At 43.5% G+C, this 72,089-nt stretch overlaps 2 protein-coding genes across 2 annotated transcripts in view; both read right to left on the reverse strand.

The window, feature by feature from the left end:
* Positions 1–34,200: 34,200 nt before the first annotated feature.
* LOC133561389 (free fatty acid receptor 2) lies at positions 34,201–36,544 on the reverse strand. Its single transcript, XM_061914697.1, has one exon. The coding sequence runs from the start codon at positions 36,263–36,265 to the stop codon at positions 35,222–35,224; it is 1,044 nt and encodes a 347-aa protein (XP_061770681.1). The 5' UTR covers positions 36,266–36,544; the 3' UTR covers positions 34,201–35,221.
* Positions 36,545–62,291: 25,747 nt separating this feature from the next.
* The window catches only part of si:dkeyp-97a10.3 (uncharacterized), a 34,347-nt gene continuing 24,549 nt past the window's right edge, over positions 62,292–72,089 (reverse strand). Inside the window, exons 7-9 of the mRNA XM_061915154.1 lie at positions 71,228–71,292; positions 69,747–71,111; positions 62,292–69,676 (exon numbers count right to left, since the gene is read on the reverse strand). Coding sequence (XP_061771138.1) covers positions 69,650–69,676; positions 69,747–71,111; positions 71,228–71,292 — 1,457 coding nt within the window. The 3' untranslated portion in view covers positions 62,292–69,649. The remainder of the gene's footprint in view (positions 69,677–69,746; positions 71,112–71,227; positions 71,293–72,089) is intronic.

The raw sequence follows: 72,089 nt of genomic DNA on the forward strand, positions 1-72,089 counted from the left end.
CTAGCTAGCACTAGCATAGCATGTCACACAACAATACGTGTGTTTCCCGTCTATAAATAAGCAGCGACCTGAGTGGCTGGCAAACACGACCGCGCCTCGCAATTAGACGTCTGCTGACGAGGAAGTGTTGATTAGCTGGAGCGGCTGAAGGTTACCACGCTCTGTTTGCGCGGCGCTCGTTAATAAGGTGTCGCCGCAGGTCAGCCTAGTTTGGAAAGGATTGTATTTTCTTCTTTATCAGCTTCTTTTTTTGCCTGTGTGTGTGAAATGGATTCTCGGAATAGGCTTTCAAGAAAACCGTTTTTGCCCAAAAGTACCTTTCTGAATGGTTTCCGTGGAGTCGTCAAATAAATACAGCGCCGCAGAGCGTGGTCTTGAATGTGTTTCTCCTCGTGAACGCTCAGCACGCCGCCTGATCAATACCTCTGACTGAATGGCTTTTGGGATAAAGCCGATCCCCCCCCCCCTCAGACCCTCGATCTCGAAGTAGTCGCTGGCCAGGTCACACAAGCCAAACTGATCACGTTCCCATCGCGCCGTGGTAGAACAGAGAGCATACCGTATTTCCTTGAATTGCCGCCGGGCATATAGTATGCGCCGGCCTTCGCAAAATAATTAGCGCATGCTTAGTAGTACCGCCGGGTCGAACTCGTGACGTCACGAGTGACACTTCCCCTGTCATCATTCCTAGAGCCCAAAAAAAGTCTGCGGGCTATAGAGCGTTTTCCGTTCGGGCTCCAGTACTCTGGAATGCCCTCCCGGTAACAGTTCGAGATGCTACCTCAGTAGAAGCATCTAAGTCTCACCTTAAAACTCATCTGTATACTCTAGCCTTTAAATAGACCTCCTTTTTAGACCAGTTGATCTGCCGCTTCTTTTCTTTCTCCTATGTCCCCCCCTCCCTTGTGGAGGGGGTCCGGTCCGATGACCATGGATGAAGTACCGGCTGTCCAGAGTCGAGACCCAGGATGGACCGCTCGTCGGGACCCAGGATGGACCGCTCGCCTGTATCGGTTGGGGACATCTCTACGCTGCTGATCCGCCTCCGCTTGAGATGGTTTCCTGTGGACGGGACTCTCGCTGCTGTCTTGGATCCGCTTGAACTGAACTCTCGCGTCTGTGTTGGAGCCACTATGGATTGAACTTTCACAGTATCATGTTAGACCCGCTCGACATTCATTGCTTTCGGTCCCCTAGAGGGGGGGGTTGCCCACATCTGAGGTCCTCTCCAAGGTTTCTCATAGTCAGCACTGTCACTGGCGTCCCACTGGATGTGAATTCTCCCTGCCCACTGGGTGTGAGTTTTCCTTGCCCTTTTGTGGGTTCTTCCGAGGATGTTGTAGTCGTAATGATTTGTACAGTCCTTTGAGACATTTGTGATTTGGGGCTATATAAATAAACATTGATTGATTGATTGATCATTTTCAAAATGGAGGAGGCTGATTTCAATACCGGTAATTTCAAATCGCATAACGGGGAGAAGATTAAGAGCTATTCAGTAGGATTTAAGGTCCAAGCTATTAAAAAGAACAGTAAGCAGCTATGTTTTATTAATATACTTGTACCTGTGGAGAGGTGGAGCCGACGGTCCGACAGATGGTGGCGAGGGAGCGGAGAGGAGGAGCGGAAGAGGTTTTATTGAAAAATAAACAATGTCAAACTGCTCAAGCTATGTCCTTCCTTGTGGTCCTGGGAACCTGCAAGACGACGGCTTGAGACCGTCACAATGCGCACGTGAGCTGTATGCTTGGTATTTTTATGAATTTTAGGTATTTTTATCTATCTATCCATGTTGTATGTATGCTTGGTATTTTTATGAATTTTAGGTATTTTTATCTATCTATCTATGTTCTTCTATGTCCCACTCTCCCATGTGGAGGGGGTCCGGTCCGATCCGGTGGCCATGTACTGCTTGCCTGTGTATCGGCTGGGGACATCTCTGCGCTGCTGATCCGCCTCCGCTTGGGATGGTTTCCTGCTGGCTCCGCTATGAACGGGACTCTCGCTGCTGTGTTGGATCCGCTTTGGACTGGACTCTCGCGACTGTGTTGGATCCATTATGGATTGAACTTTCACAGTATCATGTTAGACCCGCTCGACATCCATTGCTTTCCTCCTCTCCAAGGTTCTCATAGTCATCATTGTCACCGACGTCCCACTGGGTCATTATTGTCACCGATGTTCCACTGGGTGTGAGTTTTCCTTGCCCTTATGTGGGCCTACCGAGGATGTGGTAGTGGTTTGTGCAGCCCTTTGAGACACTAGTGATTTAGAGCTATATAAGTAAACATTGATTGATTCTTATGGTTTTAAGTATGATTTTGCACTGAATTAGTTTGCATACAATTTCATCGTACAAATGTACGATGACAATAAAGATATATTCTATTCTACTCTATACCGTAGCTGCGTGTGTCAAATATGAGTCATTAAATGACTCCCGCCTCCTGGTGGTAGAGGGCGCTAGTGATCCTTCTTGCGACTACTCGGCTGCAGAATTAGTGAAATGAGTGACGTGATATGTGCTGGAGGAGGTAATAAAGGAAGATCTCCATCGAGACAGAGAGACTTTTAAAACTGAAGAAAGATAAGGAAGACTCAATGAACAAGTTATCTATGCTTTTGATCAGAAGGAGCTGGCATAGACTATATTCATAAGTAAAGGTAAGAGAATAATAACCATTTTTTTTACTTAAATGTGCCTTTCGTGATGGTATCCTTACATCACGCTCAAATTTTTACTGCATGCCTTTGGTAAGTGCTGGAGTGAGAAGAGGTTTTGAAATAATTAGCGCGTGCTTACTTTTACCGCATGCCTTTGGTAAGCGCAGGAGTGAGAAGAGGTTTTAAATTAATTAGCGCCCCGGTGGCAATTGAAGGAAATACGGTAATTCATCACTGCCCTAATTGCACATCGATTCCTTTCGGCTTTCAACTATCAGGCGGCGCCGGAACGTACAGTTTGTGCAACTCAAGATGCAGAAAACGTTTCCTTCATTCATTTTTGTTCCTTTCGCTCAAACCTTCCAAGTACGTGTCGCTCCATTTTCTTCCCCGCTGATGGATTGTTGATATATTTCCCATCCTGGAAGTTGTGCATTAGCGTTAGCCAGAGTGCCATTGTTTATTTATGAGCGGTCCTTGTGGCTCTAAATCCAAATGCTCTCATACTTTAGTGCGGCATACGTCTCATACATTAGCCTAATTGTCCAATGTTTACCAAATAACTTCAGGCCCGCTCGGTCCTCACGGGCGTAGTCGATGTTACGAGTCTATTAAGGCACTTCCATTACCACCGCTAACGAGTGCATTAGACCACAGTGAGCTACATGCTAGATAGATTGCTATTAGCAACTGTTACTTATTTGACTTCTACTTAGGGGTGAATTCCTGATCGGATTATTTGGTCCAGTACAGACGCGTATCGTTACAAATACCATATTTCCTTGAATTGTAGTATGCGCCTGCCTAGAATTTCCACCGGGTCAAACTCGTCACGTCACGAGGGACACTTCACCTGTCATCATTCTCAAAATGGATGAGGCATCCATCCATCCATCCATCCATCATCTTCCGCTTATCCGAGGTCGGGTCGCGGGGGCAGCAGCCTAAGCAGGGAAGCCCAGACTTCCCTATCTCCAGCCACTTCGTCTAGCTCTTCCCGGGGGATCCCGAGGCGTTCCCAGGCCAGCCGGGAGACATAGTCTTCCCAACGTGTCCTGGGTCTTCCCCGTGGCCTCCTACCGGTTGGACGTGCCCTAAACACCTCCCTAGGGAGGCGTTCGGGTGGCATCCTGACCAGATGCCCGAACCACCTCATCTGGCTCCTCTCGATGTGGAGGAGCAGCGGCTTTACGTTGAGCTCCTCCCGGATGGCAGAGCTTCTCACCCTATCTCTAAGGGAGAGCCCCGCCACCCGGCGGAGGAAACTCATTTCGGCCGCTTGTACCCGTGATCTTATCCTTTCGGTCATGACCCAAAGCTCATGACCATAGGTGAGGATGGGAACGTAGATCGACCGGTAAATTGAGAGCTTTGCCTTCCGGCTCAGCTCCTTCTTCACCACAACGGATCGATTCAACGTCCGTATTACTGAAGACGCCGCACCGATCCGCCTGTCGATCTCACGATCCACTCTTCCCCCACTCGTGAACAAGACTCCTAGGTACTTGAACTCCTCCACTTGGGGCAGGGTCTCCTCCCCAACCCGGAGATGGCACTCCACCCTTTTCCGGGCGAGAACCATGGACTCCGACTTGGAGGTGCTGATTCTCATTCCGGTCGCTTCACACTCGGCTGCGAACCGATCCAGTGAGAGCTGAAGATCCCGGCCAGATGAAGCCATCAGGACTACATCATCTGCAAAAAGCAGAGACCTAATCCCGTGGCCACCAAACCGGAACCCCTCAACGCCTTGGCTGTGCCTAGAAATTCTGTCCATAAAAGTTATGAACAGAATGGGTGACAAAGGACAGCCTTGGCGGAGTCCAACCCTCACTGGAAACGTGTCCGACTTACTGCCAGCAATGCGGACCAAGTTCTGACACTGATCATACAGGGAGCGGACTGCCACAATAAGACATTCCGATACCCCATACTCTCTGAGCACTCCCCACAGGACTTCCCGAGGGACACGGTCGAATGCCTTCTCCAAGTCTACAAAGCACATGTAGACTGGTTGGGCAAACTCCCATGCACCCTCAAGAACCCTGCCGAGAGTATAGAGCTGGTCCACAGTTCCACGACCAGGACGAAAACCACACTGTTCCTCCTGAATCCGAGGTTCGACTATCCGGCGAAGCCTCCTCTCCAGTACACCTGAATAAACCTTACCGGGAAGGCTGAGGAGTGTGATCCCACGATAGTTGGAACACACCCTCCGGTCCCCCTTCTTAAAGAGAGGGACCACCACCCCGGTCTGCCAATCCAGAGGTACCGCCCCCGATGTCCACGCGATGCTGCAGAGTCTTGTCAACCAAGACAGCCCCACAGCATCCAGAGCCTTAAGGAACTCCGGGCGGATCTCATCCACCCCCGGGGCCTTGCCACCGAGGAGCTTTTTAACTACCTCAGCGACCTCAGCCCCAGAAATAGGAGAGTCCACTACAGATTCCCCAGGCACCGCTTCCTCAAAGAAAGACGTGTTGGTGGGATTGAGGAGGTCTTCGAAGTATTCCCTCCACCGATCTACAACATCCTCAGTCGAAGTCAGCAGAACACCATCCGCACCATACACGGTGTTGATAGTGCACTGCTTCCCCTTCCTGAGGCGCCGTATGGTGGTCCAGAATCGCTTCGAAGCCGTCCGGAAGTCGTTTTCCATGGCTTCCCCGAACTCTTCCCATGTCCGAGTTTTTGCCTCCGCGACCGCTAAAGCTGCACACCGCTTGGCCCGTCGGTACCCGTCCACTGCCTCCTGAGTCCTATGAGCCAAAAGAACCCGATAGGACTCCTTCTTCAGCTTGACGGCATCCCTCACTGCTGGTGTCCACCAACGGGTTCTGGGATTACCGCCAAGACAGGCACCAACAACCTTGCGGCCACAGCTCCAATCAGCCGCCTCGACAATAGAGGTTCGAAACATGGTCCACTCGGACTCAATGAGGATGAGGCAGATTTCAACAATTTGAAATCGCATAAAGGGAAGAAGATTAAGAGCTATTCAGTAGGATTTAAGGTCCAAGCTATTGAATATGCTAAAAAGAACAGTAAGCAGCTAGGTTTTATTAACATACCGTAGCTGCGTGTGTCAAATATGAGTCATTAAATGACTCCCGCCTCCTGGTGGTTGAGGGCGCTAGTGATCCTTCTTACGAGTACTCGGCTGCAGAAGAAGTGACAACAAGCAGTAAGAGTGAGCAGCGTGTGTTTATTTTTTGCCCTCGTTTGCATTTTTAACATGGAGGATTACATATCTAAAATAAAACAGTTTTCGGAATACAATGATTTGCAAATAATTTTCAACCCATATTCAGTTGAATATGCTACAAACAGAAGTGGGTAGTAACGCGCTACATTTACTCCGTTACATCTACTTGAGTAACTTTTGGGATAAATTGTACTTCTAAGAGTAGTTTTTATGCAACATACTTTTACTTTTACTTGAGTATATTTATAGAGAAGAAACGCTACTTTTACTCCGCTCCATTTATCTACATTCAGCTCGCTACTTTTTTTTATCGATCTATTAATGTTTGTTTTGGTTTTTCAACGTAGGATCTACGCATGCCTGAGTTTCACCAATCACATGCAGTCACTGATGACGTTGGACCAATCAAACAGAGCCAGGCGGTCACATGACCGTCACACGTAGACCCGACTTAAACAAGTTGAAAAACTTATTGGGGTGTTACCATTTAGTGGTCAATTGTACGGAATATGTACTGTATTGTGCAATCTACTAATACAAGTTTCAATCAATCAATCAATCAAAAGTGTAAAGGAAAAAAGACACTTTTTATTTCAACCGTACTTCCCGTCAAAAGCCTAAAGGCTGATCGCACAGTTCCTGTCTTCACAATAAAAGTGCCGCTCCCTCGCGCCTACGCTAACAAAATAAGAGTCTCCGAAAGCCAGCGCAAACAAGTGAGCAACCTACGGAGTTTGCCGCTAATGTATTTCTTGTAAAGTGTATAAAAACGAATATGGAAGCTGGACAGATAAGATGCCAAAAACCAACGACTTTCATGTGGTATTAGAAGGAAAGGAGGAACTTTTTTTTCTCCTCCATTTGAAAACGTGGATGTAATCAGCACTATACTGTCTAATCAATCAATGCAAGTCATCAGAATCAGGTAATACACCAACTTATATTCTTGTCTTCATGAAAGATAGGAATCTATGTGTTAAACATGCTTGTATATTTTATTAAAACACCTTTAACGTGAACAAAAACGGCAAAATAAATAAATATAAGTTATATACTGTACATATATATATATATATATATATATATATATGATATGTGTGTGTATGTGTATGTATACTGTATATGAGGTAGATCACCTCGACTTGGTCATTTATTAAGTAATTGATTAACGTTGAAAAACTTATTGGGGTGTTACCATTTAGTGGTCAACTGTACGGAATATGTACTGTACTGTGCAATCTACTAATAAAAGTTTCAATCAATCAATCAATGCCTACTGAGCCTATGGTGCTGTTAAGTTATTGTGGCTCAATGTGCCTTCATTTTTTATTTATTTTAATGTATTATTATTTAATATATATTATTGTTTTAGTTGCTTAAGAGATATTCCTGGCTCTGAATTTTCTCATTGCTATTTTTATGTTTTTGTGGATTGCTTGTTGCCGTCATCATCAAACAAACAGCTTACTCATCAGTTACTCAGTACTTGAGTAGTTTTTTCACAACATACTTTTTACTTTTACTCAAGTAAATATTTGGGTGACTACTCCTTACTTTTACTTGAGTAATAAATCTCTAAAGTAACAGTACTCTTACTTGAGTATAATTTCTGGCTACTCTACCTACCTCTGGCTACAAAGACAACATCTTTAATGTTCAAACTTATAAACCCTTTTTTTTTATTGCATATAATCATTAACTTTAGAATTTGATGCCAGCAACACATGACAAAGAAGTTGTGAAACGTGGCAATAAATACTGATAAAGTTGAGGAATTCTCATCAAACACTTATTTGAAACATCCCACAGGTGTGCAGGCTAATTGGGAACAGGTGGGTGCCATGATTGGCTATAAAAGCAGCTTCCGTGAAATGCTCAGTCATTCACAAACAAGGATTGGGAAACGGTCGCCACTTTGTGAACAAATGCGTGAGCAAATCGTCAAACAGTTTAAGAACAACATTTCTCAAGAAATTTAGGAATTTCACCATCTATGGTCCGTAATACTATCAAAAGGTTCAGAGAATCTGGAGAAATCACTGCATGTAAGCGATGATTTAACGGACCTTCGTTCTCTCAGGCGGTACTGCATGAAAAAGCGACATCCGTGTGTAAAGGATATCACCACATGGGCTCAGGAACACTTCAGAAATCCACTGTCAGTAGCTATAGTCTGTCGCTACATCTGTAAGTGCAAGTTAAAACTCTACTATGCAAAGCCAAAGCCATTTATCAACAACACCCAGAAACGTCGCCGACTTCTCTGGGCCCGAGCTCATTTTAGATGGACTGATGCAAAGTGGAAAAGTGTTCTGTGGTCTGACGAGTCCACATTTCAAATTGTTTTTTGGAAACGGTGAACGTTGTGTCCTCCGGACCAAAGAGGAAAAGAACCATCAGGACTGTTCTAGGTGCAAAGTTCAAAAGCCAGCATCTGTGATGCTATGGGGGTGTATTAGTGCCCAAAGCATGGGTAACTTACACATCTGTGAAGGCACCATTAATGCTGAAAGGTACATAAAGGTTTTGGAGCAACAAATGTTGCCATCCAAGCAACGTTATCATGGACGCCCCTGTTTATTTCAGAGAGACAATGCCAAGTCACTTGTTACAACAGCGTGGCTTCATAGTAAAAGAGTGGCTTGCCTGTAGTCCAGACCTGTCTCCCATTGAAAATGTGTGTCGCATTATGAAGCTTAAACTACCACAACGGAGACCCCGGACTGTTGAACAACTTAAGCTCTACATAAAACAAGAACGGGAAAGAATTCCACCCAAAAAGCTTCAAAAGTGTGTCTCCTTAGTTCCCAAACGTTTATTGAGTGTTGTTAAAAGAAAAGGTGATTAAACACAGTGGTGAACATGCCCTTTCCCAACTACTTTGGCACGTGTTGCAGCAATGAAATTCTAAGTCAGTGGTTCTTAACCTTGTTGGAGGTTCCGAACCCTACCAGTTTCATACGCGCATTCACCCAACCCTTCTTTTGTGAAAAATAAATTTAGTTTTTTTCAAATTCAAAGACAAAGTTATATGTCTTTTTTCCTGGTGTACAAAACCAGCAGTGCATGAACTCACAACAAGTTACACACCTGCAAATCAGTGTGACTTCTGCTGTTGCCGTACCCACGATACGCCGATATGGAGAATTGTTTATTTTACACGATGAGTCCAAACTTGCCAACCATCACGATTTTTTCGGGAGAATCCCGAATTTCGGTGCTCCTCCCGAAAATCTCCCGGGGCAACCATTCCCTTGAATTTCTCCCGATTTCCACCCGGACAACGATATTGGCTAAAGGCACTGCCTTTAGCGTCTTCTCCAACCTGTCGTCACGTCCGCTTTTCCTCCATACAAACGTTGTGCCGGCACATTCACATCATTTATGTGGCTTTTACACACACATAAGTGAATGCAAAGCATACTTGGTCAACAGCCATACAGGTCACATTGAGGGTGGCCGTATAAACAACTTTAACACTTACAAATATGCGCCACACTGTGAACCCACACCAAAGAAGAATGACAAACACATTTGGGGAGAACATCCGCACTGTAACAAATACCCAGAATCCGTTGCAGCACTAACTCTTCCGGTATCTACAAAATTCTCCAACCTGTCGTCACGTCCGCTTTTCCTCCATACAAACGTTGTGCCGGCGCATTCACATCATTTATGTGGCTTTTACACACACATAAGTGAATGCAAAGCATACTTGGTCAACAGCCATACAGGTCACATTGAGGGTGGCCGTATAAACAACTTTAACACTTACAAATATGCGCCACACTGTGAACCCACACCAAAGAAGAATGACAAACACATTTGGGGAGAACATCCGCACTGTACCAAATACCCAGAATCCGTTGCAGCACTAACTCTTCCGGTATCTACAAAATTCTCCAACCTGTCGTCACGTCCGCTTTTCCTCCATACAAACGTTGTGCCGGCGCATTCACATCATTTATGTGGCTTTTACACACACATAAGTGAATGCAAAGCATACTTGGTCAACAGCCATACAGGTCACATTGAGGGTGGCCGTATAAACAACTTTAACACTTACAAATATGCGCCACACTGTGAACCCACACCAAAGAAGAATGACAAACACATTTGGGGAGAACATCCGCACTGTAACAAATACCCAGAATCCGTTGCAGCATTAACTCTTCCGGTATCTACAAAATTCTCCAACCTGTCGTCACGTCCGCTTTTCCTCCATACAAACGTTGTGCCGGCGCATTCACATCATTTATGTGGCTTTTACACACACATAAGTGAATGCAAAGCATACTTGGTCAACAGCCATACAGGTCACATTGAGGGTGGCCATATAAACAACTTTAACACTTACAAATACGCGCCAGACTGTGAAACCACACCAAAGAAGAGTGACAAACACATTTGGGGAGAACATCCGCACCGTATTAAACGTAACAAATACCCGGAATCCGTTGCAGCACTAACTCTTCCGGCATCTACAATATACACCCCCGCTACCACCAAACCCCGCCTACCTCGACCACACACTTCCTCCATCTCCCGAATTCGGAGGTCTCTAGGTTGCCAAGTATGGCTGAGTCGGGTGTGTCTTGACTGGCTCCGCAGAACCCCTGAGGTCGACTCACCGAACCCCTCGGGTTCGAATGAACCCAGGTTAAGAACCACTGTTCTAAGTTATTTTATTTGCAAAAAGAAATAAAGTTTATGAGTTTGAACATCAAATATAATGTCTTTGTAGTGCATTTAATTGAATATGGGTTGAAAAGGATTTGCAAATCATTGTATTCCGTTTATATTTACATCCAACACAATTTCCCAACTCATATGGAAACGGGGTTTGTATTTCAAACATGACCTGGACAATAATAATAATGAAAGGTCAGTCCATTGTTGTAAATCTGCGAATGTTTGACGAGCCAGCGGGAAGAAAGTCAGTGGGATTTGTTACTTCTTCTAGTTTGGAGAAAAGTCTGTGTTGAGAAGTTCTTCTCAGCTGCATAAGTACCATGTCATCAGATAAACTACAATTAGGAGACAATGTTTAATGAGCGCTGACTTGACAACCGCAGATGGCGCCTTGTCCCCTTTCTCGTCTCCCCTAAGAGCTCCGACACAAAGGAGTCCCGCACCCCCCCCAACACCCAACCACCCACCCCAACCCGCATTAAATCGCCCACCTCTCATCTCCCGAGTCCCATTACTCGCCTGGCATTTTCCACGTCAATCAACCTCAGCTTCAACGTTGCTTGTTGACGCCGACGCCGATGCTTGGTCACGTGTCCCAGACAACAGTCTGATTGTGGTTTTGCGCTAAAGGGGCCGAGCTATTTGACAAACGGTATAAATTAGCGAATTTGTGCAAGCGATGGACGGCCTGCCAATTGCCCATCCCAGTCCAGTTACGGGTCGATCAGGATCCTTTAATGCAGGGGTCTCAAACTCAAATACAGAGTGGGCCAAAATTTAAAACTGAACAAAGCCGCGGGCCAAGGTTGAACAAATTAACCCTTTAATAGAGACCCAAACAAGTTTTGCATTGAACATTGAACAAGCAAGGCTTATATAACTGTATAGTCGCATGCAAAATTGAGTTTCAAATAATAATAATAATTAAAGCTGCAAGCAGCGTTGGTCGGGTCCGCCTTTGGCCGCTGCCGCCATGTCCCGAGTCCCGATCTTAGTCAGACCTACATAGAAGTTTTTGTTTCATCACTCTTCGACATTCCTAACAGAATTTACAAGCAGTTTTGTCAGTTTTTTTTCTTAGGGGGCGCTAAAACCCAATTTTAATTGTTGGGGTTTGTTTTTTTATTGGATGGCAATTTTCACCAGTCCTGATGTGTGTGTAAAATTTGGTGAGTTTTGAAGCATGTTAAGGGGGTCAAATTACAGATTGGCGTTTCTGGATGTTGTTGATAAATGGCTTTCGCTTGGCATAGTATAGCTTTAACTTGCACTTTGAAGCATTTTAAGGGGGTCAAATATCAGTTCAAAGAGGCAAAAAAGGCATTTTTTGCAAAAATTTTGTTTTGAAGGGGTTTTTGCCAACTTCTTGTTGATTTTAGGGATAGAAGTGTTTATTGGAAATGTAGGTCTAAGTCAGACCTACTTAGAGGTTTTTGTTTCATGTCTCTACGACATTCCTAACGGAAGTTACAAGCAGTCTGTTTTTTGTCTCTTCCTAGGGGGCGCTAGCACGCAATTTTCATTTTTGGGGTTTGGTTGCTTAATATGTTGGTCTGCCGCTCCATACCGATGTGTGTGTCAAATTTGGTGAGTTTTGAAGCATGTTAAGGGGGTCAAATTAGGGTGCGAAGGTGCGAGCGCGCCTTGGGCTGCTGCCCCCAAGCCCCACGGTCGAAGATGCCTTGGTGACACTATTTAATGCATTGTGAAAGTAATGCAGTTGTTGTATTGAAGTGAAAATACCAAGTTTCCTGTTGATTTTTGCCAAAGTATGTTAATTATTCAAATGTAGGTCTAAGTCAGACCTACATAGTGGTTTTTGTTTCATGTCTCTCTGACATTCCTACCGGAAGTTACAAGCAGTTTTGTCTGTGTTTTCTTCCTAGGATTAGTTTGTCTGTGTTGTATTCCTAGGGGGCGCTAGAGCACAATATTGAGTTTTGGGGTTTGTTTTTTTTATTAGCTCGCAATTGTTGCCAGTCCTGATGTGTGTGCCAAGTTTGGTGAGTTTTGAAGCATTTTAAAAGGGGTCAAATTACAGCTGAAAGAGGCAAAAATGACATTTTTTAGGAAACTTTGCGCAGGGGTTCTTTGAAGGCGCGTAAAATCCAAACCGGAGCAGAAATCAAAACTTTGTTGGACAGTTTTAATCAAAAGGGTTCAATCTCTCTCCTGTGCGAGTTTGAAGCCGAAATGACAAACGCATTGGGAGGAGTTTACGTTTGAAAAAGATGACGGGTTTTTACAAAACTTTTATTTTGAAGGGGCAATTTTTAACTTCCTGTTGATTTTTGCCGAAGGATTATCTAAATGTAGGTCTAAGTGAGACCTACATAGAAGTTTTTGTTTCATGTCTTTCCGGCATTCCTACCGGAAGTTACAAGCAATTTTGTTTGTGTTTTCTTCCTAGGATCAGTTTTTGCTGTGTTTTATTCAAAAATTGCGCTAGAGCGAAATTTTGAGTATTGGGATTTGTTTTTTCATTAGATCGCAATTTCCGCCAGTCCTGATGTGCGTGCCAAGTTTGGTGAGTTTTGAAGCATTTTAAGGGGGTCAAATTACAGCTCAAAGAGGCAAAAATAGCATTTTTTGCCAAAATTTTGCTTTGAATGGGTTTTTGCAAAATTTTGGTTGATTTTTGACCTAGAATGTAAAATTATGAAATCTAGGTCTAACTCAGTCCTACATAGAGGATTTTGTTTCATGTCTCTACGACTTTCCTAACGGAAGTTACAAGCAGTCTGGTTTTTTTTTTCTTCCTAGGGGGCGCTAGCGGGCAATTTTCAATTTTGGGGTTTGGTTGCTTAATAAGTTGGGAAGGTTTGCCATACCGATGTGTGTGTCAAATTCGGTGAGTTTTGAAACATGTTAAGGGGGTCAAATTACAGCGCATAGGTGAGGAATAATAATAAAACGCACCAGTTTCAATAGGGTCCTTGGCCCATTGCCAAGGACTCCTGGGGGTTCCTTGGCAATGGGCCTAGGGGACCCTAATAATAATAATAATAATAAAACGCACCAGATTCAATAGGGTCCCTGCCTGTGGAGTCCTTTACCATGGGCAGGGCGGAGCCTAATAACTCAAAAATATCAATGGCATATCAAATAAAATTGAAATACAAATTTAAAGCCTCTTTTCTATTTGCAGCCTTCTGAGGTAAATATCAAAATATATTGTAGCGTCCCGAAAGAGTTGGTGCTGCAAGGGGTTCTGGGTATTTGTTATGTTATGTTACAGTGCAGATGTTCTCCCGAAATGTGTTTGTCATTCTTGTTTGGTGTGAGTTCACAGTGTGGCGCATATTTGTACGGCGGGCCAGAGTTTGACACCCCTGCTCTCTCTCTTCCCCTCCATCTTTCGGTATTCCTTTTTATTAATCTATTTTTTTTTTTTTTTTTACCTTTCTAGTTATTATGTATACGTATTGTTGCATTTGAACAACTGTATTGTTGATAATAGAAGTAAACTATTGGTTTTGTTCATAATCAATAGCGCTTTTTCTATTGGTATTTGTATTGTTCCAGTTTTAGTGTAAAAATGCTCAATGTCATTTCTATATTATTATTTATTTCACTAACTGCTTATTTGCTATCACTTTTACGATCATATTTGTTCATATCGTATGTGCTGGTGTTGTTCTATTGTTGTTGTTGTTGTGTTTGCTGTTGTTGTTTTTGTCTCTCTGTCTAATCCCCCTCTAATCCCCACAATTTCCCCCTCTGTCTTCATTTTTTTTTCTCTTTCTATCCCCTCCTGCTCCGGCCCGGCTGCACCAAATGATAATATAAATACATTTGATAAAGTCAAATTCAAATAAGGCAACAAGAGAAGTGTCCGACATTTCTCTTTTGTATAGTAAATCTGAACAGCTGATATGGGCATCTACCCTCTACATCAAAAATATGATTGGCCTGAGAAGCTAGACAGGACAAAAATAAATAAATTAGATAATGGGACAGCCTTGGTCCAGTCCTTGGGGCCACATGGGGTCACCAACACCAGGTCGCCCATAAGGACCAAATGAGTCGCCCGCTGACCTGTTCTAAAAAATTGCTCAAATAGCAGCACTTACCAGTGAGCTGCCTCTATTTTTTAAATTTTATTTATTTACTAGCAAGCTGGTCTCGCTTTGCTCGAAATTTTTTAATTCTAAGAGAGACAAAACTCAAATAGAATTTGAAAATCCAAGAAAATATTTTAAAAACTTGGTCTTTACTTGTTTAAATAAATTCATTTATTTTTTTACTTTGCTTCTTATAACTTTCAGAAAGACAATTTTAGAGAAAAAATACAACCTTAAAAATTATTTTAGGATTTTTAAACACATATACCTTTTTACCTTTTAAATTCCTTCCTTTTCTTTCCAGACAATTTAAATCAATGTTCAAGTATATATATAAATATTTTTTATTGTAAAGAATAATAAAAACATTTAGTTTTTTAAACATAAGATCATTGTCTCCTAAAACGTTGTTAGTTAATGATATTATCGGAGACAACAATCTTAACGTCATCGGTCTCAGCGAAACCTGGCTTAAACCAAACGACTTTTTTGCGCTAAATGAGGCATGTCCTCCTAACTTTACACATGCGCATATTGCCCGTCCGCTCAAAAGGGGTGGGGGGGTCGCACTAATATACAACGAAAACTTTAACCTTAGTCCTAACATAAATAATAAATATAAATCGTTTGAGGTGCTTACTATGAGGTCTGTCACACCGCTGCCTCTACACCTGGCTGTTATCTACCGCCCCCCAGGGCCCTATTCGGACTTTATTAATGAATTCTCAGAGTTCGTTGCTGATCTAGTGACACACGCCGATAATATAATCATAATGGGGGACTTTAATATCCATATGAATACCCCATCGGACCCACCGTGCGTAGCGCTCCAGACTGTAATTGATAGCTGTGGTCTCACACAAATAATAAATGAACCCACGCATCGCAACGGTAATACGATAGACCTAGTGCTTGTCAGGGGCATCAACGTTTCCAAAGTTACGATACTCCCGTATACTAAAGTATTGTCTGATCATTACCTTATAAAATTCGAGGTTCAGACGCATGTTCGTCAAACTAATAATAATAATAACTGCTATAGCAGCCGCAACATTAATACGGCCACAACGACAACTCTTGCTGACCTACTGCCCTCGGTAATGGCACCATTCCCAAAGTATGTGGGCTCTATTGATAACCTCACTAACAACTTTAACGACGCCCTGCGCGAAACCATTGATAACATAGCACCGCTAAAGTTAAAAAAGGCTCCAAAAAAGCGCACCCCGTGGTTTACAGAAGACACTAGAGCTCAGAAATTATTATGTAGAAAGCTGGAACGCAAATGGCGCACGACTAAACTTGAGGTGCACCATCAAGCATGGAGTGATGGTTTAATAACTTATAAACGCATGCTTACCTTAGCTAAAGCTAAATATTACTCAAATCTCATCCACCGTAATAAAAACGATCCTAAATTTTTGTTTAGTACGGTAGCATCGCTAACCCAACAAGGGACTCCTTCCAGTAGCTCAACCCACTCAGCTGATGACTTTATGCAATTCTTTAGTAAGAAAATTGAAGTCATTAGAAAGGAGATTAAAGACAATGCGTCCCAGCTACAACGGGGTTCTATTAACACTGACACGATTGTATATACGGCGGATACTGCCCTCCAAAATACTTTCTCTCGTTTTGAGGAAATAACATTAGAGGAATTGTTACAACGTGTAAATGGAATAAAACAGACAACATGTTTACTTGACCCTCTTCCTGGGAAACTGATCAAGGAGCTCTTTGTATTATTAGGTCCATCAGTGCTAAATATTATAAACTTATCACTCTCCTCGGGCACTGTTCCCCTAGCATTCAAAAAAGCGGTTATTCATCCTCTTCTTAAAAGACCTAACCTCGATCCTGACCTCATGGTAAACTACCGACCGGTGTCTCACCTTCCCTTTATTTCAAAAATCCTTGAAAAAATTGTTGCGGAGCAGTTAAATGAACACTTAGCGTCTAACAATCTATGTGAAACCTTTCAATCCGGTTTCAGGGCAAATCACTCCACGGAGACAGCCCTCGCAAAAATGACTAATGATCTATTGCTAACGATGGATTCTGATGCGTCATCTATGTTGCTGCTCCTCGATCTTAGCGCTGCTTTCGATACCGTCGATCATAATATTTTATTAGAACGTATCAAAACACGAATTGGTATGTCAGACTTAGCCCTGTCTTGGTTTAACTCTTATCTTACTGATAGGATGCAGTGTGTCTCCCATAACAATGTGACCTCGGACTACGTTAAGGTAACGTGTGGAGTTCCCCAGGGTTCGGTCCTTGGCCCTGCACTCTTCAGCATCTACATGCTGCCGCTAGGTGACATCATACGCAAATACGGTATTAGCTTTCACTGTTATGCTGATGACACCCAACTCTACATGCCCCTAAAGCTGACCAACACGCCGGATTGTAGTCAGCTGGAGGCGTGTCTTAATGAAATTAAACAATGGATGTCCGCTAACTTTTTGCAACTCAACGCCAAAAAAACGGAAATGCTGATTATCGGTCCTGCTAGACACCAAACTCTATTTAATAATACAACTCTAACATTTGACAACCAAACAATTAAACAAGGCGACACGGTAAAGAATCTGGGTGTTATCTTCGACCCAACTCTCTCCTTTGAGGCACACATTAAAAGCGTTACTAAAACGGCCTTCTTTCATCTCCGTAATATCGCTAAAATTCGCTCCATTCTGTCCACTAAAGACGCTGAGATCATTATCCATGCGTTTGTTACGTCTCGCCTCGACTACTGTAACGTATTATTTTCGGGTCTCCCCATGTCTAGCATTAAAAGATTACAGTTGGTACAAAATGCGGCTGCTAGACTTTTGACAAGAACAAGAAAGTTTGATCACATTACGCCTGTACTGGCTCACCTGCACTGGCTTCCTGTGCACTTAAGATGTGACTTTAAGGTTTTACTACTTACGTATAAAATACTACACGGTCTAGCTCCATCTTATCTTGCCGATTGTATTGTACCATATGTCCCGGCAAGAAATCTGCGTTCAAAGGACTCCGGCTTATTAGTGATTCCCAAAGCCCAAAAAAAGTCTGCGGGCTATAGAGCATTTTCCGTTCGGGCTCCAGTACTCTGGAATGCCCTCCCGGTAACAGTTCGAGATGCCACCTCAGTAGAAGCATTTAAGTCTCACCTTAAAACTCATTTGTATACTCTAGCCTTTAAATAGACTCCCTTTTTAGACCAGTTGATCTGCCGTTTCTTTTCTTTTTCTTCTATGTCCCATTCTCCCGTGTGGAGGGGGTCCGGTCCGATCCGGTGGCCATGTACTGCTCGCCTGTGTATCGGCTGGGGACATCTCTGCGCTGCTGGTCCGCCTACGCTTGGGATGGTTTCCTGCTGGCTCCGCTGTGAACGGGACTCTCGCTGCTGTGTCTTGGATCCTCTTTGGACTGGACTCTCGCGACTGTGTTGTATCCATTGTGGATTGAACTTTCACAGTATCATGTTAGACCCGCTCGACATCCATTGCTTTCCTCCTCTCTAAGGTTCTCATAGTCATCATTGTCACCGACGTCCCACTGGGTCATTATTGTCACCAATGTCCCACTGGGTGTGAGTTTTCCTACCGAGGATGTCGTGGTGGTTTGTGCAGCCCTTTGAGACACTAGTGATTTAGGGCTATATAAGTAAACATTGATTGATTGATTGATTGATTTATTTTAGCTTGTGTTTTTTCAACGAAAAATATTTGTAAAATATTTCTTCAAACTTATAATGATTAAAATTATTTAAAAAAATATTCTGGCAAATCCAGAAAATCTGTAGCATCAAATTTTAATCTTATTTCAAAATTTATTTTTAAAATTTTTGTTCTGGAAAATCTAGAAGAAATAATGATTTGTCTTTGTTAGAAAATGTATTTAAATCAACTTTATTTATAAAGCACTTTTAAAATTTACCACAGGGGTAGCCAAAGTGCTGTACAATGGACAGGTTAAAAGATAATACGAGAACCGAGCAAACAATACAACACAAACAGAACATGATGAAAAATAAAACATAAAGACAGGTTCACAGCAGGTAAATAATTGGGGCGCCATTGCAGGATGGATATCACTCAGTGTTAAAAGCCAAGGAATAAAAGTAAGTCTTTAAGAGAGATTTAAAAACAGGAAGACAGTAGGCTTGTCTAACACTCAGAGGTAGGTCATTCCAGAGCGTGGGAGCAGCAGTGGCGAAAGCTCTGTCACCTCTAAGCTTCAGCCTTGTGTCAGGGACCGTCAGTAGCAGCTGATCGGCTGATCTTAGGGATGGAGTCGGGCAGTAAGGCTGAAGGAGGTCGGATAGATATGTTGGCGCCAGGTTGTTTAGACATTTAAAAACAAATAGGAGTTTAAAATTGATTCGATAACGCACAGTTAGCTGAAAGCCAGGCTTTGATGTCGTGCAGGCAGTCAATGAGACGTTGAACCGTGTTATTTTGTGCCTTGGGAAAATACATCTGGCAATCATCGGCATAAAAATGAAATGCAATACCATACTTCCTAAAAATAGAACCAAGGGGGAGAAGGTAAAGAAGGAGTTTAAAATTGATTCTATAACGCACAGGGAGCCAGTGAAGGGACGCTAACATAGGGGTGATGGGCTCAGGTCTGCGGGTCTGTGTTAGGCGGGCGAGGGAGGCCTGGCTAATGCCTACATACAGGGCATTACAGTAGTCTAAACCATTCCAGATAAAGACGTGGATTAATTCCTCGAGATCGCTATTTGGCGTAATTGATAAAAGCCTTTTTGAACGACGCTGCTGATTTGTTTTTCGGATTTAAAATCTGAGTCGAACTTTACCCCCCAGGTTTGTGACACAGTCGCTGAGATACGGGGTCAGAGTGCCGAGGTCAACGTTGGGGGAGGGAGAGCGACTTGGACCGAACAACGTAACTTCTGTTTTGTCTTCATTTAGACTCAGGAAGTTAGCTGAAAGCCAGGCTTTGATGTTGTGCAGGCAGTCAATGAGACGTTGAACCGTGTTATTTTGTGCCATGGGAAAAATAGATCTGGCAATCATCGGCATAAAAAATTAAACGCAATACCATACTTCCTAAAAATAGAAGCAAGGGGGAGAAGGTAAAGCGCAAATAAGATTGGGGCAAGGATTGAGCCCTGGGGGACCCCGTGTGGTAAAGGAGCTGTGGAAGACATAAAACTGTCTATTTTTACACAAAAACTCCTGTCGGCTAGGTACGACCGGAACCAGTTGAGGGCGGCGCCCTTGATACCCACACAGTTCTCAAGACGAGTGATTAAGGTGTCGAACACAGCAGACAGATCAGGATATCGTAGGATATCGTTGAAAACCTTTAGAAGCGCTGACTCTGTGCTGTGCAGGGCTTTAAAACCAGACTGGAACATCTCAGTGATACCATTCTCCTCTAAGAAGGGCAACAACTGACTGTGAACAACTTTCTCTAATATTTTGGAAATGTATGGAAGATTAGAGATAGGTCTAAGGTTGGAGGGGAGAGAGGAGTCGAGGCTTGGTTTTTTGAAGTAGAGGTCGTACCACTGCATGTTTAAACTCTACTGGAACTATTCCAGAAGAGAGGCTACTATTGATAATGTTAAGGACACTTGATCCATCCATCCATCCATCCATCCATCCATCCATCATCTTCCGCTTATCCGAGGTCGGGTCGCGGGGGCAACAGCCTAAGCAGGGAAACCCAGACTTCCCTCTCCCCAGCCACTTCGTCTAGCTCTTCCCGGGGGATCCCGAGGCGTTCCCAGGCCAGCCGGGAGACATAGTCTTCCCAACGTGTCCTGGGTCTTCCCCGTGGCCTCCTACCGGTAGGACGTGCCCTAAACACCGGGTGGCATCCTGACCAGATGCCCGAACCACCTCATCTGGCTCCTCTCGATGTGAAGGAGCAGCGGCTTTACTTTGAGTCCCTCCCGGATGGCAGAGCTTCTCACCCTATCTCTAAGGGAGAGACCCGCCACACGGCGGAGGAAACTCATTTCGGCCGCTTGTACCCGTGATCTTATCCTTTCGGTCATGACCCAAAGCTCATGACCATAGGTGAGGATGGGAACGTAGATCGACCGGTAAATTGAGAGATTTGCCTTCCGGCTCAGCTCCTTCTTCACCACAATGGATCGGTACAACGTCCACATTACTGAAGACGCCGCACCGATCCGCCTGTCGATCTCACGATCCACTCTTCCCCCACTCGTGAACAAGACTCCTAGGTACTTGAACTCCTCCACTTAGGGCAGGGTCTCCTCCCCAACCCGGAGATGGCATTCCACCCTTTTCCGGGCGAGAACCATGGACTCGGACTTGGAGGTGCTGATTCTCATTCCGGTCGCTTCACACTCGGCTGCGAACCGATCCAGCGAGAGCTGAAGATCCCGGTCAGATGAAGCCATCAGGACCACATCATTTGCAAAAAGCAGAGACCTAATCCTGCGGCTACCAAACCGGAACCCCTCAACGCCTTGACTGCGCCTAGAAATTCTGTCCATAAAAGTTATGAACAGAATCGGTGACAAAGGACAGCCTTGGCGGAGTCCAACCCTCACTTGTTCCATCTTGTACTTTTTTTTTATCTTTTCTTTATCTCATGACCGATGGTACACTGTGGACTACCTTGAGCTTGGAATGCAGGAGTAGCAATACTCCTTGTTCCTATGTCTTCCTGTCTCCAGCTGAGGAAAACAATAGATGTGTGTATTCGCTCTGAAGGTTGGGGGCTATTGGCATATTGAAAAAGACAAGACTTCCGTAGTGATTTCAGATCAACACATTCAACGCGAATTGAATGTGTTGTTTTTTTTTAGGTTGGTGAAGTGAAGTGAATTATATTTATATAGCGCTTTTTCTCTAGTGACTCAAAGCACTTTACATAGTGAAACCCAATATCTAAGTTACAATCAAACCAGTGTGGGTGGCACTGGAAGCAGGTGGGTAAAGTGTCTTGCCCAAGGACACAACGGCAGTGACTAGGTTGGCAGAAGCGGGAATTGAACCTGCAACCCTCAAGTTGCTGGTACGGCCACTCTACCAACTGAGCTAAACCGCCCCACTGGCCAGGTTGGTCTCTCCAAAGCTTTGGAATAAATTGCAAAATACCTATTCTGTTCTGGGTGATCATTTAAAATCAGCTTATGTGTCATCAAAAGAACTTGGGATTGAACAGCAACTTAAATTCCCTCGGAGGAACATCTGGTCCAAACGCAACAATTTCCATGTCTGTCGGACTAAAAATCCACCTGATACTGATACCACCCTGTGTGAGGATTATATCATTGTTTGAAAGGACCTGTGTCCGTGATCAATAAGAGATGGCGACCCGCCGGGAAGGAACAAAAAAAAAAAACATGCAATGAAGTCACCCAGCTTCCCTCTGCAGCAGCAATGCATTATGGGAAAGAAGGTAAACAAAGGTAAGGCGATGCTATCTTTGTGGCGGGACTTTATAGTCTTGTTGAAGTCTTATCTGTGGCGCTCCATCACGCTGGCGCCGTGCCGCAACACCCAAGAAAAGAAACAAGATTACAAAGTGAAAGTGAAAGTAAAACGCCATTCCACCTGACAAACTGCGCCCACATTGGCTTTGACAAACAAAACGACTTTGTCACTAAAAAGCGCTTTTTAATTCAAACGTGAAACCAAAACGCTGAGTCGGCACTCAAACACAAAACAGCACCCGCCGTCCTCGCCACGGAGCGAGGAATAGTCGCCTCCTGCGATGCGTGTCCTATTGATCTTTGTTTGATTCCTCCGCCGAATTGCATCGTCCCTCAAAACCAATAGGATTCTCGTTTCCGACCGAAGGAAACACGCAGGAATGTAGTTCGAGAGTACTTAGTTAGGTCAGCCATGTTGGCTCCAGTCCTCCACAGCATCACGTTTACCTGCCCGTGCCAAAGATGTTCAAAATCAATAGGATTCTTGGTCTGACAAGGAAAGACATTAACTTGCAACCAAACCAATACTGGTCCTCTCCTCACCTCACCTCGTTTTTTTTAGACAAGTGAGGCAGAATTTCCAAAATGCTAAATCACAAGGTTTCTTCTATGTTGGATCCAAAATCAATAGGGTTCTTGGCCTGGCTAAGAGAGACCTGAAATGGAGACCGGTTGAGAACAAACCAATATTAGCATTCACCTCATCTTGTTTATGACGTCCTAATATAAATCATGGGGTTTGGGTTTCCAAAATCACTAGGTTTCTTGTATTTTAGATGCAAAATCAATAGGATTCTTGGTCTGGCGAATAAAGACATTCATTTGGGACAAGATGAGAACAAACCAATACTAGTATTCACCTCATTTTGTTTCGGATATCCTAAAATAAATCATGGGATTTAAGTTTCCAAAATGCAAAATTACTAGGTTTCTTGTATGTTGGATGCAAAATCAATAGGATTCTTTGTCCAACAAATAAAGACATTCATTTGGGACAAGATGAAAACAAACCAATACTGGTACTCACCTCACCTCGTTTCTGGATCAGTGAGGCAGAATTTCCAAAATGCAAAATCACTAGGTTTCTTGTATTTTAGATGCAAAATCAATAGGGTTCTTGGTCCGGCAAAGAGAGACATGAGTTGGGAACGCGATGAGAACCAACCACTTTATCCTGTCTCTGAGAGTAAATCACTAGGGTTCTTGTCAAATACTGGATTCAAAAACTACTGCTCTAGTTTCAAATCCACATTAGCTTGAATTTCTAAAACTCCAAAATCAATAGGGCTCTTGATCTCTGCTTTCTCCTGCCATCCGTTACAACTCGCATTAGCCTAAATTTCCATTTTTTTCACAGAAATCAAATTTTAAAAATCAATAGGGTTCCTCAAGTCTTACAAAGAGACTCGTTATCTAAAGATCAGATGAGATCAAACCAATTAAAGTCATCACCTCATCTTGTTTCTGACATCCTAAAAAAAAAAAAAACAGGATTTCATATCCAAATTGCAAAATCAATATGATTCTTGTCATATTTTAGAGTCAAAATCAACAGAATTCTCTTGTCGTCTGGTTTCCTGCATCTTTTAAAACTCACTTTACTTGCCAAAATGCAAAATCATTAGGTTTCTTGTGACGAAAACTGAGCAGACACTAACATTATATAGTAGATGTTGCTCAAAACCAATAGAGCTCTTCGCCTGTCAGCCAACTGTGACTTCTTAGAATACTATTGTTGTTGTTTTTTTAGTCAATTGAGGTGAATTTTCAGAATTAAAAATCATTAGATTTCTTGTTAAAAAGGGCTTTAAACTACTGACAGGCAACTAGTCGCTACTGACCTTTGACATATGATGGGAAAAAATCAATAAGGTTCTTGATCCGACCCTGGAAAATATAAGTTGATTTACAAACAAACCAAGAAGAACACTGACTTGGTGATCTATTCGTCTTGGCATTTGACATCCTTTTTTTTAAAAAATCAATTGTGTAAAAATGTACAAAATCAAAGTTGGCTTGTTTTTTTCTGAACCATCATGTTTGTTGCATGTTAGTAAAAATAAATAGGGTTCTTGATCTTATAGCGTGAGACAAAACTTGGATTGCTTGATTCATACTAATCTTTGATCTCATCTGTGACATCATTAAAAATCAATAGGTTAGGAGTTCTTAAAAAATACAACTAATAATAAAATCAATAGGTGTCTTTTTTGGCGTACAAATGGGCTAAAAATGGTTGCTTAGAACTTGGACCACATAGACTTCAGTCGCCTGCATATAAAACCAATAGGATTGTTGTCCGGGACATGGGTTTTTTTCAGACTCTTTGATCTTTTAATTTGGAACCCATGTGTCCCAAAAATAAATAAGGTTCTTGATTTGACGGTGTAAAAATATATTTTGACAAGACGAACACTAACTTTGTGATCTATTCATCTTGGCGTCTGAGGTCCTTTTTAAAAATCAATAGTGTAAAAAAAAAATTCTAAACAATCACGCTTATTGGATATTAGTAAAAATGAATAGGGTTCTTGATCTTATAGTGTGAGACCAAACTTGGATTGCTTGATTCATATTAATCTTTGATCTCATCTGTGACATCATTAAAAATCAATAGGTTAAGATTTCTTGAAAATAAAGCTAATAATAAAATCAATAGGTGTCTTTTTTGGCGTACAAATGGGCTAAAAATGGTTGCTTAGAACTTGGACCACATAGACTTCAGTCGCCTGCATATAAAACCAATAGGATTGTTGTCCGGGACATGGGTTTTTTTCAGACTCTTTGATCTTTTAATTTGGAACCCATGTGTCCCAAAAATCAATAAGGTTCTTGATTTGACGGTGTAAAAATATATTTTGACAAGACGAACACTAACTTTGTGATCTATTTATCTTGGCGTCTGACGTCCTTTTTAAAAATCAATAGTGTAAAAAAAAAATTCTAAACAATCACGCTTATTGGATATTAGTAAAAATGAATAGGGTTCTTGATTTTATAGTGTGAGACCAAACTTGGATTGCTTGATTCATTGTAATCTTTGGCCTCAGCTGTGAAATAATTAAAAATCAATAGTTTAGAATTATTATTATTTAGATTTTTTTAATCAATATGTGTCTTTTTTGACCACATAGACTTCAGTCGCCTGCATATAAAACCAATAGGATTGTTGTCCGGTACATGGACTAAGAAGGTTTGTTTTTGTTTTTTTTCAGAGACTTTGATCTTTTAATTTGGAATCCATGTTTCCCCAAAAATCATTAAGTTTCTTGCACTGGCGGACAGACTGCTTCACGCTCCAATGTGGCTTAACATGCAGTGTCACCACAGTCCACCAGGGGGAGCCCTAGTACGTAATTTAACATGCAGTGTCACCACAGTCCACCAGATGGAGCCCTCATTGACGCTACTATGTAACTCAGGGGTCGCCAACGAGGTGCCCGCGGGCACCAGGTCGCCCGTAAGGACCAGATGAGTCGCCCGCTGGCCTGTTCTAAAAATAGCTCAAATAGCAGCACTTACCAGTGAGCTGCCTCTATTTTTTAAATTGTATTTATTTACTAGCAAGCTGGTCTCGCTTTGCTCGACATTTTTAATTCTAAGGGAGACAAAACTCAAATAGAATTTGAAAATCCAAGAAAATATTTGAAAGACTTGGTCTTCACTTTTTTAAATAAATGCATTTATTTTTTTTACTTTGCTTCTTATAACTTTCAGAAAGACAATTTTAGAGAAAAAATACAACCTTTAGGATTTTTAAACACATATACCTTTTTACCTTTTAAATTCCTTCCTCTTCTTTCCTGACAATTTAAATCAATGTTCAAGTAATTTTTCTTTTATTATTGTAAAGAATGATAATTACATTTTAATTCAATTCTTCATTTTAACTTCTGTTTTTTCGATGAATAATTTTTTTGGAAATATGTCTTTAAACTTATCATGATTAAAATTCAAAAAAATTCTTCTGGAAAATCTAGAAAATCTATAGAGTCAAATTTAAATCTTTTTTCAAAGTTTTTTGAATTTCTTTTAAATTTTTTGTTCTGGAAAATCTAAAAGAAATAATAATTTGTCTTTGTTAGAAATATAGCTTGGTCCAATTTGTTATATATTCTAACAAAGTGCAGATTGGATTTTAACCTATTTAAAACATGTCATTAAAAATATATATTTATTGTGAGAAATCATAAAAATGATCAGTGTTTTCACAAAGATAAATATCATTAAATATTAACAATAACAAAGTTAAAGGTAAATTGAGCAAATTGGCTATTTCTGGCAATTTATTTAGGTGTGTATCAAACTGGTAGCCCTTTGCATGAATCAGTACCCAAGAAGTAGCTCTTGCTTTCAAAAAGGTTGCTGACCCCTGATGTAACTTAACATGCAGTATCACCACAGTCCACCAGAGGGCGCCTTCATTGATGCTACCATGTCATTTTAAATGCAGTGTCACCACAGTCCACCAGAGGGCGCCCTCATTGATGCTACTATGTGATTTAAAATGCAGTGTCACCACAGCCCACCAGGGGGAGCCCTCATTGAAAGTGACTCAGTACAAAAGAAAAGTGCCTTGAAGAAAACATAATTCTTGCGTTCAATCGCCTTCGTTTCGTGTTGTTTGTGGTTTTTGTGGGATGCGGCGAGGACGACTAAACGCCCGGCAACTTTTCTCTCCGAATATTTTATTCGTGACACGCCATTAGGCGCACAATAACGCCGACTGTCAGGGGCGTCAATCACACTTTTCCACCCGGCGCTCTACAAAAATAAGCTCTTCAGACATTTTCACGGAGAAAAAAGATTTATCATTTTTGCTTTTCTATTTCTCCCCTCTGCGCGGTGATCAATTCCACAGATAAAGAGGAATGTTTTAAATTTCTATTTCTGCTGGTAGTGATGGATATCGCCATATTGTGGTGACGGCTGTCAGGCCAGAGGAGGAAGCAGGAGTTCTGCCTTTTGGAACAAGATGGATGTCGCTATTTGTTTTTAGCACAAAGACAATTCCTACAATAAAAAGTAACATAAGATAAGAGTTGTCCCAATAATATTATATTTTTGTACCAATATCAAAATGTATTTCAATACTTCTCTAAATAAAGAGGCACAATTTTTTTATTTATTATTGTCTTTATTTGAACAAAAAATGTTAGTGTACATGAAACATGTTTATTATTGTCATTTAGTCCTTCAATAAATGTCATAGTCTGTTGTTGACGAACCCCAAGATGCAGAGAGGAGGGCAGGCATGGAGTGAGAAAACATGATTTAATTTAAAACACTAAGACAAAACAACCAAAGGGTTCAAACAAAAAGCGCGCACGTGGGCGGATAACAAACAAAAAGGCCTAGCGAGGAAGCCAGCGGGTATCTAGTAGGGAAACAGAAGTCGTACTTCTAATAAGAAAACAAACTGGAAGCAGGGAAAAAAAGACAGTAAGCTAAAAACCGCTATCAAACATAGCTTACCGCAACGCTGCATTGACACGACAAGATACGACAGGTAGCAATGATAAGTAGCAACGACAAGAGCGACTTGCAATACAGGACAATAATCCAGCAACTGACTGGAGGACACAAACAGACTCAAATAGAAACAGGCTGATTGACACCAGGTGTGGCCAGGTGCCAATCAGCCGCAGCTGAGGGCAAAACAGCCCACAGGAAATGGACGAAATATGAACGCTGACAGGAACTAAAAACAGGCAATACTAAACACACAGAGGAAACCAAGACAAATGCACAGGAAAAAAAACTAAAACACAAACAAACTGTCAGGAGACAGCCTGACAATAAAATGTTGAACATACTAGACAACTTGTCTTTTAGTAGTAAGTAAACAAACAAAGACTCCTAATTAGTCTGCAGTGACATATTGTGTCATTTATACACCTATTATTTTCTACACTTTATGAGGGACAAGCTGTAAAAAATGATTATTAATGTGCTTGTACTGTTAATATCTGCTTATATTCTGTTTTAACATCTTCTATCTACACTTCTGTGCAAATGTAATAATCACTTATTCTTCTCTTCTTTGATACTTGACATAAGTTTTGGACGATACGACACATTTAGGTATCGATGCGATACCAAGTAGTTACAGGATCATACATTGGTCATATTTAATTCATTCATTCAACATGTTGCTGTAAAATTCATGCGAGGTAACATTTGAAGTATTGTTCTTTACCAGCAACTCATCACCAGCACTATTGACTCCAATACAACATACTTAGCTTTGTTTTATTTGACACTTTCTCATGCACTCCAAATCATTACTGAAGATAAAAATAAGTCACATAAAATTAGTGTTCTCTCCAATCATCGCCTGCTTCAAATTAAATCCTCGCCCTCAGGTAAACAAATGCTATTTTTACTGTGTGTCTTGTATAATATTTCTGTGAGGATCCAAAAGAGCCCACTCATAAAAGTATATATATATATATATATATATATATATATATATATTAGGGGTGGGCAAATTAATGCGTTAATTATGAGTTAATTCATCAATCTATTAACGCCGACAATTATTTTATCGCACATTTGCGTATGTTGTTTACATGCTTTTATTTTGTTAACGCCTTTTCTTAACAAGATGGCGTCGCCCGGACGGGCCTCGGAGTCGAGGAGCTCTTGGTAAAGATGGAACATTTGGCAAAAATACCGGTAATCATGTTGTGTGAGGTCCTCCAGGAGACGTTGTGTGTCATCAACCTCCTCACACACCACACGAGTCCTCCAGCAAAGTGTTTGAGCTCAGACATCCATCATTCCAAGATAACCAATCGCTCGCAAACTCCAGCGAATTAATGATTTTTTTTCCCTGAATCGATGCTCCTCCCCAGGAGGAGGGCCGGCGTCCATCACGGCGGGCGAGTTCAACCTCGCCGATTTCAATCCGTCACGTCCAATAAGAGCAGAAGTCGCTACTAATCGCTGCTGGATTTCTTTTTTTTCACATCCTGATGACTCCTTTGATTGGAATTGACTTTTTTTTAATGATATAAATGTGGCCTCCTGCCAGGAAATGTGCAGTTACATTTAGCATTTGGAGGGAAAATAACCTCATCATAGCTGTTGTATTATAATGCAGGAGTCTATCACACACATTAACTGTTAAACCAGAGATGTTGTATTATAATGCAAATAATAACAATAACAATAACAATAACTGTTAAACCAGCCAACCATCCAACTTTGATGTTTTTAAGATACTGTATTTCCTTGAATATATATTCCTAAATTATTCCTAAATAATTCATTTAAAACCTCTTCTCACTCCGGCACTTACCAAAGGCATGCTGTAAAAATTTAAGTTTGATGTAAGGATAACATCTTGAAAAGCCCATTTAATAAAGAAAAACGTTATTATGGTCTTACCTTTACTTATAAATATAGTCCATGCCAGCTCCTTCTGATCAAAAGCATCGATAACTTGTTTATAGAAGTCTTCCTTATCTTTCTTCAGTTTTAAAAGTCTCTCTGTCTCCTTTGTAACCTCCTACAGCACATATCACCTCACTCATTTCACTTCTTCCGCAGCCGAGTAGTCGCAAGAAGGACCACTAGCGCCCTCTACCACCAGGAAGCGGGAGTCATTTAATGACTCATATTTGTCTTGCGGGTTCCCAGGACCACCAAGGAAGGACATGGCTTGAGCAGTTTGACTTTGTGTTTTTTTTTTCAATAAAACCTCATTCCAGGTCAATTTTCCGCTCCTCCTCTCCACTCGCTCGCGTGCCCTTCCTGTCTGTTGGACTGTCGGCGCCACCTCTCCACAGGTACCGGTATATTAATAAAACATAGCTACTTACTGTTCTTTTTAGCATACCGGTATTCAATACGGTAAAAGGAGTCGGAATAGGTACTGAAATCCGACTCAGCTGGACTATTTTGCATGGCAATAAAACAAAAATAATTAGATAGATAGTACTTTATTGATTCCTTCAGGAGAGTTCCTTCAGGAAAATTAAAATTCCAGCAGCAGTGTACAGAGTTGAGATCAATTTAAAAAAAAAAGTAAAAATTAAATAATGGGGGTTTAAATGGAAACAAAATAGAGAAATATTACCCCTGTCATCCGAGTACCCCCCACCCCCTGCCCCAGAGAGGAGTTGTACAGTCTCTAGGCGTGTGGGACAAACAAGTTTTTGAGTCTATTAGTCCTGCACTTGGGATGAAGCAGTCTAGAACTGAACAGGCTCCTCTGGCTACTGATAACGCTATGCAGAGGGTGACTGGCATCATCCAGGATGCTCACCAGTGAGTCCAGTTTCATTCCGATTGTAGAACCGGCCCGCCTGATCAGTTTCTCAAGTCTGGAGCTGTCCTTCTTAGATGTACAGGCGTAATGTGATCAAACTTTCTTGTTCGTGTCAAAAGTCTAGCAGCCGCATTTTGTACCAACTGTAATCTTTTAATGCTAGACATGGGGAGAACCGAAAATAATACGTTACAGTAGTCGAGACGAGGCGTAACAAACGCATGGATAATGATCTCAGTGTCTTTAGTGGACAAAATGGAGCGAATTTTAGCGATATTGCGGAGATGAAAGAAGGCCGTTTTAGTAACGCTTTTAATGTGTGACTCAAAGGAGAGAGTTGGGTCGAAGATAATACCCAGATTTTTTACAGAGTCACCTTGTTTTATTATTTGGTTGTCAAATGTTAAAGTTGTACTATTAAATAGAGGTCGGTGTCTAGCAGGACCGATAATCAGCATTTCCGTTTTTTGGGCATTAAGTTGCAAAAAGTTAGCGGACATCCATTGTTTCATTTCATTAAGACACGCTTCCAACTGACTACAGTCCGGCGTGTTGGACAGCTTTAGGGGCATGTAGAGTTGGGTGTCATCAGCATAACAGTGAAAGCTAATACAGTATTTGCGTATGAGTCCACGGTCTGTACCTCGACTCCCTCGGTCACAACCGGACTCGACCTCCCAAAGTCAATGACCAGCTCCTTGGTCTTTGATGGATTGAGCTGCAAGAGGTTCGTGTGGCACCAGACAACATTGGCACCTTTTTTGAAAAATGCGTTAGCTCGATGCTAATTTACATTGGATTGGCCATATGCATGCTACTACTTAGCATTAGAGTTTTCAAATGTGGTAATCATTGATTGATTGATGGATTGAAGAAGAAGCCCAGGCCAAAGATGAAGAACTTGTTGATCAGAATGGGACAAGGACTATCTCTCTGTTGGGGGGGGGACAGACCTTCTTGAGGACACAAGGTCGCTCCATCAAACACTCGGGTGGAATAAATCCAAGACCGAAACAGCAGCTGTACTCTGTATTCATTATAAACTACTCAGACATGCCTGTCCTTGATGTGCGGACCAATCAGAAGGCCAGGCGTCCTTTGGCAAACACTTCCTGTCAGCTCCTATTGTTGCCTCATGAAAGTCAACAATGACGCAATAAAAGCTAGCGTTTGTCTTCCAAGAAGGAAGGAGGGCTGGAAAAAAAACATTTCAATGAGGGTGACAAATACATCCAAACAATACTTAACTATGAAAAATGACTTTGAACCTCCGGTGGACTTTTTAACCACACCTTAACTGAAGAATGTGTCAGCGGGAGCTAAAAGCGGAACTGAGCTCTGCAGCCAAATCTGACACAATTTGCAGTCATGATATAATATGCTGTATTTCCTTGAATTGCCACCGGGGCGCTAATTCAATTAAAACCTCTTCCTCACTCCGGCATATGGTAAAAATTTGAGTGTGATGTAAGCATACCATCAAGAAAGGCACATCTAATAAGAAAAAAAATGTTATTATGGTTATTATTTTCAGCACCAAATGCTTGGAATAACCTACAATCCGGGGGGGGGGGCGGTTGGTAGAGTGGCCGTGCCAGCAACTTGAGGGTTGCAGGTTCGATTCCCGCTTCCGCCATCCTAGTCACTGCCGTTGTGTCCTCGGGCAAGACACTTTACCCACCTGCTCCCAGTGCCACCCACACTGCTTTAAATGTAACTTAGATATAAGGGTTTCACTATGTAAAGCGCTTTGAGTCACTAGAGAAAAGCGCTATATAAATAAAATTCTCTTCGCTTCAATCCAATATTCAACTTAAAACCCTTGTTACATGAAATGAGCTTAAAGCTTCTGTGAAAAGATTGCAGTCTGTATGCACGTGTGTCATATGAGCAAGTTTTAATGTTGTAAATGTGATGTTTTATGTGTTGTTTACTGTTTTTAATGTAACCTTGCTGCTCGTTAAAGGCTAAATAAAAAAATGAATGAAAAAGGGTCTTACATTTACTTATAAATTAAATCCATGCCAGCTCCTTCTGATCAAAAGCATCGATAACTTTAATAGAAGTCTTCCTTATCTTTCTTCAGTTTTAAAAGTCTCTCTGTCTCGATGGAGATCTTCCTTTATTACCTCCTGCTTCCATTGAAAGTCCAGTTTAGAAAACTGCTATCAGACCGCTGCTATCAGTTAGCTCGGGTGCGGGCGACGACAGAATTATCCTCGGACAACTCCCCCTCCCGTTCTGTCACTCGTAAGCATGCGCTAATTATTTGGCGATGCGAGTTTGACCCGGCAGTAATTCTAGAAAGGTGCATACTATATACCCGGCAGTAATTCTAGAAAAGGTGCATACTATATACCTGGCAGTAATTCTAGAAAAGGTGCATACTATATACCCGGCAGTAATTCTAGAAAAGGTGCATACTATATACCCGGCAGTAATTCTAGAAAAGGTGCATACTATATACCTGGCAGTAATTCAAGGAAAAACGGTACATTCACTATTGTTAGCGAACAACACCCGAAGCTAATGCATGTGCTAATGTTATGTACAGTGGTGGTCCAAAGTCTACGTAGTCTTGTAAAGGACATCATGTCATGGCTGTCTGGAGTTTCCAATCATTTCTACAACTCGTATTTTTTTGTGATGTAGTGGTTGGAGCACATACTTGTTGCTCACAAAAAAACATTTATGAAGTTTGCTTCTTTTATGAATTTAAACAGGCCCAGAGCATAATACTACCACCACCATGCTTGACAGTAGGAATGCTGTTCCTGGGATTAAAGACTTAACCATTTCTCTTCCAAACATATTGCTGGGTATTGTCGCCAAACAGCTCCATTTTTGTTTCATCTGACCTCAGAACTTTACTTCAAGTCTATGTTAATTAGTATTTGCTAAAAAAAAAAAAGTTTATGAGTTTGAACATCAAATATCTTGTCCATGGACTAAATTGCAATAAAAAAAACATATATTTCATGTACCTTAAGATTTTTTGTTCAAACAAAGATAATAATATTTTTTTTTTTGGTCCCCTTTATGTAGAAAAGAATCAGAAAAGTATGGAAACACATTTTGGTACTGGTACCAAAACATTGGTATGGGGACATCCCGGCTATGCATCCAATAACAACAATAAACCACTTTTTAGACCAGTTGATCTGCCGTTTCTTTTCTTTTCTTTTTCTCCTCTGCCCCCCTTTCCCTAGTGGAGGGGTTGGGCGGGGGGGAGGGGGGAGGGCCATGGACTAAATTGCAATAATAAACATATATTTCATGTACCTTAAGATTTTTTGTTCAAACAAAGATAATAATGCTTTATTTTTTTTTGGTCCCCTTTATGTAGAAAAGAATCGGAAAAGTATCAGAACACATTTTGGTACCGGTACCAAAACATTGGTATGGGGACATCCCGGCTATGCATCCAATAACAACAATAAACCACTTTTTGGACCAGTTGATCTGCCGTTTCTTTTCTTTTCTTTTTCTCCTCTGCCCCCCTCTCCCTTGTGGAGGGGTGTTGGGGGGGGGGGGGGGGGGGGGCGGTGGCCATGGACTAAATTGCAATAATAAACATATATTTCATGTACCTTAAGATTTTTTGTTCAAACAAAGATAGTAATGATTTTTTTTTTTTTTGGTCCCCTTTATTTAGAAAAGAATCGGAAAAGTATGGAAACACATTTTGGTACCGGTACCAAAACATTGGTATGGGGACATCCCGGCTATGCATCCAATAACAACAATAAACCACTTTTTAGACCAGTTGATCTGCCGTTTCTTTTCTTTTCTTTTTCTCCTCTGCCCCACTCTCCCTTGTGGAGGGGTGGGGGGGGGGGGGGGGGGGGTCCGGTGGCCATGGACTAAATTGCAATAATAAACATTTATTTCATGTACCTTAAGATTTTTTGTTCAAACAAAGATAATAATAAAAAAAAAAATTTGGTCCCCTTTATTTAGAAAAGAATCGGAAAAGTATCGAAACACATTTTGGTACCGGTACCAAAACATTGGTATGGGAACATCCCGACTATGCATCCAATAACAACAATAAACCACTTTTTAGACCAGTTGATCTGCCGTTTCTTTTCTTTTCTTTTTCTCCTCTGCCCCCCTTTCTCTTGTGGAGGGATTGGGCGGGGGGGGTCCCGACAGATGGACCGCTCGCCTGTCAACTGGTTGGGGACATCTCTTGGGATGGTTTCCTGCTGGGTCCACTTTGGACTGGACTCTCACCATTATGTTAGATCCACTATGGATTGGACTTTCACAATATCATGTTAGACCCGGGCCCTGCGATGAGGTGGCGACTTGTCCAGGGTGTACCCTGCCTTCCGCCCGATTGTAGCTGAGATAGGTGCCAGCGCCCCCCGCGACCCCGAAAGGGAATAAGCGGTAGAAAATGGATGGATGTTAGACCCGCTCGACATCCATTGTTTTCGGTTCCCTAGGCAGGGGGGGAGTTGCCCACATAAGCGGTCCTCTCCAAGGTTTCTCATAGTCATCATTGTCACTGTCACCGACGTCCCATCGGGTGTGAGTTTTTCCTTGCCCTTGGATGTCGTTATGGTTTGTGCAGCCCTTTGAGACACTTGTGATTGAGGGCTATATAAATAAACATTGATTGATTGAATATTAAGGCAGCATGATTCTTAAAGTGTTCAAATAAGGTCGCACGCAACATAACATCCTCTTATTTACAGACTGAATGACGTCTAATGTCCTCTGATACTGGTTTTATTGTTTGCGTCCATCAGAGTATTAATTACAAGCGGGTTGTTTATGGTCCCGACAGGAAGTGACACGCCAGGTGAGCCGTCCGCACGTGTGAAAACATCAACAGGACCTTCATTTCCTGCCGGCGGCGGTAAAGAAATAAATCAGACGGCGTTGATCTGCTCTTGTTTGCGCTCCTTATCTGGCCGGGCCCGCCCCCCGCGGGTCAGGCACCCACTCAGGCGACCTTTCACCCCCCGCATGACGCCGCCCACGGTGCGTCGCACGGCCGAGGAGGAGAAGTAGAAGATGAGGGGGTCCAGGCAGGCGTTGAAGGTGCTGCACAGCAGGGCCTTGTCCCGCCACTCGGGGTTCTGCCAGGTGAGGAAGCCCACCAGGTGGGACACGTTGTAGGGGCCGAAGCACACGGCGAACACCAGCAGCGTCCCCAGCGCCATGCCGATGGCCCGCAGGCGGCGGCGCCGGTCGATGTGCTGCAGCCTGGACAAGATGCGGATGAAGTTGATGTAGCAGAAGCTGCAGATGAGGAAGGGGATGCAGAAGAGCACCAGGCAGAGCTCCAGGCGCACGGGCAGCAGCACCCGCAGCTGGGCCGCGCTGAAGTTGTCGTAGCACACCTGCACCATCCTCGGCGCCGACGTCGAGGCGTTGAGTCCGGCGGTGGCGTTCCGATGCTCCTCGTTGGCGCTCAGAGGGTCCTCCAGGAGGTCATCCTTGGCGCCGATGATGGGCATGATGAAGACGATGCTGAGGTGGGTGAAGGAGAAGATCCAGAAGAAGACGCTGGCGGCGACGGCGTAGAGCGGCCGGCGCTTCAGGCTGTGCTGGATGGGGAAGGCCACGCCCAGGTAGCGCTCCACGCTGACGGCGGTGAGGAAGAAGGTGCTGTTGTAGATGGTCATGTAGAAGATGAAGCCCGACAGCGGGCACAGCGGGTAGGGCATCTCCCACAGCATGTTGTTCATCACCTCCCGCATCTTGAAGGGCAGGAAGAGCAGGAAGAGGAGGTCCGAGATGGTCAGGTTGAGGAGCAGGATGTCGATGGGCGTGGCCTTCTGCCTCACCTTGGTGCTGAAGGTGTAGAAGGCCAGCACGTTGGCCGGGAAGCCCAGCACGAAGGTGATGATGTACACCGACAGGCAGAGCTGGGTGCTGCACTCCTGCAGGACTATCTCCTCCACAGACATGGGGGAACAGTTAAAGGCGGGAAGACGTGGCGGTTTCCCCGTCGCTGACGGTTAGCTCATCTTTTCCTGCGGGAGATTTGAAAAGAGAACACCATTAAAGGGGAACATTATCACGATTTCAAAAGGGTTAAAAACGCTACATTTTTTGTTTCATCTGACCACAGAACTTTCCCCTAGACCAGGGGTCGGGAACCTTTTTGGCTGGGAGAGCCAAGAAGCCAAATATTTTAAAATGTATTTACGTAAGAGCCATATAATATTTTTTTAACACTGAACACAACTAAAAGTGTGGATTTTTAAGTAAGACCAACATTTGTTTGATTGATTGATTGATTATTATTTGTAATAATGTTGTTTTTCTGAAGCTAACTTAGGAGGAGGTGTGGCCTGCGGGCCTGCAACGAAGCGGGGTGTTGCCAGGACCGGCCTCGAAATCAGCGACAGGTGTGTAAATGGCCCACCTGGGCCTTGTTGAAGAATGTGAATTGTGAATTATATTTATATAGCGCTTTTCTCTATTAATCAATCAATCAATGTTTATTTATATAGCCCCAAATCACAAATGTCTCAAAGGACTGCACAAATCATTACGACTACAACATCCTCGGAAGAACCCACAAAAGGGCAAGGAAAACTCACACCCAGTGGGCAGAGAGAATTCACATCCAGTGGGACGCCAGTGACAATGCTGACTATGAGAAACCTTGGAGAGGACCTCAGATGTGGGCAACCCCCCCCCCCCCCCCCCCCCCTAGGGGACCGAAAGCAATGGATGTCGAGCGGGTCTAACATGATACTGTGAAAGTTCAATCCATAGTGGCTCCAACACAGCCGCGAGAGTTCAGTTCAAGCGGATCCAAGACAGCAGCGAGAGTCCCGTCCACAGGAAACCATCTCAAGTGGAGGCGGACAGCAGCGTAGAGATGTCCCCAACCGATACAGGCGAGCGGTCCATCCTGGGTCCCGACGAGCAGTGACTCAAAGTGCTTTACATGGTGAAACCCAATATTTAAGTTACATTTAAACCAGTGTGGGTGGCACTGGGAGCAGGTGGGTAAAGTGCCTTGCCCAAGGACACAACGGCAGTGACTAGAATGGCGGACGCGGGAATCGAACCTGCAACCCTCAAGTTGCTGGCACGGCCACTCTACCAACCGAGCTATGCCGCCCCAAGAACTCCCAAGAGGGCTAGCCCTACACTAAACAATAATAAATAAATTATTTCTTACCCTTAAGGCAACTTCTTGAACAGGTGCGGTAGAAAAAAGGATGGATGGATTCAAATGCATGAGCATGTTTTATATTTTGATTTTTTTTTTTAACACTGTGATTACAAGTGGAATTATTCATTATTTATCGTGTTAAGCAACGTCAGCTCAGATTTATCCGAGAGCCAGATGCAGTCATCAAAAGAGCCACATCTGGCTCTAGAGCCATAGGTTCCCTACCCCTGCCCTAGAAGGTCTTATCTTTGTCCATTTGATGTCAGATGAAACAAAAACTGAGCTGTTTGGCCACAATACCCAGAAATATGTTCGGCCTTTAATTCCAGGAGCACCATAACTACTGTCAAGCATGGTGGTGGTAGTGTTATGCTCTGGGCCTATTTTGCTGCCAATGGAACTATTGTTGTCGCATAGCAGGGATGTCCCCATACACCAATGTTTTGGTACCGGTACCAAAATGTATTTCGATACTTTTCCGATTCTTTTCTAAATAAATGGGACCAAAAAAAAAAATTCATTTTTGTCTTTGAACAAAAAAAATCTTCTTTTAAATGAAACATGTTTATTATAGCAATTTAGTCCTTAAAGGGGAACATTATCACAATTTCAAAAGGGTTAAAAACAATAAAAATCAGTCCCCAGTGGCTTGTTGTATTTTTTGAAGTTTTTTTCTAAAATTTACCGGTCCCGGAATATCCCTACAAAAAGTTCTTGATTTTCGCTATTTGCGATGCGACTGTCCATTTCCCTGTGACGTCATACAGTGCTGCCAATACAAACAACATGGCGGTTACTACAGCAAGATGTAGCGACATTAGCTCGGATTCAGACTCCGATTTCAGCGGCTTAAGCGATTCAACAGCATGTATTGAAACAGATGGTCGGAGTAAGGAGGCAGATAGCGAAAACGAAATTGAAGAAGACATTGAAGCTATTGAGCGAATAGCTATTGACGCTATTCGGCCATAGCGTGGGTGTACCTAATGAAGTGGCCCATAGCATGGCCGCCTTGTTAGCATCGCCGGTAAAATGTGCGGACCAAACGATCAGGACTTTCGCATCTTGTGACGCTGGAGCAACTTAAATCCGTCGATTGGTAAGTGTTTGTTTCGCATTAAATGTGGGTATCTAGTTTCAAATGTACATACAGCTGGCGTAAATAGCATCGATTAGCGTAGCATGTTAGCATTGATTGGCTGGCAGTCATGCCGCGACCAAATATGTCTGATTAGCACATAAGTCATCAACAAAACTCACCTTTGTGATTTCGTTGACTTTATTGTTGCAAATGCATCTGCAGGTTATCCATACATCTCTGTGCCACGTCTGTCTTAGCATCGCCGGTCAAATGTGCAGACACTTTGGTACATTCAAAGGGGGTCTGGCGGCAGATTTCTTGCCAGTGGTGCAACTTGAATCCCTCCCTGTTAGTGTTGTTACACCCTCTGACAACACACCGACCAGGCATGATGTCTCCAAGGTTCCAAAAAATAGTCGAAAAAACGGAAAATAACAGAGCTGAGACCCGTTGTTTGTAATGTGAAAATGAAAATGGCGGGTGTGTTACCTCGGTTCTGACGTCATCACTACAAGACCGATAAACAGAAAGGTGTTTAATTTGCCAAAATTCACCCATTTAGAGTTCGGAAATCGGTTAAAACAATACATGGTATTTTTTCTGCAACATCAAGGTATATATTGACGCTTGCATAGGTTTGGTGATAATGTTCCCCGGCAAGAAATCTGCGTTCAAAAGACTCCGGCTTATTAGTGATTCCTAGAGCCCAAAAAAAGTCTGCGGGCTATAGAGTGTTTTCCGTTTGGGCTCCAGTACTCTGGAATGCCCTCCCGGTAACAGTTCGAGATGCTACCTCAGTAGAAGCATTTAAGTCTCACCTTAAAACTCATCTGTATACTCTAGCCTTTAAATATACCTCCTTTTTAGACCAGTTGATCTGCCGCTTCTTTTCTTTCTCCTATGTCCCCCCCTCCCTTGTGGAGGGGGTCCGGTCCGATGACCATAGATGAAGTACTGGCTGTCCAGAGTCGAGACCCAGGATGGACCGCTCGTTGGGACCCAGGATGGACCGCTCGCCTGTATCGGTTGGGGACATCTCTACGCTGCTGATCCGCTTGAGATGGTTTCCTGTGGACGGGACTCTCGCTGCTGTCTTGGATCCGCTTGAACTGAACTCTCGCGGCTGTGTTGGAGCCACTATGGATTGAACTTTCACAGTATCATGTTAGACCCGCTCGACATCCATTAGAGGGGGGGGGGGGGGGGGGGGGTTGCCCACATCTGAGGTCCTCTCCAAGGTTTCTCATAGTCAGCATTGTCACTGGCGTCCCACTGGATGTGAATTCTCTCTGCCCACTGGGTGTGAGTTTTCCTTGCCCTTTTGTGGGTTCTTCCGAGGATGTTGTAGTCGTAATGATTTGTGCAGTCCTTTGAGACATTTGTGATTTGGGGCTATATAAATAAACATTGATTGATTGATTGATTAAAGGCCTACTGAAAGCCACTACTAGCGACCACGCAGTCTGATAGTTTATATATCAATGATGAAATATTAACATTGCAACACATGCCAATACGGCCTTTGTAGTTTACTAAGTTGCAATTTTAAATTTCCCGGGAGTTTCGTCTTGAAAACGTCGTGTAATGCTGACGTGTACGCAGGACGTCACGGGTTCTTAGGAAGTATGAGCGCTGCACACACACACAGCTAAAAGTCGTCTGCTTAAACGGCATAATTACACAGTATTCTGGACATCTGTGTTGCTGAATCTTTTGCAATTTGTTCAATTAATATTGGAGAAGTCACAGTAGAAAGATGGAGTTGGGAAGCTTTGGCCTTTAGCCACACAAACACATGGTGATTCCTTGTTTAAAATTCCTGGAAGTGAGACTTTACTATGGATCAGAGCGCGGTTAAAGAGAACATGGATCACGACGGAATGTCAACCAGCAGGTTTCGGTGAGAAAATTGTGGAAAAAAGCTTGTGCCGCCCATAAAGCTGCCGTCGACTTCCCTGAGACATTGGCGTTACGACACCCATGGAGACTTACCTCCGACTATCAGGTACTATTAAACTCACTAAAACACTAGCAACACAATTGAAAGATAAGGGATTTCCCAGAATTATCCTAGTAAATGTGTCTAAAAACATCGGAATCCGTCCCAATGCAATCGCGTTTTGTTTTTTTCTAGTCCGTCGCTATCAATATCCTCAAACACGAATCTTTCATCCTCGCTCAAATTAATGGGGAATTTGTCGTTTTCTCCGTCCGAATAGCACTTTTTGTTGGAGGCTCCCATTAGAAACAATGTGAAGATGTGAGAAGCCCCCACACTTCCGGTAGAGGCAGGGCTTTTTCTCCAGTTGCTAACTTTATCGTGGATGTTCTCTACTAAATCCTTTCAGCAAAAATATGGCAATATCGCAAAAATGATCAGGTATGACACATAGAATGGACCGGCTATTACCGTAGACAAGAGCGGAGAGCTTGCGTCGTTCCTCCTGCACCTGTGGACTCTCTTGCTTCCTCCAACCGGCTGCCCCCGACCGTCGGATGCTTCCACCGTGGAGGAGGGGGAAAAAAAATCAAATCTCAGCCTTCGCCTCGTCGAGAAACGTGGCTTCCCTCGGAGACACTAGTGGCCACACCCCTACAACTTTCAGGTTGTACAGGTACGACCATATAATCTCACTAAAACACTAGAAACACAATAAGCAGATAAGGGATTTTCCAGAATTATCCTAGTAAATGTGTCTAATAACATCTAGTCGCTTTGCCGTCTATTTTTTCTAGTCCTTCACTCTCACTTTCCTCATCCACGAATCTTTCATCCACGCTCAAATTAATGGGGAAATTGTCACTTTCTCAATCCGAATCGCTCTCGCTGCTGGTGGCCATGATTATAAACAATGTACAGATGTGAGGAGCTCCACAACCCGTGACGTCACACGCACATCGCCTGCTACTTCCGGTACAGGCAAGGCTTTTTTATTAGCGACCAAAAGTTGGGAACTTTATCGTCTACTAAATCCTTTCAGAAAAAATATGGCAATATGGCAAAATGATCAAGTATGACACATAGAATGGACCTGCTATCCCCGTTTAAATAAGAACATCTCATTTCAGTAGGCCTTTAACTCGCGTTGTTTACAAACTTCCATCTCACAGTGTTTAGTTAACACAAAACATGGCCGACCACTTTGATAAGTTTGTTGTGCTAAAAGCTAAGCAGCTAACCAACAAAGATGTTGGTTTGTGTAGAACTTTCCTCCAGAAGGTCTTATCTTTGTCCATGTGATGTCAGAGGAAACAAAAATGGAGCTGTTTGGTCACAATACCCAGCAGTATGTCTGGAGGAGAAAAGGTGAGGCCTTTAATCCCAGGAACACCATACCTCACAGTAGGTATGGTGATGGTAATATTATGCTCTGGGCCTGTTTTGCTGCCAATGGGACTGCTGCTTTACAGAGAGTGAATGGGACAATGAAAAAGAAGGATGACCTCCAAATTGTTGACCACTCCTCTTGACAAAATTGGTGCAGTTCATTTAAATATGTTGCTTTTCTGACATGGACTTGTTTGTTCGGCATTGTCCACACCTTTAAGTCAGGACTTTGGGAAGACCATTCTAAAACCTTCATTCTAGCCTGATTTAGCCATTCTTTTACCACTTTTGAGGTGTGTTAGGGGTCATTGTCCTGTTGGAACACCCAATTGTGCCCAAGACCCAACCTGCGGGCTGAGGATTTTAGCTTGTCCTGAAGAATTTGGAGCTAATCCTCCTTTTTCATTGTCCCATTTAAAGTAGCAGTTCCATTGGCAGCAAAACAGGCCCAGAGCATAATACTACCACCACTATGCTTGACGGTAGGAATTGTGTTCCTGGGATTAAAGGCCTCACCTTTTCTCCTCCAAACATATTGCTGGGTATTGTGGCCAAACAGCTCCGTTTTTGTTACATCTGACCACAGAACTTTCCTCCAGAAGGTCTTATCTTTGTCCATGTGATGTCAGATGAAACAAAAATGTAACTGTTTGGCCCCAATACCCAGAAATATGTTTGGCCAATATGTCCAAGTACAACACATACTTCAAAATGACACCCATTTAAATTTGCCGCAAGGCATGCTTGGGACGTAAACAAGGTAGGAATCAAACTTTTACATACTCTTATTATTAATTACATATATCATTATATTCATATATATATATGAGTATATATATATATATATATATATATATATCCATCCATCCATTTTCTACAGCTTGTCTCTTTTGGGGTCGCTGGAGCCTATCTTAGCTACATTCAGGCGGAAGGCAGGTTACACCCTGGAAAAGTCGCCACCTCATCACAGGGCCAACACAGATAGACAGACAACATTCACACTCACATTCACACACTCGGGACAATTTTAGCGTTGCCAATCAACCCAACCTAAAGGGAAAGGGATAAACGGTGGAAAATGGATGGATAGAATGAGAATGAGAATAATAGTATTTGACTGACAAAAACTTCAAAAAATGTTGCGGCTGATAACACTGAGATATTTGAACAACAACTAGTACACACCCCGTTTCCATATGAGTTGGGAAATTGTCCATCCATCCATCCATCCATCATCTTACGCTTATCCGAGGTCGGGTCGCAGGGGCAGCAGCCTAAGCAGGGAAGCCCAGACTTCCCTATCTCCAGCCACTTCGTCTAGCTCTTCCCGGGGGATCCCGAGGCGTTCCCAGGCCAGCCGGGAGACATAGTCTTTCCAACGTGTCCTGGGTCTTCCCCGTGGCCTCCTACCAGCTGGACGTGCCCTAAACACATCCCTAGGGAGGCGTTCGGGTGGCATCCTGACCAGATGCCCGAACCACCTCATCTGGCTCCTCTCGATGTGGAGGAGCAGCGGCTTTACGTTGAGCTCCTCCCGGATGGCAGAGCTTCTCACCCTATCTCTAAGGGAGAGCCCCGCCACCCGGCGGAGGAAACTGATTTCGGCCGCTTGTACCCGTGATCTTATCCTTTCGGTCATGACCCAAAGCTCATGACCATAGGTGAGGATGGGAACGTAGGTCGACCGGTAAATTGAGAGCTTTGCCTTCCGGCTCAGCTCCTTCTTCACCACAACGGATCGATACAACGTCCACATTACTGAAGACGCCGCACCGATCCGCCTGTCGATCTCACGATCCACTCTTCCCTCACTCGTGAACAAGAGTCCTAGGTACTTGAACTCCTCCACTTGGGGCAGGGTCTCCTCCCCAACCCGGAGATGGCACTCCACCCTTTTCCGGGCGAGAACCATGGACTCGGACTTGGAGGTGCTGATTCTCATTCCGGTCGCTTCACACTCGGCTGCGAACCGATCCAGTGAGAGCTGAAGATCCCGGCCAGATGAAGCCATCAGGACCACATCATCTGCAAAAAGCAGAGACCTAATCCCGTGGCCATCAAACCGGAACCCCACAACGCCTTGACTGCGCCTAGAAATGCTGTCCATAAAAGTTATGAACAGAATCGGTGACAAAGGACAGCCTTGGCGGAGTCCAACCTTCACTGGAAACGTGTCCGACTTACTGCCAGCAATGCGGACCAAGCTCTGACACTGATCATACAGGGAGCGGAAATTGTGTTAGATGTAAATATAAACAGAATACAATGATTTGCAAATCCTTTTCAACCCATATTCAGTTGAATATGCTACAAAGACAACATATTTGATGGTCAAACTCTTAAACTTAATTTTTTTTTGCCAATAATAATTAACTTAGAATTTCATGGCTGCAACACGTGCCAAAGGAGTTGGGAAAGGACATGTTCACCACTGTGTTACATCACATTTTCTTTTAACAACACTCAATAAACGTTTGGGAACTGAGGAAACTAATTGTTGAAACTGTGGAAGTGGAATTCTTTCCCATTATTGTTTTATGTAGAGCTTCAGTCGTTCAACAGTCCAAGGTCTCCGCTGTCGTATTTTACGCTTCATAATGCGCCACACATTTTCCATGGGAGACAGGTCTGGACTGCAAGCGGGACAGGAAATTACCTGCATTCTTTTTTTACGAACACTTGTCTTGCTGAAATAATCAGGGGCGTCCATGATAACGTTGCTTGGATGACAACATATGTTGCTCCAAAACCTGTATGTACCTTTCAGCATTAATGGTGCCTTCACAGATGTGTAAGTTACCCATGCCTTGGGCACTAATGCACCCCCATACCATCACACATGCTGGCTTTTCAACTTTGCGCCTATAACAATACGGATGGTTACTTTCCTCTTTGTTCCCGAGGACACCACGTCCTCTGTTTCCAAATATAATTTGAACTGTGGACTCGTCAGACCACGGAACACTTTTCCACTTTGCATCAGTCCATCTTAGATGAGCTCGGGCCCAGCCGAGCCGGCGGCCTTTCAGAATATTGTTGATAAATGGGTTTTACTTTGCATAGTAGAGTTTTAACTTGCACTTACAGATGTAGCGACCAACTGCAGTTACTGACAGTGGTTTTATGAAGGGTTCCTGAGCCAATGTGGCGATATCCTTTACACACTGATGTCGGTTTTTGCTGCAGTACCGCCTGTGGGATCAAAGGTCCGTAACATCATGGCCTACGTGCAGTGATTTCTCCAGATTCTCTGAACTTTTTGATGATTTTACGGACCATAGATGGTAAAATCCCAAAATTCCTTGCAATAGCTCGTTGAGAAATGTTGTTCTAAAACTGTTCGACAATTTGCTTACATATTGGTGACCCTCACCCCATCCTTGTTTGTGAATTACTTAGCATTTCATGGAAGCTGCTTTTATACCCAATCATGGCACCCACCTGTTCCCAATTAGCCTGCACACCTGTGGGATGTTCCAAATAAGTGTTTGATGAGCATTTCTCAACTTTATCAGTATTTATTGCCACTTTTCCCAACTTCTTTGTCACGTATTGCTGGCATCAAATTCTAAAGTTAATGTTATTTGCACAAAAAAAAATGTTTATGAGTTTGAACATCAAATATGTTGTCTTTGTAGCATATTCAACTGAATATGGGTTGAAAATGATTTGCAAATCATTGTATTCTGTTTATATTTACATCTAACACAATTTCCCAACTCATATGGAAACTGGGTTTGTATAATTTTCCGTGTTTTCCTCCTGATTAAAGACCATGTTGGAGAATAATAATAAAATGCATGATTGTTATCGTCGCCACTCCTGCCGCTTTGTTGATGTTTGGCGTCAAAGTCCCGCCACACGTGAAGTGATGTGGTCTTTATTAACTTCTGGTCTGGTCCGAGGAACAAACATGATGACGTTCTTTGATGTCATGTGTGCACACGCCAAACAACCAGCAGGAAACTACAGCACGTGTATTGCTGCAGTCATTTACGGCAGTGTTTTTTTAACCACTGTGCCGCGGCACACGTGTGATACAGTCTGTGTGCCGTGGGAGATTATGTAATTTCTCCTACCGTATTTCCTTGAATTGCCGCAGGGCATATAGTATGCGCCTGCCTTGAATTTCCACAGGGTCAAACTCGTCACGTCACAAGTGACACTTCACCTGTCATCATTTTCAAAATGGAGGAGGCTGATTTCAATCACTTGAAATCGCATAAAGGGAAGAAGATTAAGAGCTATTCAGTAGGATTTAAGGTCCAGGCTTACATCACACTCAAATTTTTACTGCATGCCTTTGGTAAGTGCCGGAGTGAGAAGTGGTTTTAAAATAATTAGCGCATGCTTACTTTTACCGCATGCCTTTGATAAACGCCGGAGTGAGAATAGGTTTTAAATAAATAATCAACCCGACGGCAATTCAAGGAAATACGGTATTTGGGTTTAAAAAATGTTTTGCTAATCAGTAATTATAGTCTGCAAATGATGTGTTGTTGTTGAGTGTCGGTGTTGTCAAGAGTTCGGCAGAGTAACCATGTAAGACTCTTCCATATCAGTAGGTGGCAACCGGTAGGTAATTGCTTTGTAGATGTTGGAAACAGCGGGAGGCAGGGTGCAGGTAAGAAAATGTCTAATGCTTAAACCAAAAATAAACAATTGCGAGTGTCCAAAAATTTAGACTTGGGGGCCGCATAGGGCCAAAAAAAATGTTGTTGAGGGCTAACTCCATGTAGAGTGTGTGTGTGTATATTTATATACATATACATATATATATATATAATATATATATATATATATATATATATATATATACACAGTAGGGCAAAAAAGTATTTAGTCAGCCAGCGATTGTGCAAGTTCTCCCACTTAAAATGATGACAGAGGTCTGTAATTTTCATCATAGGTACACTTCAACTGTGAGAGACAGAATGTGAAAAAAAAATCCAGGAATTCACATGGTAGGAATTTTAAAGAATTTATTTGTAAATGATGGTGGAAAATAAGTATTGGGTCAACCATTCAAAGCTCTCACTGATGGAAGGTTTTGGCTCAAAATCTCACGATACATGGCCCCATTCACTCTTTCCTTAACACATGCCCCGAAGCATGATGTTTCCACCCCCATGCTTCGCAGTAGGTATGGTGTTCTTGGGATGCAACTCAGTATTCTTCTTCCTCCAAACACGACCAGTTGAGTTTATACCAAAATGGATACATGGATGATACAGCAGAGGATTGGGAGAATGTCATGTGGTCAGATGAAACCAAAATAGACATTTTTGCTTGGATGACAACATATGTTGCTCCAAAACCTGTATGGACCTTTCAGCATTAATGGTGTCTTCACAGATGTGTAAGTTACCCATGCCTTGGGCACTAATACACCCCCATACCATCACACATGCTGGCTTTTGAACTTTGCGCCTATGACAATTCGAATGGTTATTTTCCTCTTTGTTCCGGAGGACACCGCATCCTCTGTTTCCAAATATAATTTGAAATGTGGACTCGTCAGACCACAAAACACTTTTCCACTTTGCATCAGTCCATCTCAGATGAGCTCAGGCCCAGCCAAGCCAGCGGCGTTCCTGGGTGTTGTTGATAAATGGGTTTTGCTTTGCATAGCAGAGTTTTAACTTGCACTTACAGATGTAGCGACCAACTGTAATTACTGACAGTGGTTTTATGAAGTGTTCCTGACCCCATGTGGCGATATCCTTTACACACTGATGTCGATTTTTGATGCAGTACCGCCTGAGGGATCAAAGGTCTGTAACATCATCGCTTACGTGCAGTGATTTCTCCAGATTCTCTGAACTGTTTGATGATTTCACGGACCATAGATGTTGAAATCCCAAAATTCCTTGCAGTAGCTCGTTGAGAAATGTTGTTCTAAAACTGTTCGACAATTTGCTTACAAAGTGGTGACCCTCACCCCATCCTTGTTTGTGAATTACTTAGCATTTCATGGAAGCTGCTTTTATACCCAATCATGGCACCCACCTGTTCCCAATTAGCCTGCACGCCTGTGGGATGCTCCAAATAAGTGTTTGATGAGCATTCCTCAACTTTATCAGTATTCATTGCCACCTTTCCCAACTTCTTTGTCACGTGTTGCTGGTATCAACTTACAAAGTTAATGATTATTTGCAAAAAAATCTTTATCAGTTTGAACATCAAATATGTTGACTTTGTAGCATATTCAACTGAATATGGGTTGAAAAGGATTTGCAAATCATTGTATTCTGTTTATATTTACATCTAACACAATTTCCCAACTCATATGGAAACGGGGTTTGGACAAGTTGTTTAAATATCTCAGTTTTATCAGCCGCAGCGTTTCTTTAAGTTTTTCTCAGTCAAATACTATCATTCAAAAGACAAAGAAACATGGACATAAACATGCGAGTGCCTTACCTTGCAGGTAACCCAGCAGCAATAAAAGATCTTTGAACAGCCTCCGGAGGAATTCCCCTCCAGCCACCGGTGAGTTTTGAGTATTTGAATGTCTTCCTCTTGCTGGATGGTGCCTCTGCTCTCCACCTGTGCACACTTCCTGTCCCAGGCCCCCACCTTGGCCCGCCCTCCCAGGTGATTGCTCAGCTGCTTTATGGGATCTCTGTCATCCACTCCCTCCTATTTACATGGATGTCCAAACATCCACAGCGGATAACAGCAGTTATTATAGCGCTGCAATTTATCTCCTCCTCCCCCCGACGGCCCACTCCTGTTGCCCCCGGCAACGGGCGAAAGTCTGGGACAATCAGATGCGGGTTATCAAAGGCCTACTGAAATGATATTTTCTTATTCAAACGGGGATAGCAGGTCCATTCTATGTGTCATACTTGATCATTTCGCCATATTGCCATATTTTTGCTGAAAGGATTTAGTAGAGAACATCCACGATAAAGTTCGCAACTTTTGGTGGCTGATAAAAAAAGCCTTGCCTGTACCGGAAGTAGCAGACGATGTGCGCGTGACGTCACGGGTTGTGGAGCTCCTCACATCTGAACATTGTTTACAATCATGGCCACCAGCAGCAAGGGCGATTCGGGCCGAGAAAGCGATGATTTTCCCATTAATTTGATCGAGGATGAAAGATTTATGGATGAGGAAAGTAAGAGTGAAGCACTAGAAAAAAATAAAACGTTCCGCAGCTGCCTTTTTGGCAGGTGCAAGAGGAACGACGCAAACTCTCCGCTCATGTTTACGGTAAGAGCCGACCTATTACCACCACATCCTATTATCCTCACATTGTTTATAATCATGGCCACCCGCAGCAAGAGCGATTCTGACTGAGAAAGCGACGATTTCCCCGTTAATTTGAGCGAGGATGTTTGTGGATGAGGAAAGTGGGAGTAAAGGACTAGGGGGAAAAAAATAATAATAATTAATTCAAAAAAATATTTATTAAAAAACCGATTCAGCTAGAGCGATTCGGACCGAGAAAGCGACGATTTCCCCATTAATTTGAGCGAGGATGAAAGATTTGTGGATGAGAAAAGTAAGAGTGAAGCACTAGAAAAAAAAAAAAAAAGAAAACGGCGCCGGCAGTGGGAGCGATTCAGATGTTATTAAACAAATTTACTCGGATAATTCTGGAAAATCCCTTATCTGCTTATTGTGTTACTAGTGTTTTAGCGTTTAGCGTAGATTTTTTTTCTTCCCCTACTCCATGGTGGAAGCATCCCACGTTCGGGGGCGGCCGGTCGGAGGAGGCAAGAGAGTCCGCAGCTGCCTTTTTGACAGGTGCACGAGGTACGACGCAAGCTCTCCGCTCATGTCTACGGTAAGAGCTGACCTATTACCACCACTTCCTATTATCTTCACATTGTTTATAATCATGGCCACCAGCAGCAAGAGCGATTGGGACCGAGAAAGCGACGATTTCCCCGTTAATTTGAGCGAGGATGTTTGTGGATGAGGAAAGTGGGAGTAAAGGACTAGGGGGAAAAAAATAATAATAATTAATTCAAAAAAATATTTATTAAAAAAACCAATTCAGCTAGAGCGATTCGGACCGAGAAAGCGACGATTTCCCCATTAATTTGAGCGAGGATGAAAGATTCGTGGATGAGAAAAGTAAAAGTGAAGCACTAGAAAAAAAAAAAAAAACGGCGACGGCAGTGGGAGCGATTCAGATGTTATTAGACAAATTTACTCGGATAATTCTGGAAAATCCCTTATCTGCTTATTGTGTTACTAGTGTTTTAGCGTTTAGCGTAGATTTTTTTTCTTCCCCTCCTCCATGGTGGAAGCATCCCACGTTCGGGGGCGGCCGGTCGGAGGAGGCAAGAGAGTCCGCAGCTACCTTTTTGACAGGTGCAAGAGGAACGATGCAAACTCTCCGCTCATGTCTACGGTAAGAGCCGACCTATTACCACCACATCCTATTATCCTCACATTGTTTATAATCATGGCCACCCGCAGCAAGAGCGATTTGGACCGAGAAACCGACGATTTCCCCGTTAATTTGAGCGAGGATAAAAGATTTGTGGATGAGGAAAGTGGGAGTGAAGGACTAGGAAAAAAAAAATAATACAAAATAAAACCCCCCCGTGAACGCGTGGGTTCCCTCCGGGTACTCCGGCTTCCTCCCACTTCCAAAGACATGCACCTGGGGATAGGTTGATTGGCAACACTAAATTGGCCCGAGTGTGTGAATGTGAGTGTGAATGTTGTCTGTCTTTCTGTGTTGGCCCTGCGATGAGGTGGCGACTTGTCCAGGGTGTACCCCGCCTTCCGCCCGATTGTAACTGAGATAGGCGCCAGCGCCCCCCGCGACCCCAAAAGGGAATAAGCGGTAGAAAATGGATGGATGGATGGAAATAAATAAATAAATAAACTAGACGGCAGAGCGATTCAGGAGTTATTAGAGAAATTTACCAGGATAATTCTGGAAAATCCCTTATCTGCTTATTGTGTTATTAGTGTTTTAGCGTTTCAGTGAAAGTTGGAGGGGTGTGGCCACGGGTGTGGTGACCGCCAGTGTCTCTGAGGGAAGCCACGTTTCTCGACGAGGCAAAGCGAAGACAGCCGTTGGGGCCGGGCTGAGATTATTTTTTTTCCCCCTCCTCCATGGTGGAAACATCCCACGTTCGGGGGCGGCCGGTCGGAGGAGGCAAGAGAGTCCGCAGTTGCCTCTTTAACAGGTGCACGAGGAACGACGCAAGCTCTCCGCTCATGTCTACGGTAAGAGCCGACCTATTACCACCACATCCTATTATCCTCACATTGTTTATAATCATGGCCACCAGCAGCAAGAGCAATTCGGACCGAGAAAGCGACAATTTCCCCGTTAATTTGAGCGAGGATAAAAGATTTGTGGATGGGGAAAGTGGGAGTGAAGGACTAGAAAAAAAATAATAATAATAAAAAAATAAATTTAAAAAAAAATTATTAAAAAAAACTTGACGCCAGAGCGATTCAGGAGTTATTAGAAAAATTTACCAGGATAATTCGGGAAAATCCCTTATCTGCTTATTGTGTTACAAGTTTTTTTGTGAAAGTCGGAGGGGTGTGGCCATGGATGTGGTGACCGCCAGTGTCTCTGAGGGAAGCCATGTTTCTCGACGAGGCAAAGCGAAGGCAGCCGTTGGGGACGGGCTAATATATATATATTTTTTCCCCTCTTCCATGGTGGAAACATCCCACGTTCGGGGGCGGCCAGTCGGAGGAGGCAAGATAGTTCGCAGTTGCCTCTTTAACAGGTGCACGAGGAACGACGCAAACCCTCCGCTCATGTCTACGGTAAGAGCCGACCTATTACCACCACATCCTATTATCCCCACATATTTTACAATCATGGCCACCAGCAGCAAGAGGGATTCAGACCGAGAACGTGACGATTTCCCCATTAATTTGAGCGAGGATGAAAGATTCGTGAATGAGGAAAGTGAGAGTGAAGCACTAGAAAAAAAAAGAAAAAAAGTAGACGGCAGAGCGATTCAGATGTTATTAGACAAATTTACTCGGATAATTCTGGAAAATCCCTTATCTGCTTATTGTGTTACTAGTGTTCTAGCGTTTTAGTGAAAGTCGGACGGGTGTGGTGACCGCCAGTGTCTCTGAAGGAAGCCACGTTTCTCGACGAGGCGAAGCGAAGGCAGCCGTTGGGGCCGGTCTGAGATTTTTTTTTTCCCCCTCCTCCACGGTGGAAGCATCCCGCATTTGGGTGCGGCCGATCGGAGGAGGCATGAGAGTCCGCAGCTGCCTCTTCGACAGGTGCACGAGGAAGGACGCAAGCTCTCCGCTCATGTCTACGGTAAGAGGCGACTTTTTACCACAATTTTCTCACCGAAACCTGCCGGTTGACATGTGGTAGAGAACCATGTTCGCTTGACCGCTCTGTTCCATATTAAATTTTCACAACAAACAAAGAAACACCGGCTGTGTTTTGGTTGCTTAAGGCAGCTGCAATCCACCGCTTTCCACCAACAGCATTCTTCTTTGACGTCTCCATTATTAATTGAACGAATTGCAAAAGATTCAGCAACACAGATGTCCAAAATACTGTGTAATTATGTGAATAAAGCAGACGACTTTTAGCCGTGAGCGGTGCTGCGACGTTTTCAACAGAATACCTCGAGGGAAATTTAAAATTGCAATTTAGTAATTGGTATGTGTTGCAATGTTAATATTTCATCATTAATTATATAAACTATCAGACTGCGTGGTTGATAGTAGGTCTTTAAATGCTGTTTAGTTATCTGTGTTTCTACATGGATGCTTTCTGTTGTGAGATGCTTAACCAAACAGCCGCCTGGTGTTTGCTCACTCATGGTTTTGTTCTAACGTGGACCAGGACTTACTTCTGTGTGCTAAAGTCCACCAGGCGCTACCCGGACTTACATCACACATTTCATACTCTTCTCCGTTATTGAAGAGTTTTCTGTACAACTATATGGTCTCACACACATGGTGGTCCCTATACCGATATTTTAAATACCAAAATGTATTTCGATACTTTTCTGAATAAAGGGGATCACAAAAAATGTCATTATTATCTTAATTTGAACAAAAATTCGTAGTGTACATGAAACATATGTTTATTATAGTCCTTCAATAAAATGTTGAACATACTAGACAACTTGTCTTTTAGTAGTAAGTAAACAAACAAAGACTCCTAATTAGTCTGCAGTAACATATTGTGTCATTTATACACCTATTATTTTCCACACATTATGAGGGACAAACTGTAGAAAATGGATTATTAATCTACTTGTTCATTTACTGTTAATATCTGCTTATTTTCTGTTTTAACATGTTCTATCTACACTTCTGTTCAAATGTAATAATTACTTATTCTGTTGGATGCTGTTGTTGTGGACTATCCTTTGTCAAGACTGATACTGTTCTAGAGGAAGGATGCTGTGGTTGTGGACTATTTTGTTTCCAGACTGATACTGCTCCAGAGGAAAGATGCTGTTGTTGTGGACTATCCTTTGTCAAGACTGATACTGTTCCAGAGGAGGGATGCTGTTGTTGTGGACTATCTTTGTCAAGACTGATACTGTTCCAAAACAAGGATTCTGTTGTTGTGGACTATCATGTGTCCAGACTGATACTGTTCCAGAACAAGGATGCTGTTGTTGTGGACTATCATGTTTCCAGACTGATACTGTTCCAGAACAAGGATGCTGTTGTTGTGGACTATCATGTGTCCAGACTGATACAGTTCCAGAAGAAAGATGCTGTTGTTGTGGACTATCATGTGTCCAGACTGATATGTTCCATTGAAAGGATGCTGTTGTTGTGGACTATCATGTGTCCAGACTGATACAGTTCCAGAAGAAGGATGCTGTTGTTGTGGACTATCTTGTGTCAAGACTGATACTGTTCCAAAGCAAGGATGCTGTTGTTGTGGACTATCATGTGTCCAGACTGATACAGTTCCAGAAGAAGGATGTTGTTGTTGTGGACTATCTTGTGTCAAGACTGATACTGTTCCAAAGCAAGGATGCTGTTGTTGTGGACTATCATGTGTCCATACTGATGCTGTTCCATAGGAAATATGCTGTTGTTGTGCATTATCATGTGTCCAGACTGATACCGTTCCAGAGGAAGGATGCTGTTGTTGTGGACTATCTTGTGTCAAGACTGATACTGTTCCAAAGCAAGGATGCTGTTGTTGTGGACTATCATGTGTCCAGACTGATACAGTTCCAGAAGAAGGATGTTGTTGTTGTGGACTATCATGTGTCCAGACTGATGCTGTTCCATAGGAAAGATGCTGTTGTTGTGCATTATCATGTGTCCGGACTGATACCGTTCCAGAGGAAGGATGCTGTTGTTGTGGACTATCTTTTGTCAAGACTGATACTGTTCCAGAGGAAGGGTGCTGTTGTTGTGGACTATCATGTGTCCAGGCTGATACTGTTCCAGAACAAGGATGCTGTTGTTGTGGACTATCTTGTTTCCAGACTGATGCTGTTCCATAGGAAAGATGCTGTTGTTGTGCATTATCATGTGTCCAGACTGATACCGTTCCAGAGGAAGGATGCTGTTGTTGTGGACAATCTTTTGTCAAGACTGATACTGTTCCAGAGGAAGGGTGCTGTTGTTGTGGACGATCATGTGTCCAGACTGATACTGTTCCAGAACAAGGATGCTGTTGTTGTGGACTATCATGTGTCCAGGCTGATACTGTTCCAGAACAAGGATGCTGTTGTTGTGGACTATCTTGTTTCCAGACTGATGCTGTTCCATAGGAAAGATGCTGTTGTTGTGGATTATCATGTGTCCAGACTGATACTGTTCCAGAACAAGGATGCTGTTGTTGTGGACTATCTTGTTTCCAGACTGATGCTGTTCCATAGGAAAGATGCTGTTGTTGTGGGTTATCATGTGTCCAGACTGATACCGTTCCAGAGGAAGGATGCTGTTGTTGTGGACTATCTTGTGTCAAGACTGATACCGTTCCAGGGGAAGGATGCTGTTGTCATGGACTATCTTGTGTCCAGACTGATACTGTTCCAGAGGAAGGGTGCTGTTGTTGTGGACTATCATGTTTTCAGACTGATACCGTTCCAGAGGAAGGATGCTGTTGTTGTGGACTATTTTTTGTCCGGACTGATACTGTTCAAGAGGAAGGATGCTGTTGTTGTGGACTATCTTTTGTCAAGACTGATACCGTTCAAGAGGAAGGATGCTGTTGTTGTGGACTATCATGTGTCCAGACTGATACCGTTCCAGAGGAAGGATGCTGTTGTTGTGGACTATCATGTGTCCAGACTGATACTGTTCCAGAACAAGGATGCTGTTGTTGTGGACTATTTTTTGTCCCGACTGATACAGTTCAAGAGGAAGGATGCTGTTGTTGTGGACTATCTTTTGTCAAGACTGATACCGTTCCAGAGGAAGGATGCTGTGGTTGTGGACTATTTTTTGTCCAGACTGATACTGTTCCAGAGGAAGGGTGCTGTTGTTGTGGACTATCATGTGTCCAGACTGATACCGTTCCAGAGGAAGGATGCTGTTGTTGTGGACTATCTTTTGTCAAGACTGATACCGTTCAAGAGGAAGGATGCTGTTGTTGTAGACTATCATGTGTCCAGACTGATACCGTTCCAGAGGAAGGATGCTGTTGTTGTGGACTATCATGTGTCCAGACTGATACTGTTCCAGAACAAGGATGCTGTTGTTGTGGACTATTTTTTGTCCCGACTGATACAGTTCAAGAGGAAGGATGCTGTTGTTGTGGACTATCTTTTGTCAAGACTGATACCGTTCCAGAGGAAGGATGCTGTGGTTGTGGACTATTTTTTGTCCAGACTGATACTGTTCCAGAGGAAGGGTGCTGTTGTTGTGGACTATCATGTGTCCAGACTGATACCGTTCCAGAGGAAGGATGCTGTTGTTGTGGACTATCTTTTGTCAAGACTGATACCGTTCCAGAGGAAGGATGCTGTTGTTGTGGACTATCTTTTGTCAAGACTGATACCGTTCCAGAGGAAGGATGCTGTTGTTGTGGACTATCTTTTGTCAAGACTGATACTGTTCAAGAGGAAGGATGCTGTTGTTGTGGACTATCTTTTGTCAAGACTGATGCTGTTCCAGAGGAAGGATGCTGTTGTTGTGGACTATCATGTGTCCAGACTGATACTTTTCCAGAGGAAGGATGCTGTTGTTGTGGACTATCATGTGTCCAGACTGATACTTTTCCAGAGGAAGGATGCTGTTGTTGTGGACTATCTTTTGTCAAGACTGATACTGTTCAAGAGGAAGGATGCTGTTGTTGTGGACTATCTTGTGTCCAGACTGATACTGTTCCAGAGGAAGGATGCTGTTGTTGTGGACTATCTTTTGTCAAGACTGATACTGTTCCAGAGGAAGGATGCTGTTGTTGTGGACTATCATGTGTCCAGACTAATACTGTTCCAGAACAAGGATGCTGTTGTTGTGGACTATCTTGTGTCCAGACTGATACTGTTCCAGAACAAGTATGTTGTTGTTGTGGACTATATATTGCCAAGACTGATACTGTTCCAGAGGAAGGATGCTGTTGTTGTGGACTATCTTGTTTCCAGACTGATGCTGTTCCAGAAGAAGGATGCTGTTGTTGTGGACTATCTTGTTTCCAGACTGATGCTGTTCCATAGGAAAGATGCTGTTGTTGTGAATTATCCTGATTCCAGACTGATACTGTTCCAGAACAAGGATGCTGTTGTTGTGGACTATCTTTTGTCAAGACTTATACAGATCCAGAGGAAGGATGCTGTTGTTGTGGACTATCTTTTGTCAAGACTGATACTGTTCCAGAGGAAGGATGCTGTTGTTGTGGACTATCATGTGTCCAGACTGATACCGTTCCAGAACAAGGATGCTGTTGTTGTGGACTATCTTTTGTCAAGACTGATACAGTTCCAGAGGAAGGATGCTGTTGTTGTGGACTATCTTTTGTCAAGACTGATACTGTTCAAGAGGAAGTATGCTGTTGTTGTAGACTATCATGTGTCCAGACTGATACCGTTCCAGAGGAAGGATGCTGTTGTTGTGGACTATCCTTTGTCAAGACTGATACTGTTCAAGAGGAAGGATGCTGTTGTTGTGGACTATCATGTGTCCAGACTGATACTGTTCCAGAGGAAGGGTGCTGTTGTTGTGGACTATCGTGTGTCCAGACTGATACTGTTCCAGAACAAGTATGCTGTTGTTGTGGACTATCTTTTGCCAAGACTGATACAGTTCCAGAGGAAGGATGCTGTTGTTGTGGACTATCTTGTTTCCAGACTGATGCTGTTCCAGAAGAAGGATGCTGTTGTTGTGGATTATCCTGATTCCAGACTGATACTGTTCCAGAAAAAGGATGCTGTTGTTGTGGACTATCTTTTGTCAAGACTGATACAGATCCAGAGGAAGGATGCTGTTGTTGTGGACTATCTTTTGTCAAGACTGATACTGTTCCAGAAGAAGGATGCTGTTGTTGTGGACTATCATGTGTCCAGACTGATACCGTTCCAGAGGAAGGATGCTGTTGTTGTGGACTATCTTTTGTCAAGACTGATACAGTTCCAGAGGAAGGATGCTGTTGTTGTGGACTATCTTTTGTCAAGACTGATACTGTTCAAGAGGAAGGATGCTGTTGTTGTGGACTATCATGTGTCCAGACTGATACTGTTCAAGAGGAAGGATGCTGTTGTTGTAGACTATCATGTGTCCAGACTGATACCGTTCCAGAGGAAGGATGCTGTTGTTGTGGACTATCTTTTGTCAAGACTGATACAGTTCCAGAGGAAGGATGCTGTTGTTGTGGACTATCTTTTGTCAAGACTGATACTGTTCCAGAGGAAGGATGCTGTTGTTGTGGACTATCATGTGTCCAGACTGATACTTTTCCAGAGGAAGGATGCTGGTTTTGTGGACTATCATGTGTCCAGACTGATACTTTTCCAGAGGAAGGATGCTGGTTTTGTGGACTATCTTTTGTCAAGACTGATACTGTTCAAGAGGAAGGATGCTGTTGTGGTAGACTATCATGTGTCCAGACTGATACTTTTCCAGAGGAAGGATGCTGGTTTTGTGGACTATCTTTTGTCAAGACTGATACTGTTCAAGAGGAAGGATGCTGTTGTTGTGGACTATCATGTGTCCAGACTGATACTGTTCAAGAGGAAGGATGCTGTTGTTGTGGACTATCATGTGTCCAGACTGATACTGTTCAAGAGGAAGGATGCTGTTGTTGTAGACTATCATGTGTCCAGACTGATACCGTTCCAGAGGAAGGATGCTGTTGTTGTGGACTATCTCTTGTCAAGACTGATACTGTTCAAGAGGAAGGATGCTGTTGTTGTGGACTATCATGTGTCCAGACTGATACTGTTCAAGAGGAAGGATGCTGTTGTTGCAGACTATCATGTGTCCAGACTGATACTTTTCCAGAGGAAGGATGCTGTTGTTGTGGACTGTCTTTTGTCAAGACTGATACTGTTCAAGAGGAAGGATGCTGTTGTTGTGGACTATCATGTGTCCAGACTGATACTGTTCAAGAGGAAGGATGCTGTTGTTGTGGACTATCATGTGTCCAGACTGATACTGTTCAAGAGGAAGGATGCTGTTGTTGTAGACTATCATGTGTCCGGACTGATACTTTTCCAGAGGAAGGATGCTGTTGTTGTGGACTATCTTTTGTCAAGACTGATACTGTTCAAGAGGAAGGATGCTGTTGTTGTGGACTATCATGTGTCCAGACTGATACTGTTCAAGAGGAAGGATGCTGTTGTTGCAGACTATCATGTGTCCAGACTGATACTTTTCCAGAGGAAGGATGCTGTTGTTGTGGACTGTCTTTTGTCAAGACTGATACTGTTCAAGAGGAAGGATGCTGTTGTTGTGGACTATCATGTGTCCAGACTGATACTGTTCAAAAGGAAGGATGCTTTTGTTGTAGACTATCATGTGTCCAGACTGATACCGTTCCAGAGGAAGGATGCTGTTGTTGTGGACTATCATGTGTCCAGACTGATACTGTTCAAGAGGAAGGATGCTGTTGTTGTGGACTATCATGTGTCCAGACTGATACTGTTCAAGAGGAAGGATGCTGTTGTTGTGGACTATCATGTGTCCAGACTGATACTGTTCAAGAGGAAGGATGCTGTTGTTGTAGACTATCATGTGTCCAGACTGATACCGTTCCAGAGGAAGGATGCTGTTGTTGTGGACTATCATGTGTCCAGACTGATACTGTTCAAGAGGAAGGATGCTGTTGTTGTGGACTATCCTTTGTCAAGAATGATACTGTTCCAGAGGAAGGGTGCTGTTGTTGTAGACTATCATGTGTCCAGACTGATACCCTTCCAGAGGAAGGATGCTGTTGTTGTGGACTACCCTTTGTCAAGAATGATACTGTTCCAGAGGAAGGATGCTGTTGTTGTGGACACACACACCCACTGTTGTAGTGGAGAGAGAATAAGGTCAAGTAAACATGTTTTCCTGAGTCATTTACTGTAAGACTTGGGAATAAAAGTCCTCACTTCCTTGAATATTAATTAGAACACGAGAGCACTTCTCCAGTTTGTTTTAGTCAAGTGTCGCCTGAACAAACCAATAAAAAATCAATATGTGAGTTATTATGGTTCCAAACAGTGCTAATCTCTGCTGTGCACGTGTAAAACATTAATAATGAAGTTGTGTACATAAAATATAAAGGGTTTTTTTTCCATTTGTCGGTTGTTCCAGTTACAATAACATAATAATATCATATATTGTTTTACTTTTTGTGAGAGACCCAATAACAAAATGAAATACTGTACTAAGATTGTCTCGGTACTTTGAAACTCTCACTAGTCGCCAGGTACTTTCACTTTGTTTGAAGCTCTCACTAGTCGCCAGGTACTTTCACTTTGTTTGAAACTCTCACTAGTCGCCAGGTACTTTCACTTTGTTTGAAACTCTCACTAGTCGCCAGGTACTTTCACTTTGTTTGAAGCTCTCACTAGTCGCCAGGTACTTTCACTTTGTTTGAAGCTCTCACTAGTCGCCAGGTACTTTCACTTTGTTTGAAGCTCTCACTAGTCGCCAGGTACTTTCACTTTGTTTGAAACTCTCACTAGTCGCCAGGTACTTTCACTTTGTTTGAAACTCTCACTAGTCGCCAGGTACTTTCACTTTGTTTGAAACTCTCACTCGCCGTCAGGTAGTTTCACTTTGTTTGAAACTCACACTAGTCATCAGGTAGTTTCACTTTATTTGAAACTTTCACTAGTCGCCAGGTACTTTCACTTTGTTTGAAACTCTCACTAGTCGCCAGGTACTTTCACTTTGTCTGAAACTCTCACTAGTCGCCAGGTACTTTCACTTTGTTTTAAACTCTCACTAGTCGTCAGGTACTTTCACTTTGTTTGAAACTCTCACTAGTCGTCAGGTACTTTCACTTTGTTTGAAACTCTCACTAGTCGCCAGGTACTTTCACTTTGTTTGAAACTTTCACTAGTCGCCAGGTACTTTCACTTTGTTTGAAACTTTCACTAGTCGCCAGGTACATTCACTTTGTTTGAAACTCTCACCAGTCAACAGGTACATTCACTTTGTTTGAAACTCTCACTAGTCAACAGGTACATTCACTTTGTTTGAAACTCTCACTAGTCAACAGGTACTTTTACTCTGTTTGTATATGAATGGTGACTATCTAAAGGACTGCAACCAAACAAATGACTGTAATGAATTCCGGAAGGGCAAAAAAATGTTCACCTTCACAAGCGATCCTGCGAGGATCTCCGTGTCGCCGCGTGTTTGTTTCATTTTCATTTTCACACAGCGTGGCCGCTGGTTTGATTTTGGGGCATGGTGGCTGCACAGATGGCGAGGAGGCCTCGAGGAAACACACTCATAGATAACATCTAAGGGCTCCCCCTGGTGGGCTGATGAGGAATGCAGCCAGCTCATTCACAACCTGCGGCTGTTTATTTTTAGTGAACCCTCGGGGATTGGCCGCCTCGCTCAAGGACACCCAGACAAGATGGATGACCCCATAACAGCAAGAACATCAGTTCGGGGTCACAGAGTTTAGTTAGCAGCGGATGCTCAAAGTCCACACCTTGCTTTTATGTGATACAGGATGTATTACTTTAGTATTTATTGTTTATTTTAAATTAGTGATTTAGTGGTAGCTAAAACACTGTGGACTGACGTTAGCCGCTCGCCAGCTGTGTTTTTAAGCAACACTTTAGTGTTTATAGCTTCACCTTTATTGTTACTATTTCAAACCAAAATACGGCCATTCTCCTTTTTCTGTCTCTATTTCGTTTCTGTTTGCAAGTGCTCTGTGTGTTGCTCGCCATCATGTCAATGGGAAAAAAAAAAAAAAGAAGGTATTGTTAAAGGCCTACTGAAAGCCACTACTAGCGACCACGCAGTCTGATAGTTTATATATCAATGATGAAATATTAACATTGCAACACATGCCAATACGGCCTTTTTAGTTTATTAAATTGCATTTTTAAATTTCCCGCGAGGTATCCTGTTGAAAATGTCGCGGAATGATGACGCTTATGTGGACGCGTGCTTGTGACGTTATTGGTTGGAGCGGACATTTTATCCCAGCACCATTCACAGCTAATAGTCTGCTTTAATCGCATAATTACACAGTATTTTGGACATCTGTGTTGCAGAATCTTTTGCAATTTGTTCAATTAATAATGGAGACGTCAAAGAAGAAAGACGTAGGTGGGAAGCGGTGTATTGCGGCTGCCTTTAGCAACACAAACACAAACGTGTTTGTTTGTTGTGAAACTTTAGTATGGAACAGAGCGGTCAAGCGAACATGTTTCTTTACCACATGTCAACCGGCAGGTTTCGGTGAGAAAATGGTGGTAATAAGTCGGCTCTTACCCGGAGAAATGAGCGGAGCTTGCATCCTCCTGCAGCTGTCAGACTTTCTTGGCTACTCCACTGGCTTATCTCGGAGTCACTGGCGGTCATCACACCCCTACGACTTTCAGGTATGACTTTATAATCTCACTAAAACACTAGTAACACAATAAGCAGATAAGGGATTTTCCAGAATTATCCCAGTAAATGTGTCTAATAACATCTGAATCGCTGCCACTGCCGTCGCCTTTTTTTTTTCTCTCTAGTGCTTCACTCTAACTTTCCTCATCCACAAACCTTTCATCCTCACTCAAATTAATGGGGAAATCGTAACTTTCTCGGTCCGAATCGCTCTCGCTGCTGGTGGCCATGATTGTAAACAATGTTCAGATGTGAGGAGCTCCACAACCCGTGACGTCACGCGCACATCGTCTGCTACTTCCGGTACAGGCAAGGCTTTTTTTATTAGCAACCAAAAGTTGCAAACTTTATCGCCGATGTTCTCTACTAAATCCTTTCAGCAAAAATATGGCAATATCGCGAAATGATCAAGTATGACATAGAATGGACCTGCTGAAAATCTCAATTGAGCAGGCTTTTAAGTTTCAAAGGTGGTTTAATCCATTACTACTCGCACTGTACCAACTTATCGGGCTATTTCTTTCCCCTGAATGATCATCTGCTGCATTATTCATGGCAAACACTTTTATAGTTTCCAAAATAAAACTTGCTGGGATGATGATGATGATTGATGTTCACGTCAGCGCTGCGTCACTTAGCATTCTCCAACCTGCATTTCCTTTCCCACGTTCTTTGATCCGCCGGCGTCCATGAACCGGAACATCAAAATAGTGTCCAGCCGCAGTCAAAACTCCATAAATATTTACCAATGCTGAGTGGGATGAGGCTTGACTTTGGAAGGGGAGCACACACACGTATTCTTACACGTATACACACACACACATGTTCACACACACACACGCACACATATTCTTACACGTATACACACACACATGTTCACACACACACACACACGCACATATTCTTACACACACACGCACATGTATTCTTACACGTATACACACACACACATGTTCACACACACACACACGCACACATATTGTTACACGTATACACACACACATGTTCACACACACACGCACATATTCTTACACACACACGCACATGTATTCTTACACGTATACACACACACACATGTTCACACACACACACGCACACATATTCTTACACGTATACACACACACATGTTCACACACACACACATATTCTTACACACACACCCACACGTATTCTTACACGTATACACACGCACACATATTCTTACACATATACACACACACACATGTTCACACACACACACATATTCTTACACAGACACGCACACGTATTCTTACACGTATACACACACACATGTTCACACACACACGTAGACATACACACACACACACACACACACACACCCATATTCTTACACATACACGCACACAAGCACACACACAGGTATTCTTACACATACACGCACATGTACTCGGGCACTCACACATACATGTACACTCACACACACGTACACACATACATGCACACATACTCATGGAAATAGACAGACACGAACTTGTGCATGCACACGTACACACACACACATTCTTACACATACACACATACACACACTCGTGCACACACATGTACATGCACACGTATACGCACACGTATTCTTACACGTACAAGCACTTGAACACAGACACAGACACATACACGCACACACACATACACTTGTATTCTTACACATTCGTGCACACACGTACATGTACACACACATGTACACGGACACATCCACGAGACGTAATCATGCACGCATATACACGCACGCATGCACACGCACATACGCACGTACACACACAGGTATTCTTACACATACACGCACATGTACTCGTGGACTCTCACATACACGCACACACATACGTACTCGTGCACACATACGTACACAAACATGCACACGCACACACACGCATTCTTACACATACACACACATGTACTCGTGCACTCACACATACACAAGCACACCTACTCATGCACACACACACACGTACACACACACACATTTTCTTACACGTACACGCACATACTCATGCACACACGTACACACACATACACGCAAACATACTCGTACACTAACACGTACTCCTACACACACATTCTTACACGTACACGCACATTTACTCGTGCACACACATGTACACGTACACATTCATGTACACGGACACATCCACACACACGCACACTCACAAGTATTCTTACTCATACACGCACATGTACTCGTGCACTCAGACATACACGCACTCGTACACACACACACACACGTATTCTTACACGTACACACAAATGTACTCATGCACTCACACATACACGCACACGTACCCACACACACACATACATGCACACGTACTCATGCACACAGACGTACACACACATGAATGCACACATACTCATGCACAGACGTACATACACATACATGCACACTTAAACACACACACGTATTCTTACACATACACGCACATACTCGTGCACTCACACATACACACACATACATACTCGTACACGCACATTTACTCGTGCACACACATGTCCACGTACACACTCATGTACACGGACACATCTACACACTCGTACACACACATACATGCACACGTGTACACACACACATATTCTTACACATACACGCACACGTGCACACACGTATTCTTACACAGACACACGCACATGTACTTGTGCACTCACACATACACGCACACGTGCACACACACACGCACATGTACTCGTGCACTCACATACACGCACACGTACCCACACACACATACATGCACACGTGCTCATGCACACACACGTACACACGTATACATGCACACATATTCATGCACACACACACACGTACACACACATACATGCACACTTAAACACACACACACGTATTCTTGCACATACTCATGCACACACGTGTACACACACATACAGGAAAACATACTCGTACACTAACACGTACCCGTACACACACATATTCTTACACGTACACGCACATTTACTCGTGCGCACACACGTACACATACACACACATACATGCACACGTACACACACACACGTATTCTTACACATACACGCACATGTACTTGTGCACTCACACATACACACACATACATTCACACGTACTCATGCACACACACATGCACACACACGTACACACACATACATGGACACATACTCATGCACACACACACGTACACACACATACATGCACACTTACACACGTATTCTTACACATACACTAACATACTCGTGCACACACATACTCGTTCACACACGTATTCTTACACGTACACGCATTTACTCGTGCGCACACATGGACACGTACACACTCATGTACACATCCACACACACATACTCGTGCAAATACAGACGCATGTACACATACACATACGCACGTACACAAACGCACACACACACACGTACACGACACGTACTCGTGCAAATGCACGCACGTACACGTACACACACACACATCAAAGGAACATTCATGGCTACATAGGTTGAGATGTCCCCCTCCATCAGAGTCAAGCAGCAGATTTCATGCAAATATTCAACAACAGCAGCAGCAGTCAGTCTCGTCACGTAAAAAAGACACTCAACAAAGTCGCTACCTCTGCAAATAACGCAACTACAACTTCACACAAATCCCCCTGGCCTCTCCTGGTGCTCTCCACCTCCTCGGCCAACACTCTCCACCGCCCTGAAGAGCCTTGGAGGACTCGTCACAGGTGTGCACAGGTGTGCAACTTCATCTTGCGTGCAGAGTGAGGTGTCAAGCAGCACTTCTCTCAGGTGACGACAACACAACGTGATGAGACAAAAACACACATCTCTTCACTTCCTCTCCATGGAAAGAGAAAGACACTAAAAATAACATCAGTGCCTCACCAGCAGTGAAGCTCGCTGCATAAAAGATGCATAGAAGTCTTGTCAGACACACAGAAACCGCTCACTTTTTTCATTGGACCAGCAAGCCTTTAAAATCAGTACAATTCTTGCTCTTAAACAAAATAAGTTATCTTACAGATCTTGGGAAAAAGGTAGCATTTAAAGTCGGTAGCATTCTTGCATTGCACACACTGATAGCACAGAAGCATGAGGATTGTGGGCCTGTAATAAAATGTGAACTCTGAACACAAAAAATGTGTTAAAATCAATAGGGTTCTTGCATGAAAGCAGAAAGTAACAGTAGGAAATAGGACAAAACGAACATGAAACCTTCATTGTCGGCAGTTTGAAGTTTTTGGCAGTTAAAAAACAAATGTCAATAAAAGTTATTAAAATAAATATTCCTTGGCAAAGCACATCCTGAGTAAGAGAAAGACAATCAATAAACAGCCTGCAGGTAATAACGACATCCCAGACACTAAATTGTCTTTTTCAGCTGCTGGCCTCACTCATGCGTGGCTGTGATTATTTTACAACTCATTCAAGTCACATCAAAGCTTTTAATTAATACGCTGCCATCCAATTTGTTTGATCCCTTCTTAGTCTGCTTGGATCCCTTCTTAGTCTGTTTGGATCCCTTCTTTCTTAGTCTGCTTGGATCCCTTCTTAGTTTGTTTGGATCCCTTCATTGTCTGTTTGGATCCCTTCTTAGTCTGCTCGGATCCCTTCTTAGTCTGCTTGGATCCCTTCATAGTCTGCTTGGATCCCTTCATTGTCTGTTTGGATCCCTTCTTAGTCTGCTTGGATCCCTTCTTAGTCTGCTTGGATCCCTTCATAGTCTGTTTTGATCCCTTTTTAGTCTGTTTGGATCCCTTCTTAGTCTGCTTGGATCCCTTCATAGTCTGCTTGGATCCCATCATAGTCTGCTTGGATCCCTTCATAGTCTGTTTGGATCCCTTCATAGTCTGTTTGGATCCCTTCATAGTCTGTCTGGATCCCTTCATAGTCTATTTAGATCCCTTCTTAGTCTGTTTGGATCCCTTCACAGTCTGCTTGGATCCCTTCTTAGTCTGCTTGGATCCCTTCTTAGTCTGCTTGGATCCCTTTTTAGTCTGTTTGGATCCCTTCATAATCTGTTTGGATCCCTTCTTAGTCTGCTTGGATCCCTTCATAGTCCGTTTGGATCCCTTCTTTCTTAGTCTGCTTGGATCCCTTCTTAGTTTGTTTGGATCCCTTCATTGTCTGTTTGGATCCCTTCTTAGTCTGCTCGGATCCCTTCATAGTCTGCTTGGATCCCTTCATAGTCTGTTTGGATCCCTTCTTAGTCTGTTTTGATCCCTTCTTAGTCTGCTTGGATCCCTTCTTAGTCTGCTTGGATCCCTTCTTTCTTAGTCTGCTTGGATCCCATCATAGTCTGTTTGGATCCCTTCATTGTCTGTTTGGATCCCTTCTTAGTCTGCTTGGATCCCTTCATAGTCTGCTTGGATCCCTTCTTAGTCTGCTTGGATCCCTTCATAGTCTGTTTGGATCCCTTCTTAGTCTGCTTGGATCCCTTCATAGTCTGTTTGGATCCCTTCTTAGTCTGCTTGGATCCCATCATAGTCTGTTTGGATCCCTTCATAGTCGGCTTGGATCCCTTCATAGTCTGTTTGGATCCCTTCTTAGTCTGCTTGGATCCCTTCATAGTCTGCTTGGATCCCTTCATAGTCTGTTTGGATCCCTTCATAGTCTGTTTGGATCCCTTCATAGTCTGTCTGGATTCCTTCACAGTCTGCTTGGATGCCTTCTTAGTCTGTTTGGATCCCTTCTTAGTCTGCTTGGATCCCTTTTTAGTCTGTTTGGATCCCTTCATAATCTGTTTGGATCCATTCTTAGTCTGCTTGGATCCCTTCATAGTCTGTTTGGATCCCTTCTTTCTTAGTCTGCTTGGATCCCTTCTTAGTTTGTTTGGATCCCTTCACTGTCTGTTTGGATCCCTTCTTAGTCTGCTCGGATCCCTTCTTAGTCTGCTTGGATCCCTTCATAGTCTGTTTGGATCCCTTCTTTCTTAGTCTGCTTGGATCCCTTCTTAGTTTGTTTGGATCCCTTCATTGTCTGTTTGGATCCCTTCTTAGTCTGCTCGGATCCCTTCATAGTCTGCTTGGATCCCTTCATAGTCTGTTTGGATCCCTTCTTGGTCTGTTTTGATCCCTTTTTAGTCTGTTTGGATCCCTTCTTAGTCTGCTTGGATCCCTTCTTTCTTAGTCTGCTTGGATCCCTTCATAGTCTGTTTGGATCCCTTCATTGTCTGTTTGGATCCCTTCTTAGTCTGCTTGGATCCCTTCTTAGTCTGCTTGGATCCCTTCATAGTCTGCTTGGATCCCTTCATAGTCTGTTTGGATCCCTTCTTAGTCTGTTTTGATCCCTTTTTAGTCTGCCTGGATCCCTTCTTAGTCTGCCTGGATCCCTTCTTAGTCTGCTTGGATCCCTTCATAGTCTGCTTGGATCCCTTCATAGTCTGTTTGGATCCCTTCATAGTCTGTTTGGATCCCTTCATAGTCTGTCTGGATCCCTTCACAGTCTGCTTGGATGCCTTCTTAGTCTGTTTGGATCCCTTTTTAGTCTGCTTGGATCCCTTTTTAGTCTGTTTGGATCCCTTCATAATCTGTTTGGATCCATTCTTAGTCTGCTTGGATCCCTTCATAGTCTGTTTGGATCCCTTCTTTCTTAGTCTGCTTGGATCCCTTCTTAGTTTGTTTGGATCCCTTCATTGTCTGTTTGGATCCCTTCTTAGTCTGCTCGGATCCCTTCTTAGTCTGCTTGGATCCCTTCTTTCTTAGTCTGCTTGGATCCCTTCATAGTCTGTTTGGATCCCTTCATAGTCTGTTTGGATCCCTTCATAGTCTGTTTGGATCCCTTCATAGTCTGTTTGGATCCCTTCATAGTCTGTTTGGATCCCTTCATAGTCTGTTTGGATCCCTTCATAGTCTGTTTGGATCCCTTCTTAGTGTGTTTGGATCCCTTCACAGTCTGCTTGGATCCCTTCTTAGTCTGTTTGGATCCCTTCTTAGTCTGCTTGGATCCCTTTTTAGTCTGTTTGGATCCCTTCATACTCAAACTCACCTTTCGTGATTTTGTTGACTTTATCGTTGGAAATGCATCTGCTTTGAGTGTCGCAGGATATCCACACATCTCTGTCGTAGCATTGCTATCATCGGTAAAATGTGCAGAACAAACGAGGGACTTTCGCATCTTTTGACACTGGAGCAACTTGAATCCGTCGATTGGTATGTGTTTGTTTGGCATTAAATGTGGGTGGAGGGAAAGGCTGGATGCAAATATAGCTACAAATGAGGCATAATGATGCAATATATACATACAGCTAGCCTAAATAGCGTGTTAGCATCGATTAGCATGCCGTGACCATTGATATGTCTGATTATCACACTCCACGTAAGTCAACTTGAATCCGTCCCTGTTCGTGTTGTTACACCCTCCGACAACACACCGACGAGGCATGATGTCTCAAAGGTACGGAAAACAGTCGAAAAAACGGAAAATAGCAGAGCTGATTTGACTTGTGTGTGTAATGTGTTTGAGAAAATGGCGGATTGCTTCCCGTTGTAAAGTAACGGGTGAAAGGTCATCGCTCCGACAGCGAACAATTGAAAGGCGTTTAAATCGCCAAATTCACCCATTTAGAGTTCGGAAATCGGTTAAAAAAAACATATGGTCTTTTTTCTGCAACATCAAGGTATATATTGACGCTTACATAGGTCTGCTGATAATGTTCCCCTTTAATGTTTTCTGCTGGTGGTGTGCCTCCGGATTTTTAAATGGATAAAAATGTGCCTAGTCTCAAAAAAGGTTGGCAAACACTGCTGTAGAGAGCGGCTTACAGTGCGTGGCGGCCATCTTCTCATGACAAATGCCAGGCCACAAAAAAGCGTGGCAGCTGCGAGGGGAGGAGCCTGTCACCACCTGGGCGCCCCCCGCTGAGCCTGAGTAGAGACACAGTCGTGGTTTGTGTCAGAGCCACGACAACGCTGAACTCACCTGTGCGGCACTCACCTGGCGTGTGTGGGCGTGGCCCTGAGTCGCCACGTTTGCAGTGTGGTGGTGGTGGTGGTGTCCAGGTCGGTGGTGCGGGCGTCGCTGTGGCTGCTGATGAGGTCCTCGTGTTGGCGATGACTTGTGTCGGGTCCTGGGAAGACTCTGGAAGTGGGTTAGCGGGATGACGGTAGGAGGGGTTGGGGGACGCGAGGACCCATCGGCGGCGGGGGCTTGAGTCTGCGTGCCAGGGTGATGCAAGGCGGCGAGGGTTTGTTGCTTCCGGTTCTGGAAGGCCTGCGCCTGGGCGGTGTGGGCTTTCAGCACCGCCTGGGTGAGGGCGCTGGACTGAGGCTGCTTGGGGACCGCAGCTGTGGCGGACTGGCGAGGTGGACCGGCACCTTGACCCGGAGCGTTTGCACCTTGTGGCGTTTGCACCAGCAGGAGGTGGTTGGGGTCAGCCAGACCTTGTGGCGTTTGCACCAGCAGGAGGTGGTTGGGGTCGGCCATAGCTCTGGTATCAACGCCCAGTGGCTCTCCTGCCGCCTGCCTCACAAAAGGGTTGGTGCTTTGACCCCGGGCCCTCAGGTCCTCCTGGGACCGCTCCCTTTGCGAAGGGGGTCTTTTAGGCGAGTGTTTGGCGGGTTCCAGCTGCGGGACTGGGAGGGTGCGAGTGTCCCAGACATCGGCCGAGTGGCTCCTGGTCCTGGAAGGTCGCGTGAAGGGGTTACGATCCCGCGTGTGCTGCAGAGGTGCGTGGCTGGTGTAGTCGTCTGACGACTGGGCTCTGGGATACGCCGGCGTTCCTCGCAAACGATCCCATGGCATCTGACGGTGGGCGGGGCTATTGCGGAGCTCCGCCTCCTGCTGGTAGGTCTGCGTGTTTGCATTGCGCTGAGCAGTGTGCGAGGAAGGCGGGACCAAGACGGTCTGTTGACTTGTGGCTCCGTTGCTGTTCTGCCAGCCTGGATATTTATCATTAGTATTATTAGTAGCATTGATTCTGGTCACTTCCTGCGGGCCGCTGGCAGGGAAAGGGTTGAGGTTGACATGAATGGTGGGCATGGGCGTGTTGTTCTGCTGGCCACCTTGCGGCAGCGCGTTGAGGCTGAGCTGGACCGCCCCAGGCTGCCCGCCGCTTCCAGCGCCGCCCGTCTGGATGAAAATGTTGGGATTGGTCGGGCGCGGGTCGTCCCGTGTGAACGCCGGGTTGTCCACGCCGTCGCGCGTGGTGCCGTTCTGCCACCGCCCATCAGTCGGCGGCGACGCCTGCAAGGCGCCGCCCGCCTGCAGCCGGGGGCGGCGGGCCTGGGAGCTTGATTGAAAGACGGGAGGGTTTGGACCTTGGCCCAGATCCCTGGCGCCATTAGCTGGTACAAGTGGAGGCTGAGCGGCGACAGGTGACAAATGAAGCGGCGGCGAGGAAAAGACAGCAGAAGAGAGATGAGAGTGAATGTTAGAAAGCAGCCTGCTGACACATCTAAAGTCTTACGCCGGCTTACTATTGGCCGAGGATTTGTGCGGTTCTTCTGCACCAGCACCGCTTCTGCTGCTCGCCTTCGTCGCGCTGCAACAACATCACAAACTTTTGACTCCAATTTTCCATTGAATTCTATTTGTGGATCAGAATAACATCAACAATCATCCACACGCTGCAAATACACAGCAGCAATAATGGTTGTCGCCATACAGGATCACAACACAAACCCCGTTTCCATATGAGTTGGGAAATTGCATTAGATGTAAATATAAAAGGAATACAATGATTTGAAAATCATTTTCAATCCATGTTCAATTGAATGCACTAAAAAGACAAGATATTTGATGTTCAAACTCATAAACTTTATTTATTTTTTTGCAAATAATAATTAACTTAGAATTTCATGGATGCAACACTTGCCAAAGTAGTTGGGAAAGGGCATGTTCACAACTGTATTACATCACCTTTTCTTTTAACAACACTCAATAAACGTTTGGGAACTGAGGAAACTAATTGTTGAAGCTTTGAAAGTGGAATTATTTCCCATTCTTGTTTTATGTAGAGCTTCAGTCGTTCAACAGTCCGGGGTCTCGGCTGTCGTATTTTACGCTTCATAATGCGCCACACATTTTCCATGGGAGACAGGTCTGGACTGCAGGCGGGCCAGGAAAGTACCGGCATTCTTTTTTTTAACGAAGCTACGCTGTTGTAACACGTGCTGAATGTGGCTTGGCATTATCTTGCTAAAATAAGCAGGGGCGCCCGTGAAAAAGACGGCGCATAGATGGCAGCATATGTTGTTCCAAAACCTGTATGTACCTTTCAGCATTAATGGTGCCTTCACAGATGGTTACCCATGCCTTGGGCACTAATGCACCCCCATA

Source organism: Nerophis ophidion, linkage group LG11, assembly GCF_033978795.1.
Source record: "Nerophis ophidion isolate RoL-2023_Sa linkage group LG11, RoL_Noph_v1.0, whole genome shotgun sequence".
Lineage (NCBI taxonomy): Eukaryota > Metazoa > Chordata > Actinopteri > Syngnathiformes > Syngnathidae > Nerophis > Nerophis ophidion.

Excerpts from the sequence above, each read along its gene's own strand:
- LOC133561389 (XM_061914697.1), bottom strand. The coding sequence starts at position 36,265 with ATGTCTGTGGAGGAGATAGTCCTGCAGGAGTGCAGCACCCAGCTCTGC.